Source organism: Calypte anna, chromosome W (assembly GCF_003957555.1).
Source record: "Calypte anna isolate BGI_N300 chromosome W, bCalAnn1_v1.p, whole genome shotgun sequence".
Classification (NCBI taxonomy): Eukaryota; Metazoa; Chordata; class Aves; order Apodiformes; family Trochilidae; genus Calypte; species Calypte anna.
The window spans coordinates 19224371-19296459 of record NC_044276.1 but is presented as its reverse complement, the minus strand read 5'-3'; positions in this window follow the sequence as shown (position 1 = coordinate 19296459).

Here is a 72089-nt window from a genome sequence, read left to right as displayed (position 1 = left end):
GAGCCATGTCCTTGGCTCTGCATACCAGTCTCTAGCAGTAACTATAAACATCAAGTGTTATCAGTCCTAGAAGCACACACTGACTGAGAAACTTGCTGTTAATGTCAGCGAGTGCAACTACTTACAAGAGACTTAGCTAAAAGCAAAATTACAAGACAGAAAATCACCTTTATCCTGGCCCAAACCAGGACATTCCACCCCTTATTCCATACCATTTGCATCATGCTCGAATCATTACTATCTCTTATCCCTAAACATAACTATACATAAATCACTACTATCTCTCTGTGCTAAAATTCACTAAGTAATTCAGTCTATGATTGAAGATCATCTATTGTAGCAGATTCTCAAAACAAGGAGCAATTTTCACAGTTCGTGTCCATGGTCCAGAAGTTTCAGGTTGCAGATGGTAACTTCAAGGAAGTTACTGGATGCCAGTCGATGAACCTAGTTCTGGTTTCATCATCACAAAATCATCCTGAAAAACATTCATGGAACACTGTTAGTTTATGCAACAATTCACATAACAGTAGTTAAGGTGGGATACAAGTTCATGACTCCCAAAGATTCCATGCATTACTGATTAAGCTAGACAAGCAGAAATTAGGAATTCTCACCTGGTCTAAGATTCCCTTGTGGTACACATTGTATTTCTCCATCTTTCATCATCACCCACCAAGTGTGTCCAGGCCCTTGAGCGAAAGCAACCCCACGAATGGGTTTGCCTTTGCCCGAGGTAGGATAAACCCAAACTGTTTTCCCTAGCAAATTCTTTTCATGCACCACAGGCACTTTGTCCCCATCTACTGTGTGTAGAAGATCGGATTGAGCAGGACCAGCTCGACTCATGGAACCCTGGTGTTAACTAACCAGGTAGCTTTTGCCAAGTGCTTGTCCCAGTTTTTGAAAGTTCCACCACCCATTGCCTTTAAGGAAGTTTTTAACAGTCCATTGTGCCTTTCAACTTTACCTGAGGCTGGTGCATGATAGGGGATATGGTATATCCACTCAATACCATGTTCTTTGGCCCAGTTATATATGAGACTATTTTTGAAATGAGTTCCATTATCTGACTCAATTCTTTCTGGTGTACCATGTCTCCACAAGACTTGTTTCTCTAGGCCCAGAATAGTGTTCCGGGCTGTGGCATGAGGCACAGAATAAGTTTCCAGCCATCCTGCACTTGCCTCCACCATTGTAAGCACATAGCGCTTACCCTGGCGGGTTTGAGGCAGTGTGATGTAGTCGACTTGCCAGGCCTCCCCATACCTATATTTTGACCATCTCCCTTCATACCACAGAGGTTTAAACCCTTTAGCTTGCTTAATTGCAGCACATATGTCACAGTCGTGGATAACCTGCGCATTAGCATCCAAAGATAAATCCACCCCTCCGTCACGAGCCAATCAATATGTTCCATCCCTGCCTTGATGACCTGAAGCATTGTGGGCCCATTTACCCAAAACAGTTCACCTTTATGGTCCCAGTCCAGATCTATTTGGAACACTTGAGCAGCCTCATCTGCTCGTTGGTTGTTTTGATGTTCCTCAGTACCTCGATATGAAGGTACGTGGGCATCCACGTGACACACTTTTACATTAAGTTTCTCTAACCTAGCAGCAATGTCTTTCCACAGTTCAGCAGTCCAGATAGGTTTATCTCTATGTTGCCAGTTGTTTTGTTTCCACTGCTTTAACCAGCCCCATAAGGCATTTGCAACCATCCACGAATCCGTATAAACTCTCAGCCACTTTTCTTGTTCAGCAATGTCCAAAGCCAATTGGATGGCTTTTACCTCTGCAAATTGACTTGATTCACCATCTCCTTCATCTGTTTTTGCAACTAGTCGTGTAGGATTCCATACGGCAGCTTTTCACCTTTGATGGCCTCCTACCAGACAACAGGATCCATCAGTGAAAAGAGCATATTGTTTCTCATTATCGGGTAGTTGGTCGTATGATGTGGCTTCTTCAGCCCCTTTTACCACTTTTTCTGGTGACATTCCATAGTGTTTGCCTTCTGGCCACTGTGTTATTGCTTCTACAATTCCTGGATGATTGAGTCTTCCTATCCTAGCTCTCTGTGAGAGTAAAGCAATCCATTTACTCCAGGTAGCATCGGTAGCATGATGGGAAGATTCTTTGCCTGTGTACATAAAACTCAGTACAGGTAATCGTGGCACTAGGAGGAGTTGTGCTTCAGTACCAAACACTTCTGAAGCAGCTCTAACTCCTTTGTATGCGGCCCATATCTCTTTTTCAGTGGCTTTGGAGCCTTTGTAGTTTCTACTCCAAAATCCTAGAGGTCGGCCTCGAGTCACTCCTGGAGCTTTCTGCCAGAGGCTCCATGTAGAACCATCATCTCCATCTCCAGTGTAAAGAACATTTTTAATGTCTGGCCCTGTTCGAATTGGTCCGAGGGCCATTGCCTGCACAATCTCCTGTTTAATACTCTCAAAAGCACCTTGTCGTTCTGAGCCCCATTTAAAGCCTTTCTTCTTCCAGACAACCTCAAAGAGAGGTTTCACAATCTGATTATAAAGAGGAATATGCATCCTCCAGAAACCAACAGTTCCTAAGAAGGACTGAGTTTCCTTTTTGGTAGTTGGTGGGGCCATAGATGTTATTTTGTTAATCACGTCCATTGGGATGTGGCGACGTCCATCTTACCACTTAACTCCCAGAAACTGTATCTCTTGCGCAGGACCCTTGACCTTGCTCCTTTTAATAGCAAAACCAGCCTCGAGAAGGATTTCAATTATCTTCTTACCTTTCTCGTAGACTTCCTTTGCTGTGTCACCCCACACAATGATGTCATCGATGTACTGTAGATGTTCTGGAGCTCCACCCTTTTCCAAGGTATCATGGATCAGTCCATGGCAGATGATAGGACTGTGTTTCCACCCCTGGGGCAGTCGATTCCAAGTGTACTGGACACCTCTCCAGGTGAAGGCAAATTGTGCTCTGCATTCTGGTGCAATGTCAATAGTAGCATACCACCTGGCTGCCTTTGACTCCAGCTCATACTGAAGTTCTAGTATGTCCGGCACAGCAGCACTTAGTGGCGGTGTAACCTCATTCAGGGCACGATAGTCCACTGTCAGCCTCCACTCTCCATTAGGCTTTTGCACTGGCCATACAGGACTGTTGAAGGGTGAGTGAGTCTTGCTGATCACTCCTTGGCTCTCTAGTTGCCAGATCAGCTTGTGAATGGGGATCACAGCATCTCTGTTGACACGATACTGTCTACGATGCACTACTGAAGTAGCAGTTGGCAGCCGCTGGTTTGTAGTTCTCAGCAATCCCACTACAAAGGATTTATCTGAAAGGCCAAACAAAGCATGCAGCCATTCTGTATTCTCAGTCTTAATAGCTGCAGTACCAAAGGACCAGCGGTACCCTTTCGGGTCCTCGAAATCACCTCCCTTGAGGTAATCTATGCCAAGGATGCACGGAGCATCTGGACCAGTCACTATTGGGTGTTCGTGCCACTTTATTCCAGTGAGGCTCACATCAGCCTTCACAATAGTCAGTTCTTTAGATCCCCCCGTCACTCCAGAAATAGTGATGGATTCTGTGCCTTTCTGATTCGATGGCATTAGGGTGCACTGTGCACCAGTGTCCACCAAGGCTTTATACTTTCGTGGCTCTCATGTGACAGGCCATCGAATCCACACAATCCAATAGATTCGGTTGTCCCTCTCCTCCACCTGGCTGGAGGCAGGGCACCTCTAAGCTTGAGCACATACAGCATTGTCAGTATGTGCATTACTGGAGTTTGCATCCCCAGTACTCACACCTGATGTACAGGGATCTTGAGTCACCAGCATATTTGAATTGGTGTGGGAAAACAGTTTGCGGAGGCTTAAGGATTCCATGTGCACATCAATATGATTGTATGAAATCGTTTATTAACAACTTGCACTCACTTTATATAGAGAAGCCTTGTTTACACCATCTTATCAAGCAGGTGGCTTTGTATTCCAATTACACATGCCATTCTCATGGAACCTTCTTCTCACATAATTATTTTCCTCTTCTGTTGCGAATTAAGTTATCTCTTTCCCAGTAGCTCATTCTCAGAAAGCCTCTAACTAGGCCTCAATAACCATTAACCCAATGTGGCCTAAATTGAAGTAAGTCAGGATTGCTCACAACCTGGATATTTCTGAACTGTTTCCCCAACAAATTGGGTAACTCCACACTGGAGACTTGAGCAGCCATCTTTTTAGAAGGACCTCCTTTTACCTTCATCTTATTCAGCAACTTACATACTTGATCCTCTAGGACAGCAGTAGGTTTCTGGTCCCAGTTTTTCATGTCCTCTCCATACTCACTCAGGAGTGCCCATAGGCTTCCTCTTGCTAATTTCTGTTTCTCTCGATTCCATCTCATAGGAGGGCGTCTCCTCTTAATGGCTGCAATGCGGCGTCTTCCTTTTGTCTGAGGAAAAAGGGGTGAATGCAGTTTCTCAGATGCTCTCTTTATAGCTGAGACCCAGGCCCGACAAGGGGCTATGACAGCATCTTCACACTCTCGTACTGTTTTAATCACATCACCCACAGTTGCATCCACATCTGCAGGAACCCATAGCATTACTGATAGTTTATGGTTAAAAGGTGGTGGTGCAGCATGCACAAACCTTTGAAACATAGGTCTAGGGCACTGTACGTGATAAGGATCTTCAGTGTCATCATCATTGTAGATCACGTCTCGTACAGCCAATTCTTTCAGATACCTGATAGCTTTTTCAAGTGTGGCTGCTTTGATCTGTGGGCAGCCTATTTCCTCTTTATAGGGATATCTCTCCTCTCCCTTACAGCTGACAAGAGTCGTTTCCATAGGCTGGTGGTTCCAGCCTTTTCCCCAAATGCCCGATCAATACCTGCATCTTTGGCCAGGGATCCCAAATGCCTGGCTTCCTTCTGAGTTAATGCTATGGTAGCAGCCCCATCATTCCAGCATCGGAGTAACCAAGAGAGGAGTGGTTCACCTGAAAAACGGCTGTAGTCTTTTCTCAGAGTACGCAAGTCTCTCATGGAATAGGACTGAGCAGATTCTGAGCCTGAGTCCTCCTCAGCTGACTCTGCTTTACAGTCTGCTCTAGCTGCTCTACGAGGAGAGGCAGTATCCTTTATTTCCTCTATCACCTGGTCATCTCGTTCAGACCTGGAAGGGTTAAGGCTCGTTTCTGATTTCCATTGTTTTCCTTTTCTCCTAGTTACAGGGTCAACAAGTAGCTGTGTGGGCTGAGGGGGAGAGGCTGTGGTGTCTGCAGCTGTAGCAGAAGCAGGGCTCGCTTTCTGAGCAGCAGCAGTGTCTGTTGGGTCAGAGACAGCAGTTGCAGCTGTAGCAGATATGCTGGCAATGCTGGACGGCCTTATCTGAGTTGTGCCCTTGCGTGAGGGGGGGCGAGAAGCGGCTGCGGAGGCAGGAGTGGGGGTGCTCTCTTTACAAGGTGTTCTCGTTCCCCTAGTTGTAGTTGTCTTACTCTACCAACATATGATAGTACATGAGAATATTCACAAACACCTGAACAACAATGCCTACAAGAATCAGGAGGTTCAAAACTATAACAGTCATAATGCCATTTTGACTAGAATCCATTGAACTCAGCCCAAGAGTGGTATATTTCCTCAAAAGAAGGCTGAAAATGTAATTACCAACAAAGTTCTTAATCCTTGTATGAAATACCACTACACCATGCACCATGATATACATCACTATTGAGGACCATATTGCAACGATGGTTCTTAAGCAGCTCTTACGAAAGAAAACCCACATATTAACAGCAATTCCAGCTGCGAATAAACAGATTGCCTTCCCTAAGTACCAAGATACGGCATGATTGGTTTAATCTCCAACCCTGTGAAATTTCCAAAGGAAAAGGTCTGATTCCCGCTCAGCGAAACCATTCTTCCACTGGAGTTGGAATTCAAACTATTCAGGCAAATTGGTCAAAATTTAAACTGGACTCAAGCCAATTACCTCGGGCCCCATGTTGGGCGCCAATAAATATGCCACGGTTTAACATTGGCCCGGAAATTAAATGGAGTAACTGTCATTTTAAGTTTTGATTGCTTTGCTTTCCCGAACTTCGACCCTCGATAGTATGTCTGGGTTACCCTTGCGCATCAGCTTAACACTACTTCCTTTTGTGCCAGTCTAGCGACCCCCCAATCGCCTTGTATTACGTGTTTAGTTGGTGTACCAACCTCTGAAGAAACTCGGCCAATGTTTCAAGCAGCTATGAATCTCACACAAGTGCAATTTCACACTGAGAGTTTATGTCCTACCAAGACCAGTTTAGTTGCGTGTTTAAGCGATTATGACACTTGGGATGATCGTTTGCCTGTTGGGCCCGATCCCTAAGAATTAAGCCTTGTAGATTCTCTATATGCCACTTATTGTTTTTGGATGAGTAGCTTGTCCGTTGATTGCACAGAAGGTATGGGAAGACAATGTGCTACTACCAACGTTTTCCCAATTGGCAATTTCAGCCAGTGGTGCAACTACACCCTCCGCGGTGCTACTAACCCATTGCCTGGGACGCAGCTCCCCAGGAAATTACCAGCAGGGTATTTTTTAATTTGTGGAGATCGGGCATGGTCAGGTCTACCTTCCCGTCCCATTGGAGGGCCTTGCACCATTGGTCAATTGAGTTTAGGCACGCCTCACGCACACCCGAACAGTACCCATCGTGTGCGGTGGAAGCGAAGCCTAACTCAAACATTAACGCAAGAATGTGATGATGATGTTAACCTCTGGTCCAAATGGCAGGTGACTGTTACTTCTTTCTTCTTGCCAGGAGCAGCTGCCGCTCATGCACATCGAAACTTGGAAAAACTGAGTTGTTGAGTGGTAAAGCATGCTAGTGATACCAGCAAGGTGTTATCCGAACTAGCTAATGATTATCTTCTGTACAACATGCAGTATTACAAAATAGAGCTGCCATTGATTTTTTGCTTTTAGTTCAAGGTCATGGTTGCGAAGATTTCGATGGTATGTGCTGTATGAACTTGAGTGATCATTCTAAATCAATACATAAGGAGATACAACAGTTAGTCGAAAATGCTCAAAATACCAAGCAAAATGCAGGATTCTTTGGCATAGATGAATTAGTCAATTGGTTTGGCCTCACTGGATGGCTTCAAAGGTTATGTAAAACTGTTTTGCTTGTACTTCGTATTATACTGATAACTTTGGTTTGTCTTAGTTGCATGTTAGCAGTACTCAAGAAGCTATTTGCCAAAGCTGCCAATATCATGATCGTACAAAAGAATGAAGGTTTTGTTGGAAAATGGCTTGAGGAACAAGGACATGGATCTATACTAAGCACCAAAGATCGTGGACAGTTACACAAGAAGTATATTAAGAAGTCATGAGACCCTCAGAGACTCCGGGATTTATCAACCAAAAAAAAAAAAAAAGAGCCCGTTCTGAATGTAGTGATTGAATGTTGCAATCCTAGGTTGTTATTGCATTTTAATTTGGCAGCTATGAAGGAACTAGGACTCCATTGTGGTGTGAGCCGGTGGGACTTGGAGACGCTTATAGGGGCCCCCCGACAAAGATTCCGCTGGATAAGCCTCTCCTATCCCTCCTTTGGCCTTCTGCACTAGTGGACGCCAGACCTTCCTAATATTAAACAGAGCTCTGTTTGAGAGTGCGTGTGTATGAGTGTGTGTGTGAAACGGAGACATGCTATGAATGTGAAGTCGGTTTACACTTGATTATGGGAAACAAAATCCGATTGAGTTTTTAACCAAACATGGGCTTGTGCAAAAAGAAAAGGGGGGATGTTCTCAAATGTTCCCAAAAGGTAGGGGGTGTGAACCCTTTGCCATGCCCAACCCCATGTCTGAGGAGCCAATGAGATCGGCCCACAATCCTGTGCTACCTGCACCAGGGATTCGCTGTGCTACAGGTAAACACATCGGGTGTCCAATAAAACGTTATGTTGATGTTTGGTGACGGGGTTGTGGTCACAAAAGCACTATGTAAGTAAAAGCTACTGCGCAATAAAGCAAAGCTTGTTTATCAACCATATTGGTTGCACGAGTTTTCCTCGCCGTTTCCCAACACACTGTAACAGTATATAAGCGTTTTTTGTACGTAATAAAAGCCCTTTTTTCTGGAAGCATCGACTATACCTCTGTGAGGACTCATCTTTGACTTCCGCACCGAACCCCTAAGGTCGCCACCTCTCGCAACAAATGGTGGAGAAAGTGGGCAGCAACAGTAGCCGTGACGACAGACAAGGTCTAGCCCATGATTAGGCGAACCAGGAAGAGGGGAGCCGAGATTGGCGGAATATATCGCCAACGAAGAGGCTGAAGAGGCGGGATAGAGTTGACCAGAGCCGGAAGGAGCCCGAGTCAGGTAGGAAGGGTTGCTACCTTCCCTCTATCATTGGCTTATTAGGAAAGCCGAATCAGTGTCCAGAAAGACTTGTTGAAAAAATGGAAGCCAAATTAGCTGCAGCAAAAAGACTCTTAATAGGTATCCTCGCTAAGCGAGGCGAATCAGTCAAAGAAAAGCTTCTAGATAAGCTAATAACGTGGGCTCAGGAGCAGGGACACTTGTCCACTCCGCCTGAATTGTTCACATGGGAACACTGGCGGGAGGTTGGTGATTTGATGTGGGACCTCCATTCTCAAGGGAAAAGTAAGCATATAACCGGCTTAGAAGGAACATGGAGAACTGTAATTAATGTATTAAGAGAAACGAAGGTAGAAGCTAAAGCTGCGGCTGCTGCCGTAGCGATACTTAAGCCGGAGGTGGAATCAAATATCGTTCCTACGGCGCCTTTGCTTCCTCTCCCTTCTGAGCGTGGTATGTCCCGGAGAGCGTTCTTAGGATTAGGGGACAAAAGTTTTGCTATTAAAGGCATGTCTGGAAAGACACATCGATCTGTAAACAGCTTCTTATCTGACCTCAGGGCGGAGAAGCGAGCTGAAGTGCCCGCTCCGAGCGCCGGAAGTGGGATGCAGAAAGAAGCAGAAGTGCAGACAGCTTCCCCTCCCGAAATGGACTGCCCCGATCGTAACTTGGTATATGATTTCGGAGGGGAGAAAGAAACGGAAGTGCCCGCTCCGAGCGCCGGAAGCGAAGTGAAGCAGAATGCGGAAGTGCCGACCTCCCCCTTCCCCTGAAATGGGCGGGCCCAGTCGTCAGTGGAAGCTGCCCCTAGCACTACCTCCCACGGAAGCGCCGCAAGCCTTTTCTCTCTAAATGGGCGGATCCAGTCATCAGCAGAAACTGCCCCTAGCTGTGCGCGGCCACGGACCAAAGGGGCTGGGTTGTGTTAACTACCCGTCCGCTTTCTCCGATGATGATGATGACGTTTCAATTCTGCCGTGAACGTGGCAAATCACACAAGGCAATAAAGGTGCCGACAAACCCCGGCCCGAAAGGTGGTCCAGCTTTGTTCGCGATGTCATTCTTGAAGGGGATTGGGAAGCCAGCACCATTGCTTGTCCTATTTTGCTTGATAATAAAGGGGCACCTTATTATGAGCAACATGCCTAGAAAATTTTACAGCAAGTCAAAAAGACTTTAAAAGAGGGAGGATTAAAGATGGAGAGCGGCAGGGCCACTCTGGACTGACTCTTTACCTCTGACACCAATAGCCCCCACGATTGTCACAATTTGGCCAGGTATCTGCTCACCCCCTCCCAACAAATCATTTGGGCCAAAGAGTGGGAGCACCTGGCTCACTTAGAAGCAAACCGTCCTCGAGCACCTGGGTACCCGTTATTAGGGATGACCACTGAAATGTTCACAGGTTTGGGACGCTTTGGGGATGTCCACGTGTCGTGATCCGCTTATTATTTTATATATTGATTATGAGGATAAATCAGCCACTACCTATATACGACACTTAAATTTACAAAAATAACAAGACTGTTGGATTTAAAATTAGTTACAAGGGTTTATTTCTAAAAACAGGGAAAGCCGGTTTACTGGCAAAAAGGCCTTTGCATAAAGTAATCACCTTAACGTGAGGGTCGTTAGAGTAAAAGAGGGGAGAACTGTTGCCTCCAGCGAGGCGTGGCGCAGAAGGCTTCGACAATGCCATTCCCTCAAGAGACCAAGCACACCTTCTAGCAACCACTCTATTAGCCCTGAATCAGTACCCCAGAGGAGAAGAGGCAAACAGCCCGGCCCAAAAACATTGGGCCACTAGAGCTATGGAGGAAGGCCCATTAGTCAGAGCCAGGAATGAGCTGGGTGAATGGGAACAGGGATGGAGACTAGTTCTCACGGGGCGAGGGTATGCAGCTATCAAAAAAGATGATAGAGTTAAGTGGTGTCCACTTAAGTCCATTAAAACAGACCTTCAGATTAGTGATAATAGCAATAGTAATCATAATAACAATAATAGTAGTGGAGTTAAACTAACAAAAACTGTAAGTTTCTGTTCACAGGAGCAGCTCGTCGGGTACCCTCCTAACCTACATACCCCGGTGGGCAGCAAGGACGACGGAACAGCGAACGTCCTGACAGAACCAGAGAACCCCGCATCAACAGAACCCAGACACCGGCAGAACAACCCGTGCAGAAGGGATCTACTATATCTTTCTGTGATCCTGATTTTAGGGTTTGTTACTACAGGAGAGGCACATTACAATCACCACCAGCTATTCAGGTGGATCCTGTGGAACCCAAAAAGCGGCCTAGTGATAAAAGAAAACATAACGGCAGGAGCCCCGACTTTTACGATTACATTTGGTGTTCTATTCCCCGGGGTAGCACAGCCTGAGACGACAGAACCTAGCATTCAGGAACTCGGTCAGTCATGTAGGGAATTATATTGGTGCCCCAGCTCACACCCAGGGAAAAGTTATTGTAACAATCCAGAAATTTGTGCACATTGGGGATGTGAGACCATTGTGACAGGCAGGAGCTGGATACCAGAAATAAAGGATAAATTTTTACAAGTAAGTTGGGGACCAAATCGTTCCCATTTGGTCCTGGAAATTTTAAACCCAGGTGATGCAGAATGGCTCAAAGGTAAGATGTGGTACCCATTTCTTCAGGGAAATTACAAAGATAGAGGGGTGCCAGTGCAAATTATTAAGTCCATACCACAAACACCCAAAGCTGTCGAATCTAACCCAGCCCTTAACCCGCCGACAGCTAAGCCTTTAACATATGAGACCAAAGCTTGTACTATAATTCCCACCAGCACCACAACTACTGCCAGACACGTGACCCCCACCGGTGCTGAAATAGCCTCACTGACTGAGCAAAATCAAGTTTCATTCCCTCAAAATAACAGTGGATGAGGATCTAGCTCGAATTGAGAAATCAATCAGTGCCTTAGAACAATCCCTGAGTTCATTGTCTGAAGTTGTCCTCCAAAATCATAGGGCACTAGATCTCTTGTTTTTACAACAAAGAGGACATTGTGCTGCTCTAGGAGAAGAGTGTTGTGTATATGCAGACAACACCGGCATTGTCCGCGATACCATGGCCAAGCTCAGAGAAGGTTTGGAAAAAAGAAAAAGAGACAGTGAAGTCCAGCAAGGATGGTTTGAGTCATGGTTTAACCACACACCATGGCTAACCGCCCTCATTTCCACACTAATGGGACCGTTTATACTGCTCATCATAGCGCTGGTCTTCGGACCCTGTATATTGAGTAAGCTTGTGTTGTTTGTTAAAGACCGGTTAGAAAAAGATAACATAATGTTAGTAGAACGTAGACAGCTGCTTTAAGAACACACCTTCAGTTAAATAATCCTAACGTTAGTTACCTCCCTTGTAGATAGGTATACCCCATGATTAACGGTTACCCTCTACTAACACACTTGTTTGATGTGCCTTCTGTTTTATACAAGCCTTTTATACAAGCCTTTACTATTGTAACACCTTAAGTTTGTCATATTTTTACTAATTTAGTTGCATGTACTGAGAAATTATTAGTTACCCCAGGTACTATGGACCTTTAGATGTGCCTTATAACCCGGTGTGCCTTATACTTTTAATATTTTTAATGTTTTAAGTTTTCTATACTTCTGCCCATTTAGTTAAGCATAGGGAGGGGGGGATATGTGGTAGTTAAGGTCTGAAATGTGGTAGTTAAGGTTTGGCGGCCGGAAGATATAGTGCTGTACGGAAAGTTAAGATAGGGCTTCCCTCCTGACAACCAATAGGTACGGGTCCCTGACGCAAGCAGACGGAAGTGACGATGTAAACCTAGGCTATAAAATGCGGTGTAACATAAACAATAAACGCCATTTGCCGTCCATCACATTGATGTCTGTGAGCTGATGGCTTGGGCAACCTGGGGTTGCTTGCCGTGCCGTTCTTGAACCAGGTCGCCACGCCTCGCTGCAGGCAACAAACTGGTGCCGAAACCCGGGAGAAAACTGAGGTCGGAATCGGATTCGGGAAACTCGCCTAGATTCGGGTGAACGGCGGCCGGAGCGGCAGGATCCAGCCCGGCGGGGAGGACGCTCCCGGACCGACAAGGAGGATGGAAGCCCTTGTAAAGGTCGTATCTGAGTTGCATAGACAGTGGGGGATTGATTGTAAGCCCAAAGATTTTACCCTCGCAGTTTCGAGGCTGTGGAGTAAATGCACTAATGCGTTAGCCAAGGAGATCATGTCGTCAGGCACGGGAAAACCCGTCAAGGCATGGGGGAAGGTCGTGGGCGCCTTAAAAAAAGCCCTAGAGGAGCAGGAGACATGGAGGAAGGCAAGGGACTGTTTATTAATCGTCCCGAAAATCGGGGTCGGTCTAGCCACGCAGACCCCACCCCCAACCGGTGACGGTCCCCAGGCGGACCGGCACGAGGTGGACACCCCCCCCCCCAGCCTCCAAACCTTATTCCGCTCGCGGAAGAGCAAAAACAAACAGAATCCATCTGGGGCGGGCTAGCTGAGGAAGCCAGGGCTGCCGCGGAAAAATCAAAATCCGATGACGTTTGGGCGAGACCGCCTCCCTATGCGCCTCAAGATGGCGCCGATCCAAAAGAGGGAGGGCGGGGCGAAAACGCCCCTGCCGGAAACGAGGGGGGAGCACCGGAACTGATGGGCGTGCGCGGACGGGAAGGCGGGGAGAGCGAAAAGGAGGTGGGAGGTGGCCCGGACCCGCTCAGCCTCAGCCCGCTCTGCTCCGCTCCCTGCGCCGCGCCGAGCACGCCGAGCGAAAAGGAGAAGGGGGGTGGTGCGGGTAATCAAGAAGGGGTGGAACCGCGAGCCGGGCAGCGGGAACCAATCAGAGCATCTATCCGGTTCTATGCCCTTATAAGGAGAGCGAGGAGGAAAAGGACGGTTGGGTCCGCCTACAAATATGTCACTGTAGGGTAAACTCCTCCCCAGGCAGGCTATTGGGCGAGCCGAAGGGGAGGGAACTGCCCACCCACAAAGGAGGTGGGAGGGGTCGGAGCCCCAAAAAGGAAAGTAGGCGGGACTGGAGCCGGAAGAAAAAACATCGGAGCCCGGAAGTAGCCAGTCAGTCGAGTTCCGATTCCGAGTCGGACGGTTCCGGGGACGAGTGACTCCGGGCAGACTCAGACTCAAATGATAGTAAGGTATGGATTGGGACCCGACACACCCTCGGTCGTAGCAAAGGGGGATCGCAGGAGGATATTCCCGTCAGGGACTGGAGGAAAATAAGCAATGCATGCGCAGATTGGGCTCCTTCGGCAGCATTAGCATTCCTGGTTAGGGTGACAGGAGAGGGTGATGAGGCACAAAGAATGTACACCCCTGTAAATCATAAGGATATATAGGCGATTGTTAAAGCAATTGCGGATAAGGGACTTAATTCTGCCATGGTTACCACCCTCATAGATGGGCTTTTTGGGGGAGATGACATGATCCCATTTGATATAAAACAAGTTAGCAGACTAATTTTTGATGGGGCAGGCATGAGCGTTTTCAGGCAAGAATGGGAAGATAACTGTGCAAAGCAACTAGCCTGAGCAGTCGGGGCAGATCACCCACTGCATGGCTCCAACCTGCAGCGACTGATGGGCAGAGACCCATCAGTGATTACCCCCCAGGCACAAGCCCAAGGCATGCGGGCCCATGAAGTTATGACAACCACCCGTGCAGCTAGAGAGGCCATTCGTGCTACCTGTAGGGTTGTAGACAAGCCATCACCATGGACCACAATAAAACAGAATGAAAGTGAGAGCTTTACATAGTTTGTGGACCGTCTGCAGGCGGCCATGGAAGCTTCGTCCCTGCCTGCGGATGCAAGAGGCCCGGTCCTTGCAGACTGCTTACGTCAGCAGTGTAACTCAAAAACCAAGGAAATCCTTCGATCACTGCCAGCGGGGGCAAGTATTGCTGACATGATTAAACATGTCATGAATGAAGAGCATCTAGCCCTGATTCAGGTAGCTGTTTGCACTGCAATAGCTGATGTGATGGCATGTTATAAATGTGGCCAAGCGGGCCATGTGGTGGCAAACTGACCCCAACTGGTGAACCAGCCACCAGCATCTAATCCCCGCCAGAAGCAATGTAGGGGACCGTGCTGGGTCTGTGGAAAGAAAGGGCATTTCGCTAAGGACTGCAAATTTAAAAAGCAGGGAAACAGGATGGGGAGAGGGCGCCTGGGCCGCACACAGCCCTCTCCCACTTGGGATATGAGGCGGCCCAACTACGTCAACCCTGGATGGGACAAGGCACTCTCGAACCTGCCGCTCCCCCGAGCAACAACCAACTATATGGCCCAACCAGCGGTCCAACCGAATCTGCCCACGCTTCAGGGACAGCCGGAACCACCCCCTGGGGGCGAAACCCCAGGGTGGCCCTGGCAGTAAGGTGCGATAACCCACCAGTGGTGTACGGGATCTGCTCCCTCTATAATACTTCAAATAGCACCACCATTAGCGTCCCCTTTTTAATTGACACAGGAGCAGATGTTACAATTATTCCTGAGGCAATTTGGCCCCCATGCTGGAAACTGGAAGACGCACCTATGGTGGGTGGAGTCGGGGGAGTAACCCGAGTTCGGAAGAGTGCTCAATTGGTAGCGATCACGCTTCACACTGAAAAGGGACCAGAGAAAACCATCACCCTCTTCCCGTATGTCATGTCAGGAGTTCCACCCTTGCTGGGAAGGGATGCCCTAGCCCTATTAAAAGCCAGGGTGACAAATTTACCCTAAGGGCCACTGCCACACACCCGCTCCTACCAATCAAACTGACATGGAAATCATCCAACCCAGTGTGGGTCGAGCAGTGGCCCCTATCAAAGCCTCGAATGGATGCTCTTCTTGAGCTAGTTGACCGCGAACTACAGCGAGGTCACATAGAGCCTTCCACTAGTCCATGGAACACCCCAGTTTTTGTAATACCCAAACGAACTGGTGAGGTATTTCGCCTCCTTCATGACCTGCGTGAAGTAAACAAAATAATCCAACCAATGGGTCCTGTCCAAACGCTGCTACCTATGAACTCTATGATACCAGAAGGACAACCTTGTGCTGTCCTTGATATCAAAGACTGTTTCTTTTCAATACCCCTGCATGAAGAGGACAAGGAGCAGTTTGCTTTTTCTGTCGTATTTCCAAACAGCCAACGCCCCAACCTACGCTTCCAGTGGAAAGTGCTGCCCCAAGGAATGATCAACTCGCCCACCATCTGCCAGATCACAGTGGATCGAGCATTAGCGCCTATCCGACTCACTGACCCGTCTGCGACTATCATCTAATACATGGATGATATCTTGATCGCTGCACCATCAGGAAGCCAAGTAGACCAGCTGGTGTCAACAATTTCAAACACTTTGAAAGCACATGGGTTCGAAATCACGAGTGCAAAAATTAAAAGAGGACTGTGTGTAAGCTTCTTGGGAGTGGAAATCACAAACACCTACGTTACCCCCCTGCAGATGAAGATCCGTCGGAACGTCAAGACACTCCACGATATGCAGCAATTAGTGGGGTCCCTGCAATGGCTCCATAACATAATACTGATCCCTCCTGAAATCATGGCCCCCCTGTACGATCTTTTAAAAGGAAAGAACCCGTGGGAGCAAAAAACTTTGACACCAGAAGCAATGAGCTCTCTCAATTTCATCGAGCAACAGATGTCCTCAAGTACGCTCGCCAGGTGGAACCCGAACATACCACTCGATCTGTATGTGCACTTCACAAAAGGAGGGGGAGTAGGAGCACTGGCCCAGGGCTCTCCCGAAACAGCCAAACCAGTACAATGGATAGTCCTAGGAAAACCATCACGTGCGTTCTCTCCAGGACTTGAATGCCTTGGTAGCCTCATCATGAAAGGCAGGAAATTCGCCCTAAGACACCTAGGCATCAAACCTGCTAGAATATACCTACCCTTCTGCAAACAGCTCCCAGCACAATCAGTGGCAATGTCAGAGCATCTAGCCACAGCCCTCCTTGGATTTGGAGGAGAAGTTCGATATGCCACAAAGCCCCCCTGGACCCAAATGCTGGCAATTGTCGACATGGACCTCCCGCTGAAGATCATGGACCGGCCTCAGCTGGGACCAACGGTCTTCACAGACGCGTCCTCAGTGACCTCAACCGCAGCGGCAGTATGGCAATCGGGAGGAGAATGGCACTGCGTTAAAATGACCGATCATGCTCTCTCAGTCCAACAGCTAGAAGCGTCGGCCGTAGCGCTAGCGTGCGGACTGTTCTCAACAGAACATCTCAACATAGTAACTGATTCGATGTTTGTGGCCAAACTTTGCCTGGCCATGTCTGGGCCCGGCGTGTCAACATCTACAGTAGCTCTAATGCTAGAAGAAGCGCTTCTTTCCCGAGAAGGCACTATATCGGTCATTCACGTCAACAGCCACAGCCCAATTAAAGGGTTCTTCCAGATCGGCAATGACAAGGCAGACGCCACTGCAAAAGGACTGTGGACATTGAGAGACGCCCGTCAGCTACATGAGTCTCTCCACATTGGAGCTAAAGCGTTGGCAAAGAAATTCGGGATTTCAGTCACAGACGCAAAACACATCGTAGCTACATGTCCCTACTGTCAGAAAGCACCACTGTGGTCCAGTGGAGTAAACCCCAGAGGTCTCAAAGCCTCCGAAGTGTGGCAAACAGATTTTACACTCTGCCAGTTGCTGAAACCTAGAGCATGGCTAGCGGTAACCGTGGATACATATAGCGGAATGATCGTGGCCACTCAGCACCTTAAGACTGACTCCAAAGCGACTATCCAGCATTGGCTGACATCTATGGCATGGCTCGGCATTCCTAACCAGATCAAAACAGACAATGGCCCAAACTTTGTGTCCAAATCTGTACAGACTTTCGTCCAGAAGTGGGGCATCACTCTGCTACGTGGTATCCCATATAATAGCACAGGCCAGGCCATAGTCGAATGCGCGAATCAGACTCTGAAATCTAAACTAGAGGTACTAGCGAAAGCAGAAGGCTTCGACAATGCCATTCCCTCAAGAGACCAAGCATGCCTTCTAGCAACCGCTCTATTAGCCCTGAATCAGTACCCCAAAGGAGAAGAGGCAAAGAGTCCGGCCCAAAAACATTGGGCCACTCGAGCGCTAGAAGAAGGCCAAGACGCCAAGACCATATAGATGTAACTCTTTGCTTAATAAAATAGAGCGTAGTTGCTAACTCATATTGAGTCGTCTCTTTTCTCTGCAAGACCACACCCTCCGACAATGATGGGCCTTGTCTTCATCTGTTGGATTAAGGTTACCAGAGTGCTTCCAGAAGATCCAAAGCCTTGACTGTCTCGTGCCACGGGGGCGTTCTTCCCCAGCTTCATTTTTGGAAGGAGGACCAGTTGTGCTAACGGGTTCCTGCTTAGATTATCGGGGGGGGCGTTAATGTAAAACAAGTAATCACGATCTCCCCTGTATAATCTGCATCTATTACTCCTGGGAGCACAACAAGTCCTGCGATTCCAGTAGAAGAATGGCCCATTAGTAAGGCTTAAACCATGCTTTCTTCTTGGTATACCGGTCTGTATATTCCTGTCGGTATCCGGTGTACTTGCCTTGTCGTGAGGGTGATGTCTACTGCTGAGGGCACATCAATGCCCAGGCTTCCCCTTGTGGCTGAGGCGGGGAGCTGGTGTAAAGCGCTGGCCAGGCTACTTGTGTCCTGGTGCGGGGGCCTTGCACGCTGCGCCTTCCCTCTATTAAGAGAACAAAAAGAGAATTTATCACCATCTGCACGACCTGGCCTCAGGCTGGGGTTGCTCCTGCTTCTCCACCGTTCGAGCCTCTGCTGTGTCTTTCCGTAGCTGGAAGCCGACGTGCTGAGAGGAGGGGGCGTCTGGACGAAGAAGCCGCATTTTCCTTTTTTCCTAGGGTTTGTTATACCCCAAAAGAAAGAGGGCTCTCTTCATTGAATATGGCCCTGATACATACAAATCTCCAGGCTTCCTGGGATGAGTCATCCTTATCTTTTGTTTCCTGGTGTCCTGCTAGTTTTGGGCGACCTGATAAGTAATCTTATCTTCTAGGTGTCTGTCAGGCATACGAGGTAAACATATGGTAATTACAAGCAGGATGAAGGAAAGAAAAAAACTGATTCAAGAGACATATTTTATATTTTCATTTCCACGTGTATACCACACCAGGTTCAGCTTCACTTTCCAGCCGTACTCCACCACACTGCTGCAAGATTAGCATGACAGGCCTTTGATGCTGATGCCGAATTTTGCCCCAAAAGGCGAGAATAAACTGCCTCAAAGACTTGGTTTGAGTCAAACAGGCAGGAGGTATTTTATTAACGACGTGCGTCGGAGAAATCGCAAAGGGATTTCTGAATTCCCGTGACAAATGCAAGCCTTTTTATACATTTTGATTACAGAATTACATCATAGTACATACATAATCATACATATGTATATAGAGGCGTGGTATAGGCGGGGCGTAGGGCGGGGCCTTTCTTTTGAGGAGCATCTTGGTGGTCGTTCCGGTTGCCTTCATCATTGGCAGGGGGCGTCCCGTGAGTCTTCCTCCTTTAAACTTTTGAACTCCTTCCTAATTTGGGCAATCTCCGATGTACTTTGCTTGGCCCCCATAGCTTGGCAGAGGCCTTTGGGTCAAGCCGACCTTGTTGGCTCTGAAATGCGCTGAGCTCTATCACTGCCTGTTCCTATCTCTCTTCCCTGCCATTGTGTTCCATTCCTTAACCAATTTATTGCTCTATGTGGTTTCCTAAACGCTGAGCTTTCTCCAGATGCTCTATATCCTATGCTTTAACCCATTATCTCTTGAAAGTAACTGTTTTAGGGGCTTCATTTCCCTCCTTTTCTTATAACTTACGAATTCTTTCGTCAAGTTCTAATCCTAAGGGGCGTTGATACGCCCGTACCATCGCCCAAATCATTTGGATCCTTTTCATCATGGATTTTAGCTTCCACCACAAGCGTAAGTTCATAAGAGTTAGTAAAAGCATTGCTATAGTTATAATTAGTATCGGGTGCACCAGGTAGTGAAAAACCTGTGTTGCTGTCGGGGAGAATCCTGTAAAAATGTCCCACCAGTGATGTTGGCCTACTTGTTCTACTTCAGTCAGAACTTTTTTTATTTTTTCCGAGTTGTGTTCCACCTGCAGGACCGTGCGCTTAGCTGTTTGGTTTACCCTTTGCACCAGTCTCTTTACTTCCGGATGCACAAGCATCACCTTGAGAACCTCAACATCCATACCTATCTGTAATTTTGGCAGCTCGTGGTACAAGTCATACTCTGCGTTAATTAGCTGCTGAGTGGTTACGGGAGCGGTGTAGTTAAAATCGCAACCTATGATCCTGGTAAAATTACATACACAGAAGTTAGTATTGTTAGTTTCCTCTTGGCAACTATCTACAGTTACGTTACTGCAAACTGTTCTGACACAGGCACATCCATTCCCTATATAGTAAACTTGCGACCGTACTCTATTGTGTGAAAGCATTTCGAAAGTGCATACACTATTTTCAGTATCTAAGCATAAATCCTCTGCTTCCACTATAGCATTTTCGCAAATGTAACCTAATTGCCCCCTAGGAATACATGCTTCTGTACTAACAGACTGCCACTTGTTTTTAGCGTTGTCATACCTCGCCCAGACATTATGATCCACTGGCCTAACAAGGACATTCTGATGTACCGTCCCTAGGGTAAGGATAGGGAAAATCGCCTTCTCTTCTGCAGCCCCAATGGTGAGAACGTAGGCCTCAATGTGCTCATGTTGTGGCACATAAGTGAAGTTTACTAATTGCCACCAGGCTTGATGGTCCCTTTCAAATTGCGTAGTGTGACTATCCTTCAATATAGTTTCCCTTACTTCCTGGGGCAACGTCCCTGACATTCCTTCTCTCATTATTCCTGCCGCCACCGATTGCACCCACTGTTGTGTCTGTACGCATTGGATGGCAAGCGCAGTTTCCTTGCTAATGTCTCCTGTATAGCCGGCAATTTTAACGAAATCTTCTGCAGTATGGTTTGCTACCAGAGTTAATAATCTAACTACGAGTGATTGTGTTTCTGCTAATGTAAGCATGGATGAGCTCAGGGGCACTTTTAGTTTTCCTAAGTTAGAGGTAACGGTACTCAATTTGTTTACCAACACCTCCTGATCTATGGTATTCAATATTCCAAATCCAGTGCCAACCCACCCACTGATATCCCTTTGTGTTCGTTGTCGCAGTGGGTGTTTGATGCAAACAGATGCGAGACGGAGACTCAGTTTGATGCAAACAAATGTCCCACTTTATTGAATCAGAAGGCGATATTTATACACTAATCTAAGAGCTAATGCCACGTATACATATTGCTGATTGGTGATTTCTACATCTCGTTACACACGTTTTAACTTGATTGGCTACAAAGCATTTAGCAACAATTAACTAACAAAGCTTATCTTTCACACATTCGAGCTTCTTCGTGGATGTTGCTATCGTGCCGAGTCCCTTAATCTAATCGTCTTGCTTACTCCTTAACCTTCGAGTGTTCTAACGTGCTGTTCCTTGTGGTTACAAAATATGCTTTAAGCAGCACTGTCCTTGCACACAGCCCAAAGCTTATGTTGAAATTATCAGCAATTGTTCGGTGCTGACAGTCTGAGGCTGTACTGCCTCAATTCCCCCTTCTGACTGAACAAGATAAACTCTTTTCATGACAGGATTGAGCATCCGTTGAAAACATTGGAAGATACAAGGTAGCAATGTTAGCAAAAGCAAGAAAGCAAATGTGATTGCAAATGTGCAACCCCTTCTTTAAGTGATTGTATTGCAGCATGTATAGATTGAGAGTGATCAGAAAGATTCATACAACACATTCCATTAAAATCTTCACAAATATGACCTAAAAGCTAACAATAAAAAGAGCAGTACAACAGAATAGCACAATCAACAACCAACATATAGACGAGGGATCCCTAAGTCGACATATAAACGATCACATGAATTACAACATTAACAAAACATGTTATCAGTACAACACAATACTAAAAGGACATTTCACACTGCAGTGGAAGGACTTTAACAACTTTTTAGTATGAGGAAGTTCAGATGTCCACTGGTGCATAGAACCAAGGGGGTAGAGGAGGCTTATCCGACAAAAATTGGTCGGGGGGCCCCAAAAGCATCCCCAGACCCCTCCCGGATCACAGCACGGTGGAGTCCTAGTTTCCTCCATGGTTGCCAAATTAAAACCTAAAAAGCCAAATAAAATTATTTACAGACAAAATTCCAAGCCTTTAAATAGCAAAGGCATACACACTCTTTTTTTTTTTTTTTCTTCTTTTTTTTTTTCTTCTTTTTTTTTTTTCTTTTTCATTTTTTTTCTTTTTTTTTTTTTTTTTTTACTCTGTGTTCTCTGTACGAGGAGCAGTTCTCATTCTCCTCAGCAACTTTCAGGCCATGGTCTATAAAAAAAAACAAACCCGGGGGAAGCAATAAAAGTTTGTTGGTGGATTTAGATACATTTTTAGAGGTATGGTGGGCTCGTTTTCTGAGCAGCAGCAGTGTGTGCGGGGGGGGGGGCGAGAAGCGGCTGCGGAGGCAGGAGTGGGAGTGCTCTCCGTACCAGGAGCAACTCTTGCTCTCCACAGCAACTTCCAGCCTCCAAAAAGGCATACTCATTCTCATAACTGTGTTTTTTGTCTTACTTCTCACCAATATATAAGAAAAACTAACAACCACCACTAGAAGATTCAAAAATGAAATGATATTGCTACTAAAATCTGGTAAAGTCACCCTGAAACAAAATGAAATGGTACAATTTCCTAAATCAAAACTGCAAGTATAATTACCAACCAAGTTTTTTATCTCTGTATGAAACACCAGTGTACCATGCACCACAATATGCATCAATATTGAGAACTATATTGCAATTATTGAGAAGGAATTAATAGAGTATTAATGAGCATTTTTTTGTCGTATGGCATCAACAATTGAGCAGTAAAAAGATACTGCAAAGGAGATGACTCAAGCCGATTTCAAACCGTACTGCGCAATGACAACTTTGGCTTCTTTTACCATTTTCCAATCTAATGCAACCCATTGACCTCCTCCTCCGGGTCCCACAATCACTGGAAAACCATCGGACTCATATTGGGAACCATTTCTCCTTCAACTATAGCATTTTGAATAATTCCCTTCCATCTAGTTACTGGATACACATTACCACCTCCCCCACTACCCTCCCCTCCCCATGCTGGATCTGGAAGAGGTGGAGCAGTGGGTGCTAAAGGGTTAAGGGAAATAGGAGCAGGAATAGGGAACAGATCAGGGGGTAAAAATGGATTAGTGCTCCCCTGTTCGGGATGTTCCCTGGAGCAAAAACTAGAGTTTTTTCAGGGGTATACTCATCCTTGGTTTCCAGTTCTGTCAGCTTCTTCAGCAGTTTCCTTAGTTGCTTGTCTCCGAGTCCCAGTTCTTTCCTTGGCTGTTGCTCTATAGCAGGCACTGATGGTGTTGACAGATGAAGCAGAGGATTAATTGATGGCAACTGTGGTCAAGAAGATAAATCAGGCTTCCGAGGTGGAAAGGTGGCAGAGCAGTCGGGAGCCGCGGTAGGCAGGCACGAGGGAGGGAGTCTGCATTCCAAGATTCCTCGCCTGTGTTCTCCGGCTTCTCTCCCTCTGGGAACTCCGATGATTCTGGTGGTGTTTTCGGTCGCTTTTGGTTTTGCTTCTCAGTCCCATTTTAGTTTTCATCCAGCCCCCAGGGTCAAAGGGTTCTGGGTCCAAATCCGCATTCACCATAGAGGCAGTGGTTGGCAGCGGGGGGGCAGAAGGGGGAGCAGATGAAGTAGTAGACTCTTTTCCTTTTAAAGTTTCAAAAAGTGTTCGCCAAGGTACTAAGAGTTTGGCGGTTTCATTATTGCCCCGTGTAGTGGCATCCCATAATTTAACTCCGACCTCCCAAAATGTAGAGTCATAAATAGAGACCGAATTGATGTCAGAAAAATGCTCACGAGTCCATTTTAAAAGCAGTTTTAGATCATGGCCGGATATAACTTTTTTATCCTTATTAAGTAAAGTCTTTAAAGTATAATAAACGTCTCGTTCTTCTTTTAAATCCATAACAAAAAGTTTCTCCAAGCTCACCTGCCAATCGCGAGGAGGTGATGAAGGTGCGCACCACAATTACCGGCTTCCTTTCAGCCTTTTTCTTCACTCTCGAGTTCTTGGAGACCTGCGACCGGATAATCTTCAATCTTCTTTTTTCTTTAATAATCTTTAGCAATTTTTTAATTTTTATTTACAGTCTTTAGCCCGATCACGTCGGGGTCACCATTTGTCGCAGTGGGTGTTTGATGCAAACAGATGCGAGACGGAGACTCAGTTTGATGCAAACAAATGTCCGACTTTATTGAATCAGAAGGCGATATTTATACACTAATCTAAGAGCTAATGCCACGTATACATATTGCTGATTGGTGATTTCTACATCTCGTTACACACGTTTTAACTTGATTGGCTACAAAGCATTTAGCAACAATTAACTAACAAAGCTTATCTTTCACAGTTCGTCTATGATAGGACCTAGTTGCTAGCCATGCATTCCAACCTTTAAGGCTCTGTTGTATAAATGGCTGACAATCCTTTTGTAGGTGGGTGATATTGGTCTGGATATTCATCTGCACCTTTTTCAGAGAATACGTGGGGTCTAGTAGTAGTTTTAGTTCGTTTGATCTCCTTATCACCTGGGGCCCTATAAAGGTTAAGTTATATACTTTTCTGCATTCAATTGGTGGAGTAGTTTCCTGGGGCAAGTCTAGATTCGGGTACAATGGAACCATGTCTCCCGGTAGTGCAATCTTATACCCAACAGCACGCCTAGGGAAGTTAAAACCTCGCTCCAGTGTTTTCAACTCCCTTTCACATGTGAACTGCACCGACTGATCCAACCTAAATGCTAGCTCACACCAGGCTTTCCCTTCCTTAGGACCATTGGATGCTACAATCTTTCCTGCAGGTACGAGAAGGGGGTGAGGATTAAAGGTTATATTCTGGGGATGTAATTCCCCAAGCGCATCCTCCCTATAAATTACTGAATTCCGAGGTTGTGATCCAGGTGGATCTTCCCTGAAGTCACTCCACTGACATGAAATTGGGCCCTTTTGCTGACGCCAGATTGTAGGTTTGCCCATTTTCACTGGACTAAAGGTGATTAAGTCATGTTCTGACTCTTCCGCCAGGGGTTGGATTGTTAGTACTAGCCGCCTGGTTTCTCCTACTGGGTCAAGCTCTCGACACCCAATTTGGATTTGGTCCCCCTTATATGCTAGTATGCTGGGCTGATGCCATACTTCTCTCGCGTATGGCTGATTAATACGTAGGGCATAAACCTCAAAATATGGTCCTTTCGGGTCCCTGTCCAACTCCGGATGGATACACTGGTGTGCGTTAGACCATGGGTCCATTGGGGCAGGGTTTTGGGGAAGAACTATACTTATCAAGAGTCCAATGATCAGGATGGTAGAGGTCTGAAGTGGAGTCCGGGTCATGGTGTCTACTCCTCTTGTTTACTCTCCGGTGCTTTCTTGACCCGTGAGTAATGGATCCACGTAGGTCGCTCCTTGATCCGAACCGTGGTGAAGGTGGTCAGCAGCACTTGGAAAGGTCCCTCCCACTTCTCTTGTAGGGGTTTTCCTAAGAGATTCTTAACATACACCCAATCACCGGGATTAAACGGATGCAACTTACAGTCAGGTTGTTTAGGTTGGTGATCAATTACCACCGTAGCATTTTTGTCGAATTGCTTCCCCACCATAATCACATAGTCATAAATATACTGATTACCTATTTGATCTACAGCGTCCCCATTTACAGTTTGCATAGCGTAAAGTCTGCCGTATAGAATTTCAAATGGGCTTAACCTTTCTTTTGACCTTGGTTTGACTCTCAGCCTAAGCAGAGCAATAGGCAAAGCTTGATACCACTGCCAATTAGTCTCCTGGCATATTTTGGCAATCTGCTGTTTGATAAGATGATTCATCTTTTCCACTTGCCCACTAGCCTGTGGACGGTAAGGCGTATGTAATTGCCATTTAATCCGTAACGCTTTGCTTATCGCTCTTACCACTTTTGCACAGAAATGTGTACCTCTATCCGAGGAAATACTCTTCGATACCCCAAACCGTGGGATAATTTCATTCAACAGCACTTTAGTTACTTCTCTTTCCTTGTTCGTTCTGCAAGGGAATGCTTCAGGCCACCCAGAAAATGTATCAGTTAACACTAACAAATATCGAAACCCTCCTTTTCTTGGGAGTTCAGAGAAGTCAATTTGCCATACCTCACCTGGGAATTTACCTCGATTTATGGCTCCTTGGTGTATCTTAGTTCCTGTGTTCGGGTTGTTCTTCAGGCATCTTTCACACTGGGATGTGACATATTTTACAGTGGTAAACAATTTTGGTCCCGCTACCCGAGCCTGCAGATACTGATATAGCGGGTCTAAACCCCAATGGGCTTTCTCGTGTTCTGCTTTCACGAACTGCCACATCGTATTCCCTGGTATTATTAACTGTCCTGTTTCCAATTGACCCCAACCATTTTCTAACATTCTACCTTTGTTTTTCTGGATCCACTTGTGATCTGACTCCTGATATTCTGGCCGGAGGTTAGTGTCTAACTCACCTGGTATTAGAGCTGTTATTTTTATTTCCTCAGTTCTTGCAACGGCTAATTTAGCCTCCGCATCCGCTTTTCGGTTCCCTATCTCCGGGGTAGTGTTTCCCTTTAGGTGTCCCTTACAATGCATTATGGCCACCTGTACTGGGAGTTGGACTACCTCTAGCAGTCGCAGGACCTCCTTTGCATGTTTGACTGCTTTCCCTTGAGCAGTCAACAGTCCTCTTTCTTTCCAGATGGCTCCATGAGCATGTACGATGGAAAAGGCGTACTTGGAGTCTGTCCATATGTTAATCCGCATGTTCTCCGCCAATTCCAGGGCTCAGATCAAAGCTATCAGCTCTGCCTTCTGGGCTGAAGTCCCTGCAGGCAAAGGATTCGACTCAATTACCTTTTCTGCGGTGGTAATTGCATAACCAGCCATTCTTACTCCCTGCCTCATGAAACTACTTCCATCCATGAACCAGTTGTCCGCATCTTCGAAAGGTTCTTCTTTGAGGTCCGGGCGACTGGAGTAGACGGCTTCAATTGTTTTCAGGCAGTCGTGCTCGATTGGTTCTGCTGGGGCTCTCCCTTCTAGGAATGAAGCTGGGTTCACAATGTTAGTCACCTGAATAGTTACGTCATCTGATTCAGCCAAGATGGCCTGGTATTTTAGGAATCTGGAAGGTGACAGCCAATGGTTACCTTTCTGCTCTAACACAGCTGAGACGGTGTGAGACACTAGCACCGTTACCTTTTGGCCCAGCGTGAGCTTCCTGGCCTCTTCTATATTGATAATCACTGCGGCCACCGCTCTCAGGCAGCCAGGCCATCCTTTTCTTACTTCATCCAACTGTTTGGAGAAATAGGCCACAGCTCTCTTATGTGGCCCTAACTGCTGTGCTAGGACTCCTAGGGCCATCCCCTGTCGCTCATGGGAGAACAGCCAGAATGGTTTTGATACATCTGGGAGACCTAAGGCTGGTGCCCTCATTAACTCCTGTTTCAGCTTTCTGAAGGCCCCCTCTGCTTCGGGAGTCCAAACTAGGACACTCTTGGTCTCCTTCAACAAATCATACAGTGGTTTAGCGAGTATCCCATATTGGTAAATCCATAGCCGACACCAACCTGTCATCCCCAAGAAGGCACGCAGACCTCTTACTGTCTCTGGTTTAGGCATCTGGCAAATAGCTTCTTTTCTGGCTGCTCCCAGGGATCGTTGTCCTCGGGAAATTTCATATCCCAGGTAAACCACTTTCGTCTGCACCAGCTGTGCTTTCTGTTGAGAGACTCGATATCCACTTAAACCCAGAAAGTTTAACAGGGAAATAGTCCATTCAATGCATTCTTCCTTTGTCACTGTTGCTATCAGGAGGTCGTCTACGTACTGCAGAAGAGTGCCATCTCCCAGTGGCCTTTCCCACTGCTCTAACTCTTTGGCTAACTGATTCCCAAAAATCGTGGGGGAATTACACCATCCTTGGGGCAATACTGTCCAGGTAAGTTGGGTCTTTCTTCCTCTATCTACAAATTCCCATTCAAAGGCAAAAGTCTTTTGACTCTTGGGAGCTAAGGGAAGGCAGAAGAATGCATCTTTTAAATCTAATATGGTGAACCATGCCAAATTATCTTTCAATTTGGTTAGAAGGGTGTATGGGTTAGCAACTACCGGGTGTAGTGTCTTGGTTATTTCGTTTACTGCTCTCAGATCCTGAACTAGCCTATAAGCCCCATTGGGTTTCCTTACTGGCAGGATGGGTGTGTTGAAATCCGATTCGCATTCTACTAGTAACCCCAACTCCAAAAACTTTGATTATGGGCTCAATCCCCTCCCTGTCTTCTATCCTCAGAGGGTATTGTTTTCTTACCACCGGCCTTGCCCCAGCTTTAAGTTCGACAATAATGGGTGCTGCCTGTTTTGATTTCCCAGGTACATCAGTAGCCCATACTAATGGGTATGCTTCGCTCAGGATTCGCTCGATGTTGTGATTCTCAGGCTTTCGTTCCACACAGCTGATCGTCAGGCTTAGAGCCGCGATCAGTTGTTCCTCGTTTACTTGGAATTCCAATTTATCTTTGTTAAACTTTATTATGGCTCCCAAGTTTTCTAGCAGGTCTCTTCCTAATAAGGGCTTTGGCGAATTTGGTAAATATAGGAACTGATGGATCCCCATCTGCTTCCCAATTTTATATCTAATGGCTTTCAAAAAGTAAGCCTTTTCTGGTTGGCCTGTTGCTCCCACGACTTGTACAAATTCATCACTCCTAGGTACCAATTCCCGATTCAAAACCGAAAAGGTTGCTCCCGTATCAATCAAAAAGTCCATTTCCTTTTTACCTTCCCCTAGCTCCATTCTAACCAGTAGGTCTGCTAGGGAACGGCCCACCGGTCCCCCTCATTCGCTATCCTGACGTGTGGCAGTAGCAGTGCCCATTAGTTTTTCCCTTAGCTGGGGGCATTCTCGCTTCCAGTGTCCCATTTTCAGGCAGTACGCACACTGGTTTGGCCCTACTCTGGCTGGGTGGGGTTGGAGCCTCCCTCCCCCTTTTGCTGGGATGCCTCTACCTCTTCCCCTGATCTCTGGTTCCGAGTGGTTTGTATTTTGGGCCGCTACTGCTACTGCCACCACTCGAGCTATCCTCCTATCCTCTTTTTTCTTTTCCTCTATCTCTCTATTATTATATACATTCCATGCCTCATTCAGCAACGTCTCTAGATTTTTATTTTCTGGATGTTTAAGCTTTTGCAATTTCTTCCTGATGTCTGGATTACTCTGTCCCATCATCAATCCTAACAACTGTTGTTTCCCTTCTTCTATTGCCGGGTCTAGGGGTGTGTATTGTCTCATGGCTGCCCTAAGTCTATCCAGGAACTCTGATGGGGTCTCATCCTTCCCCTGTCTAATATCGTATAGCATTGACCAGTTAATGGCCTTGGGGATTGCATTACGCAAGCCCGCCGCTATCAGCCTTCTATACTGTTCCAGCAGGTTATAGTGATCTCTGTTACTCGGGTCCCATTCTGGTTTACTGCTGGGGAATATATCTTCTATCCTTCTCCCTGGTGAGGTTAATAATTCTGCATGTCGCCTCCCTGTTTCCAACACGAGCTCCCTTTCTGTATCTGTCAATTCCGACAACATTACTTCTATGTCCTCCCAGTCAATGTCCAAATTCTTTGCCATCAGCTCAAACCTCCTCGCTACCCCCTCTGGATTCCTCCTGAAGCTCCTCGCTTCATCCCTCCAGTTGTTCAGATCACTCATTGAAAACGGCACCTTGATTCTACCCTTTTCCCCTACTATCAGCATAACTTGTCGGAGAGGAGCTATCGTATGGTTCCCTTCCTCTTTTTCCTCTGCTTCTCTCCGTGCCACAGATCTGGTGTAGTACGAGTGACTGGTCCCTTCCCCAGGATCTTCCTGGCCCTCAATGTCTTCCCGATTCTTTCTCTTCTCTTTTCTTTTTCCCTTTTCCTGCTCTTCACTTTCACCATCTGTTTCTATTAGCTCTTTCCCCACTACTTCCCTTCCACCTCTCTCATCCTTTATCTGAATTACTATATTCAGCCTTTGTGAGCTGTTCTCTGCCTCTCTCATGCATGTCTCATTGTTATCCTTCTCACTATACCCCAGCTTAGAGACGTCATCTCCCAGTGGGTTACTTCTATCTCCAGTCCTTGGTGTGCTGGTTTCCCTTTTACAGCCACCTCCATTCCTGGGTGTGCTACCATCCCCATATGGGCTTAGTTCAGGCAGGCTACGCGTCTTCCCTCGGCTCTCTGCTCCCGGCGGACTGCCTCCCTCTCTCTCAATTTCTAGTCTAAGTGGGCTTCCAGCATCCCTGTCGCTCCCCGACCCCTGCGGATTATCCAATCCCTGTGGGCTACCTTCTCCCCCGTCGTTCCTCGACCTTAACGGGCTAACCCCCCCCCAACTCTTGTCTAACTTATCAAGGCTACACCCAAACTTAGATTTCCACCATCGCTCCAGTTCCTTTAATGGGCTAGCTTCCCCTTGCTCTTCTTCTGGGCTGGGAAGAGGCCCTTCCCGTCCAGGGGCGAACGGATGGTACTCCCATAGGCTTATTTCGCTCTCCCTTCCACTATCCTTCCTTGTTAACTTAAGACACTGCTGCCCAATGCTACATGCATCACAGCAACGTTCCTTAGGCTTTGAACCTTTTTTATCTTTCTCCAGGGCTAGTACTAGGGGGTCCTGAGGGGCTACATTGATTCCGCACTCTTTTTGCCATTCTGGTTTATTCCTCAGAGTGAAAAACATATCTGCATACGTCACCTCATCCCATTTATTGAGCCGGCGGAGGAAAAGCATCAGTTGCAAGACTGTATTATAATTAATTGTCCCCTCCGGTGGCCATTTTTCACCATCATCCAATTTATACAACGGCCACCATTGCGTACAGTATTTAAGGAGTGTCTTTTTACTTATACTTCCCCCCGGAACCCCCCCCAAGTCCTTCCAGTGTTTTAAGATACATCCTAAGGGGGTTTTCATATTTATATCTTTACTTGGTTGATTCCCCATTGCTATTTCCTGGGTCCGTGTTTTCTATTCAACTGAGTCAATCTCCTTCCCGCAAGCACTGTATGTCAGTCTATTTTAGCACTTCATTCATACGATATCCAATCGCTTCGTCCTTTTCTGACCTGGCCTCTCGCGAGGAACAGGAACTGCAGAGCCGGACTCCTCTTTCGCTTCGCAGCAATGCTGCGTCTCATGCACACTCACCCATACGCAGTGTTAGTTTATTTAAACTGTCCTACCTTTCCGGTCTATTAGAATACACTGCTTTACCGCGAGATGCCGCTGGCAGACCGTAAGGTACTGATACTGGTCGGCTTCGGGCTGTCACACACCCGCAAAACAGCTGTAAACCAAGGTACGGTTTTGCAGATAATATCACAACAAATTATAGACAACACAAAAACACTAAATTCGTCTCTTTGCAAAATTCCTACAATCAATACGACAAAGTCAAATAAAAGCATATGACAGAGTTAGACAAAGGCATAAAACGTATGTATCCTTTCAAAGTTCCTCCAAGGGAATGGAGAAAATTGGACAGAGTCCCGGGCTTTGTTGAACGTGCTACCGGTCAGCCTGGAACTATTCCCGGGTTTTGGTTCAGAAAAGAAACAAAAGACCAACCGCTCTTTTTAACCCTTAGATCATAGTTTTAAACACAGTTTTAAGAGAAAAACAAGTACCCTTAAGCAAGGTAGCAACATCAAGACTGTGGCAAAAACAGATACCACTTCTTAGCAGGACTCTAACCTGCCTGCAGGACTCTCAACCTGCCTTTGCCTGGGCGTCCCCACGGCTTCTTTTCAGGCGGTCACGTCTGACCCCAGTTCCTAAACAAAGCGCTTTATCCAAAACCTATAGACAATAATAAATACCTCTTAATTTGAAGCAGGAGATGCAGAGAAGCCTTCGTCCACCAAAGAGCGCTGTTCCGGGGGGGGGGGTCCCTCCTTCCGACAGAAATTCGTCAGGGGCGCCCAGAGGGTCCCGTCCCCCGGACCCGGCTTGGGAGGACCCCCTTAGGGTCTGGACCTCCTGTCTGGTCCCATCTGGGGTGCCAGAAATGATGCCGAATTTTGCCCCAAAAGGCGAGAATAAACTGCCTCAAAGACTTGGTTTGAGTCAAACAGGCAGGAGGTATTTTATTAACGACGCGCGTCGGAGAAATCGCAAAGGGATTTCTGAATTCCTGTGACAAATGCAAGCCTTTTTATACATTTTGATTACAGAATTACATCATAGTACATACATAATCATACATATGTATATAGAGGCGTGGTATAGGCGGGGCGTAGGGCGGGGCCTTTCTTTTGAGGAGCATCTTGGTGGTCGTTCCGGTTGCCTTCATCATTGGCAGGGGGTGTCCCGTGAGTCTTCCTCCTTTAAACTTTTGAACTCCTTCCTAATTTGGGCAATCTCCGATGTACTTTGCTTGGCCCCCATAGCTTGGCAGAGGCCTTTGGGTCAAGCCGACCTTGTTGGCTCTGAAATGCGCTGAGCTCTATCACTGCCTGTTCCTATCTCTCTTCCCTGCCATTGTGTTCCATTCCTTAACCAATTTATTGCTCTATGTGGTTTCCTAAACGCTGAGCTTTCTCCAGATGCTCTATATCCTATGCTTTAACCCATTATCTCTTGAAAGTAACTGTTTTAGGGGCTTCAATGCTGTGTCAGAGGCCACTCCGCTTCCCTCATTTACCTCTATCAAGCAAGGAATGACTAAACCATTTCAGCAATTTGTCAATCGACTTCATCAATCTATCATGATCCAATCTGACCTAGATCCAGAACAAAAAGCATCCATGCTTAAAGTATTAGAATTTGAAAATGCAAACCCAAAGATGAAGGTGATGTTTTCCACTCTGCCGAAAACTGCTGATGTTTCAGAAATGCTTGAGACTGCTGCCAGGGCAGTTCAGACTCAAAAAAGTCAGGGCACGGCTGGTGCCTTTGCTGCTGCCATGGAGCCTACCCAAAGACTTCTCGCAGCTGTTGTACAAGAAATAGGCAACAGAGGAGGTTCATCCGAGAGATCTACTCCTGTCTGTTATCGATGCGAGGCCAAAGGCCATATGAGAAAAGCTTGTTGTGTCACACTATGGTGTGATCAATGCCAAAAAGATACTCACAATAGCTCATTGTGTAGATGTACAGGCATGGTTTCAAACTGAAGTGTTACAACTTTCACAAGAATTGGCGTATAAAGCTTTGCAAGCTGTGCATGATCGCATCGCCAGCGTATCTGTTACACCTGTAACTTCTGTCTCTATCCCCACATACACTGTTGTTACTCAGAAATTGAGCCCTGCTGCAGACACCACAGCAGAGAAAAAAAAAAAAAAAAAAAAAGGTGTGTGTGGGGGAGAAGTGTGTGCCTTTGCTGTTTAAAGGCTTGGAATTCTGTCTCTAAACAATTTTATTAGGCTTTTTTGGGCCTCAATTTGGCGATCATGGTGCAAACCAGGACTCCACTGTGCCATGACCCGGGAGGGGTCTGGGGACGCTTCTGGGGCCCCCCGACAAATTTTTGTCAGATAAGCCTCCCCTACCCCCTTGGCTCTACGCGCCAGTGGACACCAGACCTTCCTTATACTAAAAAGGTATTTAAGTCCTTCCACTGCAGTGTGAAATGTGCTTTTCATACTGTATTGTATTGATAACAGGCTTTTGTTAATGTTGTAATTCATGTGATCGTTTATATGTTGATTATGGGATCCCTTGTCTATATGTTGATTGTTGATTGTGCTATTCTGTTGCACTGCTAAGCAGATGAACTTAACTTCTGTTATTTTAACACAGATTACCTATAAAGATCCCTCTACAGGTCAATGGGTAGGACCTAAGCCCTTATTATTTACTGGAAAAGGTTATAGTTGTGTTTCCACAGATTCCAGACTTCTTTGGGTACCCAATAAATGGACACGCCCCACCATGACTGTATGCCAAAGGGACAGGCCTGCATCCATCGACAACGACGGCACGTAGGGGCAAGATTTGTTTGATAACCTGTGTACCAATTTGTTTGTCTTGTTATTCAGATAGCTTTATAGGTTGCTTAAAAGAGGTGTTAGATTGTTAGTGTATGGGTTCTGTAGATTGCTTGTTGTTTGTATTCCTTTTTTTGCTTGAAAGCTAGCATTAATCAAACATGGCTTGTGCAAAAGAAAAAAAAGGGGGATGTGTAGGGGGATGGTCTGAAAGGCGGGGGCGTGCGGCGCTGCTGTATGCACAACCCCATGTTTTGACTGTTTAGAGTTACAAGGACACCCTGTCCTGGACGTTAGATTAGGAGAAGGCACAAAGTGAAAAACAAGTGGCTTCTACCCCTGCACCAATAGGATTTGCTTTTGCTGCTTGTGAATGGCACCGGGTGACCTGTAGCAGGTAGTTTTGGAGTGTGGTGGAGGGAGGCGTGACCACTGTAACGGTATATAAGCGGTTTCGTACGTAATAAAAGCCCTTTTTTCTGGAAGCATCAACTATACCTCTGTGAGGACTCATCTTTGACTTCCACGCCAAACCCCTAAGGTCGCCACCTCTCGCATCACCTGTCCACAGCACCACCAAAAACTAGGCTATGGGTTTGCTTAAGGACCTGAAACCTAAGATGTTGGACACACTCTTTACTCCAGCCATCTTCTGCTGTTACTGATATCACCTGCCCAAGTCCAGAAGAAAAGACCTAGAATTCAAAAAAAAAGAGTGACCGTGAAAAACTAATGCTGGCCCTTGCCCACCCCTGAACCACTACCCACAGCACTACCAACAATTGGGCTACGGGTTTTCTGTAGGACCTAACACCTGAAATGTTCGACACACCCCACTCTCCTCAGCTGGTTGCACACAGTTACTGATATCACCTCCACAAGTCAACAAGTACAGATCTGGAATTCAAACACAAAGAGTGACACACGAAAACACCTGCTGGTCCTTACCCACAAATGGAAGCCTACACACAACACCACCAACAACTGCGCTACAGGTTTGCTTTAGGACCTAAAACCTCAATGGTCCCCCCCTCTGGCAATCTTCCACTGCTTCTGATATCACCTCCAAAAGTCATAGAACCATAGAATCGACTGGGTTGGAAGGGACCTCTGAGATTATCAAGTCCAACCCTTGATCCACTACCGTTGCAGTTACTAGACCATGCCACATCCAGTCTCTTTTTAAATATCTCCAGGGACGGAGAAACCACTACTTCCCTGGGAAGCCCATTCCAATGCCTGACCACCCTTTCGGAAAAGAAATTCTTTCTAATATCCAACCTAAACCTCCCCCGGCACAACTTAAGACCGTGTCCTCTTGTCTTGCTGAGAGTTGCCCGGGAAAAGAGACCAACCCCCACTTGGCTACAACCTCCTTTCAGGTAGATGTAGAGACTGATGAGGTCTCCCCTGAGCCTCCTCTTCTCCAAGCTGAACAGCCCCAGCTCCCTCAGCCTCTCTTCATAGGATATTTGCTTAAGTCCCTTCACCAGCCTGGTTGCCCTCCTTTGGACCTGCTCCAGGACCTCGATATCCTTCCTTAACTGAGGGGTCCAGAACTGGACACAGGACTTGAGGTGTGGCCTCACCAGGGCTGAGTACAGGGGAAGAATCACTTCCTTGGACCTGCTGGCAACGCTGTTCTGGATACAGACCATTGGCCTTCTTGGCCACCTGGGCACACTCTTGGCTCATGTTCAGCTTCCTGTCAATCCAAACTCCATGGTCCCTCTCTGCCTGGCTGCTCTCCAACCACTCTGTGCCCATCCTGTAGCGCTGCTTGGGGTTGTTGTGGCCAAAGTGCAGGATCCGGCACTTGGCCTTGTTGAACCTCATCCCGCTGGAATCAGCCCAACTCTCCAACCTGTCCAGGTCCCTCTGCAGAGCCCTCCTGCCTTCCAGCTGATCGACACTCCCCCCCAGCTTAGTGTCATCTTCAAACTTGCTGATGATGGACTCGATCCCCTCATCTAAATCATCTATAAAGATATTAAACAGAACTGGGCCCAACACTGATCCCTGGGGGACACCACTAGTGACTGGCCGCCCACTGGATGCAGCACCATTCAGCACCACTCTCTGCACCCGGCCTTCCAGCCAGTTCCTAACCCAGTGCAGAGTGCCCCTGTCCAAGCTGTGAGCTGACAGCTTTTTCAGGAGTATGCTGTGGGAGACAGTGTCAAAGGCCTTGCTGAAGTCCAGGTAGACCACATCCACAGCCTTCCCCTCATCCACCAGGTGGGTCACCTGATCATAAAAGGAGATCAGGTTGGTCAGACAGGACCTTCCCTTCCTAAACCCGTGCTGGCTGGGTCTAATCCCTTGTCCATCCTGCAGGTGTGTTGCCTCCGACGAGGCATGGCGACCTGGTTCAAGAATGACTCAGCAACCAACCCCAGGTTGTCCGGGACATCAGCTCACAGACATCAATATGATGGACAGCAAATGGCGTTTATTGTTTATGTTACACCGCATTTTATAGCCTAGGTTTACATCGTCATTTCCGTCTGCTTGCGTTAGGGACCCGTACCTATTGGTTGTCAGGAGGGAAGCCTTATCTTAACTTTCTGTACAGCACGATATCTTCCGGCCACCAAGCTTTAACTGTCACATTTCAAACCTAAACTACCACACTGCAAACCTTAACTACCACACAGGTGCTGTGTGATTACAGTGAGGATGATCTGCTCCATAACCTTGCCAGGCACTGAGGTCAGGCTGACGGGCCTGTAGTTTCCTGGGTCCTCCTTCTGGCCCTTTTTGTGGATTGGCGTGACATTCGCCAACTTCCAATCATCTGGGATGTCCCCAGTGAGCCAGGACTGTCAATAGATGATAGAGAGAGGCTTGGCGAGCTCTTCTGCCAGCTACCTCATCACCCTTGGATGGATCCCATCTGGTCCCATAGACTTGTGGGGATCCAAGCAGTTCAATAGATCACTGACTGTTTCCTTCTGGATTAGAGGGGGGCTGTTTAGATTCTTGTCACCTTCTATAAGCTCCAGAAGCCATCTGTCCTCAGGGTAACCTGTCTTACTGTTGAAAACCAAGGCAAAGAAGGTGTTAAATACCTCAGCCTTTTCTTCATCTTTGACAACAATATTCTCACCCGTGTCCAGTAAAGAATGGATGTTTTCCTTGCCCCTTCTTTTGCTGCTGATGTATCTGTAGAAGGACTTTTTGTTATCCTTCACAGAGGTGGCGAGATTCAGTTCAAGTTGTGCCTTTGTCTCTCTAATTTTCTTTCTACACAACCTGACTATATTCCTGAATTCCTCCCGAGTAGTTAGCCCTTTTTTCCATAACCGGTATGCCCTCTTCTTTACCCTAATTTCTTTCAAAGTCTCTCTGTTCAGCCAGACCGGTCATCTTCCCCTCCGGCTCGCCTTTCGGCACACAGGGACAGCCTGCTCCTGTGCTGTCAAAACTTGCTCCTTGAAATATGTCCATCCCTCCTGAACCCCTTTATTTTCAAGGGCTGTTTCCCAGGGTATACTCTGAACTAGTCTTCTGAATAGGCCAAAATCTGCCCTCCGGAAGTCCAACGTAGAGGTTTTATTGACGATCCTCCTTGCATCCCTGAGTATTGAAAACTCTATTATTTCATGATCGCTGAGTCCCAGATGACCACCGACCACTACATCTCCCACCAGCCCCTCTCTGTTTGTGAAAAGAAGATCAAGAGGTGCTCCGTCCCTGGTAGGCTCAGTTGCCAGCTGGAGCAGGAAATTATCTTCTATGCACTCCAGGAATCTCCTAGACTGCCTCCTCTCTGCTGTGTGGAGTTCCCAGGAGACATCCGGCAGGTTAAAGTCACCCACGAGAATGAGGGACAACAATTTTGAAACATCTGCCAGCTGCTTGCAGAATAATTCATCACCCTCATCATCCTAATTGGGTGGTCTGTAGCATACTCCCACCAGGATATCAGCCTTGTTTGCCTTCCCCCAGAAAAAGTCCTCGAAAACAGACCTGGAATTCAAACGCAAAGAGTGACCAGCAAAAACTCCTGCTGGCCCTCACCCACTCATGGAACCCTACTCACAGCACAACCAACATTTGGGCTACAGGTTTACTTTAGGACCTGAAACCGTAATAGTTCGATAACCCCCTCCCCGACTCATGCACTCTCGCACTGTTACTAATGTCACCTGTACAATTCCACAAGAAAAGACCTGGAATTCAAACGCAAAGAGTGACCATCAAAAAATCCAGCTGGACCTCACCCACCCATGGAACCCTACCTACAGCCTCATCTGCTTGTTGGTTGTTTTGATGGTTCTCAGTATTTCGATATTAAGGTACGTGGGCATCTACATGACGCACTTTTACATCAAATTTCTCTTACCGAGCAGCAATGTCTTTCCACAGTTCAGCATTTCAGATATGTTTACCTCTACGTTGCCAGTTGTTTTCCTTCCACTGCTTTAACTAGCACTATAAGGCATTTGCTACCATCCATGAGTCAGTACAGAGATAAAGTCTCGGCCACTTTTCTTGTTCAGCAATGTCCAAAGCCAATTGGATGGCTTTCACATCTGCAAATTGTCTTGATTCACCATCTCCTTCATCTGTTTTTGCAACTATTCATGTAGGATTCCATAAGGCAGCTTTCCACCTTCGATGGCCTCCTACCAGACAACCAGCTGTTCTCCTTATAGCTGAGACCCAGGCCCAACGAGGGGCCATGACAGCATCTTCACATTCTCGTGCTGTTTTAATCACATCACCCACAATTCCATCCATATCTCCAGGAACCCATAGCATTACTGATAGTGTATGGTTAAAAGGTGGTGGTGCAGCATGCACAAACCTTTGCAACATAGGTCTAGGTCATGGCATGTGATAAGGATCTTCAATGTTTTCATCAGTATAGATCGCATCTCATACAGCCAATTCTTCCAGATACCTGATAGCTTTTTCAAGTGTGGGTGCTTTGACCTGTGGGTAGTCTATTTCCTCTTTATAGGGATATCTCTCCTCTCCCTTACAGCTGACAAGAGTAATCTCCATAGGCTGGTGGTTCCAGCCTTTTCCCCAAATGCCCGATCAATACCTGCATCTTTGGCCAGGGATCCCAACTGCCTGGCTTCCTTCTGAGTTAATGCTATGGTAGCATCCCATCATTCCAGCATCGGAGTAACCAAGAGAGGAGTGGTTCACCTGAAAAATGGATGTAGTCTTTTCTCAGAGTATGCAAGTCCCTCATGGAATAGGACTGAGCAGATTCTGAGCCTGAGTCCTCCTCAGCTGACTCTGCTTTACAGTCTGCTCTAGCTGCTCTACGAGGAGAGGCAGTATCCTTTATTTCCTCTATCATCTGGTCATCTCGTTCAGACCTGGAAGTGTTAAGGCTCGTTTCTGATTTCCATTGTTTTCCTTTTCTCCTAGTTACAGGGTCAACAAGTAGCTGTGTGGGCTGAGGGGGAGAGGCTGTGGTGTCTGCAGCAGTAGCAGCAGCAGGGCTCATTTTCTGAGCAGCAGCAGTGTCTGTGGGGGTAGAGACAGCAACTGCAGCTGTAGCAGAAACACTGGCGATGCGTGAGGCAGGGCAAGAAGCGGCTGCAGAGGCAGGAGTGTGGGTTCTCTCTGTACGAGGAGAAGCTCTCACTCTCTGAACAGCAACTCTCGGACTCCAAAAAGGCATGCTCAATCTCATATCTATGGTTTTTGTGTTACTCCTCACCAATATATGAGAAAAATTAACAACACCCACCAGAAGACTGAGAAATGAAATGCTATTGCTACTAAAATCTGGTGGAGTCAGCCCGAAATACGATGGAGTGGTATAATTTCTCACATTAAATCTGGGAGTGTAATTACCAACCAAGTTTTTTATCTCTGTGTGAAACACTACTGCACCATGCACATGGTTCTTAAGCAGCTTATATATTTGCATCTTATACAAATATATAAATACACAGGAAAATTGATACCACATTCCTTCCCCCCTATTCCCCCAATAACTCTCATGTCACCACCGAGGCTGCAGGGCAGCCCTGGGAAAGTCCAGGCTGGACTCCTGGAGTCGGCAGCAGTCAGGAGAAGGAGGCAGGAACACACCGATATGGGCTGGCACAGATCAGGACCACAGGCAGACAAACGGACGGAACCCTTCCAGGATGCTGAAGTAAAACAGGGAACAGGCAAAGAAGGGGAAGCAGGAAGGGCAGAACGGGCAGGAAGCTGGAAGCTGGCTTGACCCTCGTGATGCCTCAAATTTATACCGAATATGACGTGTATGGGATGGAATACTCTGTTTGGTCGATTCTGGCATCTATCTTGTCCGTTCCTCCCCAAAGGAGGGCTGCAGGTGGGACCTCTTTATTCCTTCTGGAGGGTAAAATGCTCCTCAGAGCTGAGCAGTGTCCTTGGCTCTGCATACCAGTCTCTCGCAGTAACTATAAACATCGAGTGTTATCAGTCCTAGAAGCAGCCACTGTCTGAGAAGCTTGCTGTTAATTTCAGCGAGTGCAGCTACTTACAAGAGACTTAACTGAAAGCAAAAGTACAAGACAGGAAATCACCTTTTTCCTGGCCCAAACCAGGACAGTGGGTTTGTGTAGTGATCAAGGTTGAGGGTAGTTTTGAACTATGCAGGTGCACTGGGCTAGGAAGGGCAAAGCGTAGGGTAGGTGACCCAAGATGGCCAACTGAAGTCTTCCATACCATATATGTCACCCTCATTATAAATCAGGAAGTTTGGGAGGATGTTTGGGGGCTTCTACAATGGCTGCCTTCCCGAGAGTGTCCCATCTGTTTCATAGATTTTCCTGCTCCTGAGGCCTACTCTGCTTGCTGTGACCATCACATTCTCACTGGAGCTGTTGTGCTGGCAGTGCTTGGCATTCAGCCTTCACTATTAGAAGCGTAAAGGTCTTGACTACTATCTGCAGCTGAGTATAACTTTGTATGTTACATTATTATTTGGATTAATATTAATTAATTATTTTTTTTCTATCAAATCTTTTTTCATTTCAACTCATGGATCTCCTTTCCTTTTCCCTATCCCCCCTCTTGGGTGGGGTCAGGTGATAAAACAACTGTCCAAACTGTGACATACAGGTCACCTGATCAAGGGGAGGATATCAATGAAGTGTTCTTACTTCAATTACAGGAAGCATCATGCTTGCATGCGCTGATCCTGCTTAGGGACTTTAGCTCTACAGCATTGTCTGAAAAGTGGCACAGCAAACTGCAAGCAATCCAGGAGACTCTTGGAGTGCCTGAGGATAACTTCCTAATCCAGGTGATAAAAAGCCTGACCAGAGTAGATGTGTTATTGGACTTGTTGCTCACCAATGCAGATGAAGTCAATGTTGGTGGCAGCCTGGGCTGCAGTGATCGTGCCTTGGTGGGATTCATGATCTTGAGAGATAAAGGCTAAGTGAAAAATATAGTCAAGACTAAATATTAGGAAAGTAAACTTTCAGTCGTTTAAAGAATTAATGGATGGGACCTCCTGGGAAACTACCCTCAGGGATAAGGGATCTGAAAAGAGCAGACAGCTCTTTAAGGGTATTATTCTTAGGGCACAAGAGCTCTTGATTCCCACGTATAAGAAATCAGGCAAGGAATGCAGGAGACCAGCATGACTGAGTAAGGATCTTCTGGTCAATTTGAAGTGCAAGAAGAAAATGCATAGGCAGTGGAAGCAGGGACACACATCCTGGGAAGAATATAGGGACAATACTTGGATGTGTAGGGATGGGATCAGGAAAGCTAAGGCACAACTGAAGCTGAATTTGTCCAGGGATATGAAGATTCATGAGAAAGGCTTCTACAGATATATTGGTCAGAAAAAGAAGACAAAAGAAAATGTACCCCCCACCCCAATAAATAAGATAGAGCATCTGGTGGCACCTGACATGGACAAGGTACTCAACTTTTTTGCCTCAATTTTCACTGGCAATTCCTCTTCACAAATATATTAAGTCCCTGAATCTCAAGACAGGAACTGGAGGAATGAAGTCTCTCCCACCGTAAGAGAAGACCAAGTTAAAGACCACCTGAGGAACCTGAACATACATAAGTCCACAGGACCCAACAAGATACATCCCAGGGTCCTAAGGGAGTTGGCTGATGAAGTTGTCAAGCCACTCTCCATATTTGAGTGGGGTGTTTGACATGCCTGAGGGATCAGATGCCATTCAGAGTGACCTGGGCAGGCTTGAGAATTGGGCCCATGCAAATCTCACGATGTTCAACAAGGCCATGTGCAACATCCTACACATAGGTAAGGGCAATCCCCGGTATCAATAAAGACTGGAGAATGAAGGGATTGAAATAACAGAATGACAGAATGGTAGAGGTTGGAAGGAACCACATGGACAGTGACAGTTGCACTGGCAGCAGTGAGAGCTGTTTCTTTTAGCTACTGAACTAGATGAGACGAGAGAGGACTTCCTGGAGATGGAGAAGCCGAGGCAGAGCCGGGAGACCCGAAAATAGGTGGAAGTCTCATGAGGCAGCCAGGAGGCTGATGTGGCAGGAGATGTGCCCAAGAGCCATGGCAAAATTTAAAAGCATCCTCTTGTGAATGCAGTGAGGAAAAAAATAGAGGAGAAAAAATTTTGAGGCTGAGCGAGACATATACTTGGTGGTAATATGAGGTAGTAATATGTGAGGACAGGGTTCTGACACCTCTGATAACTGCCAACTCAGTCCAGGAGTCACAGTGTCTACCCAGCAGAGGAAAACCCTGCTCTCAGTACACACCAAAATGGATGTGGATAATCAGAGCGTGCCTCCACAGAAGAAGATGGCTATCCAGGACACAGATTGTTGGGAATGCCACAGCCTTTCTATGGCAACAGGGGACAGCTCTGACCATGGCTGTGTCTGGTGTGAGCAGGTTGATGACCTGCTCTGCCAGGTGGCACAGCTGCAGGATGAAGTGATGGAGCTCAGGGAGGAGGCAAGAAGATTGAGGAGTATCAGGAAGAGCGAGAGGGAATCAGATGAGTGTTTTAAAAGCCTGCTCTCCACTAAACAGCTTGGGAGGCAAATCTCATTAGTGGAGTACAGGATTCCTTGTTGTCCCAGGATTCCTTATCGACTCAGCAAGCTCCCCAGACTTCCCAAGCTAACTTGCAGGAACAGGTCCCTGCCCAACATGATCCGTCAACTTTATACCGAGTATAATGTGTATGGGATGGAATACTCTGTTTGGTCAATTTTGGTCATTTATCTTGTCCGCTCCTCCCTAAAGGAGGGTTGCAGATGTGACCTCTTTACTCCTTTTCTTTTTCTGGAGGGTAAAATGTTCCTCAGAACTGAGCAGTGTCCTTGATTCTGCATACCATTCTCTAACAGTAACTATAAACTTCGAGCATTATCAGTACCAGAAGCAGACACTGGCTGAGAAACTTGCTGTTAATTTCAGCAAGTATAGCTACTTACAAAAGACTTAACTGAAAGCAAAATTACAAAACAGAAAATCACCTTTATCCTGGCCCAAACCAGGACAAAAGCAGAAAGGGAACAATCCCAAAGGTTCTTGGAATGTGTTGAAAATAACTTCTTGTCACAGCTTAGCTGTTTGGGCAGACCAAAATCCAAAGGACAGAATTACTCTCTATTTCCCCCCACATCCCAAAGGCAAGATAAAAGGGGAATAAAAACTGGAGAGTTGAAGTTGGAAACTGAAAACAATTGGAGACAGGTTTACTAAACATCAGGACATCCAGGAGTGAGCAAAAAAATAGAGGAGGTGCTTCTGGTCTGCCTGACCTTTATGGAGTATGGGCAGGAAATGGAGGGAATTGACCTTTCTGTGTTCCACCCCTCTCTGAGTCTGAAAGCCCTCCTTATTTAGTTCCTCATGTTAAACATTGACACTTCTTAACACAGCTGGTGAGTGAACCAACCAGGCAAGGTGCCCTGCTGGACATGCTCTTTGTGAACTGGGAAGGGGTGATAGGAAATGTGATGGTTGGAGGTCATATTGGGCACAATGGCCATAAATTGTTAGAATTCTCCATTCTTAGAGATGCCAGGAGATGAGGTAGCAGAACTGCTGCCCTAAACTTCCAAAGGGCAAACTACCCTCTTCATCAGCCTTATATCCAGAATCCCTTGGGAATCTCTTCTGAAGGCTACAGTAGTCCAGGAAGTCTGGATGTTCTTCAAGGAAGATCTGAAGGCACAGGTGCAGGCCATCCACATGAGCTATAAGGAGAGCCAGCAGCACAGAAGGCCAGCCTGGCTGAACAGGGAGCTTTGCTGGCTCTTAAGGAGAAAAAGAGAATTTATGACCTTTGAAGGAAGCATCAGGCCACTCATGAAGACTACCAAAATGCTGTGAGGATATGCAGGGAGGGAATTAGAAAGTCCAAAGTCCAACTAGAAATTAATCTGGCCTGCATGGTTAAAGATAACAAGAAAACCTTTTATAAAAATATTAACAACAAAAGAAAGACCAGGGAGACCCTCCATCACCTAATAGATGCAGGAGGGAACATGGTGGCAAAAGATGAGGAAAAGGATGCAATGCTTAATGAATTCTTTGCCTTAGTCGTTAGTAGCAGGACCAGTTATATTCAGGGAATTCAACTACCTGGGCTAGGAGACAGGGACCAGGAGCAGAGTGATCCCCCATAATCCAGGAGGAGATGGTCAGTGACCTGCTGCACCACGTGGATGTGCACAGATCTATGAAGCTGGATGAGATGCATGTAGATGCATGAAGTGCTGAATGAGCTGGTGGGGGTGTTCACCAAGCCATTTTCCATCATTTATCAGCAGTCCTGGCTCACTGGAAAGATAACAGAAGACTGGAAAACTGCCAATTTAATCCCCATATATAAGAAGAACCAGAAGAACGATCCAGGAAATTACAGGCCTGTCAGTCTGACCTCAGTACCAGGGAAGCTGATGGAGCAAGATCATCCTGAGTGCCATTATGGGGTACATGCAGAACAACCAGGTGATCAGGCCCAGTCAGCATGGGTTCATGAAGGGCAGGTCCTGCTTGACTAACCTGATCTTCTATGACAGAGTAACAGAGTACTGGACAAGGGAAGAGCCGTGGATGTTGTGTACCTCAACTTTAGCAAATCCTTTGACAAGTTTTACCACAGCATTCTTGTAGCGGGAGGAGCCTTTCTCGCTCCTGAGGCTCGACAAGCTGCTGGCCTCTCCATTGCCTCGCACAAGAGTGAACTCTCTCTGTGGGAGTGTGTCCCACCTTTATTGGCCCCCTGGTCTTGCTCATGCCCAATAGGGGCCTGTCCTAATCAGGCACAGGTGGACTCACACCCACTCATTGGCAACTCGAGGCACCTGGTTTATCTTGTTTCTCTACACATTCTCCTAGAGAAGCTGGCTGCTTGTGGCTTGGATGCACATATGCTCTGCTGGTTTAAAAACTGGTTGGATGGCTGGGTCCAAAGAGTTGTGCTGAAGGGAGTTAAATACAGGTGCTGTCCGGTAACAAGTGGTGTTCCCCAGGGCTCACTGCTGGGGCCACTCCTGTTTAACATCTTCATTGGTGATCTGGATGAGGGGATAGAATGCACTCTCAGTAAATTTGCAGATGACAGTAAGTTGGGCAGAAGTGTCAATCTGCCTGAGGGTAGGGAGGGTCTGCAGAGGGATCTAGACAGACTAGATCAATGGGCCGAGGACAATTGCATAAGTTTCAACAAGGCCAAATGTCAGGTCCTGCACTTCAGCCATGAAAAAACTCCAGCATCAGTGCTACAGGCTTGAGGAGGAGTGTCTGGAGAGCTGCCCAGCAGAGAAGGACCTGGGGGTGTTGATTGATAGCTGGCTGAACATGAGCCAGCAGTATGTCCAGGTGGCCAAGAAGGCCAACACCATCCTGGCATGAATCAGGAATAGTGTGACCAGCAGGACCAGGGAGGTGATCTTACCCTTGTACTCAGCCTTAGTGAGGCCACACCTGAAGTACAGTGCGCAGTTTTGGGACCGCAGTATAAGAAGGCCATCGAGGTGCTGGAGAGAGTGCAGAAAAGGGTAACTACACTGATTACGGGAGTGGAGAACAGGCCTTACGAGGACAGGCTGAGGGAACTGGGCCTGTTCAGCTTAGAGAAGAGGAGGCTGAGGGGAGACCTCATTGCTCTCTACAACTACCTGAAAGGAGGTTGTAGTGAGACAGATCTTGGCCTCCCCTGCCTGGTGACCAGCAATAGGACAAGAAGAAATGGGGTCAAGCTCCACCAGTGAAGGTTCAGGTTGGATATGATAAAAAATTTCTTCACAGAAAGAGTAGTTAAACATTGGATCAGGCTGCCCAGGGAGGTGGTGGAGGCACCATCCCTGGAGGTGTTCGAAAGACAGGTAGATGAGGTGCTACAGTGGATGGTTTAGTGGTTATGGGTTGTAGGGTGGACGGTTGGACTTGATGATCCTAGAGGTCTTTTCCAACCTTGATGATTCTATGATTTTATGACCTCAAGAGATCGAGTCCAACCCCCCCCCTGCCAGGGCAGGATCACCTAAAGTAAGTCACACAGAAACACATCCAGGCAGGTTTTGCATGTCTCCAGAGAAGTAGACTCCACAACTGTGGGAAAACAGTCTGCAGAGGCTTAAGGATTCCATGTACACATCAGTATGATTGTATGAAATCGTTTATTAACAACTTGCACTCACTTATATAGAGAAGCCTTGTTTACACAATCATATCATGCAGGTGGCTTTGTATTCCAATTACACATTCCATTCTCAAGGAACACTCTTCTCACATAATTATTTTTCTCTTCTGTTGCCAATTAAGTTATCTCGTTCCCATTAGCTCATTCTCAGAAAGCCTCTAACTAGGCCTCAATAACCATTAACCCAATGTGGCCTAAACTGAAGTAAGTCAGGATTGCTCACAACCTGTACATTTCTGAACTGTTTCCCCAACATATTCCCCTTTTTGTTTTTTGAGCAATTCTGACTTATTTCTTACGTAAGATAACATGCTAATGATATATTGTCATAAACAGCAAACTAATAACGCAAAAGCAATAACATACCAATAATGCAAAAGCAATAATAACATACTAGTAATATAAAAGCAATAATAACATATATAACTGATAAGCCTTGCCTAATTAAATCTGTAAGCCAACAAGCTAACTGGTGTATTTTATGATTTTTATCAATTCTTACCAAAGGCTTTTCCTCTTGCTATGTGTGATACAAATGAAACAGCAAGAAACCCAAATTTCAAACTTTCCCTTATATTCTAGGCCTAATTGTTGCATTGACCAGCTTGATCACAAATGTTATTGATAACTCATTAGTGCTCTCAGGAGGTCACGCTCTTTTTTCTTCTCATGAGGGTATATGCTCTCCCCTTTTCTTTCCTTTTTTTTTTTGTTTTTTTTTTGTTTTTTTTAATGAGGCTATGTGGTGTCCTTTCCCTCCAAGTAGGGCTCACAGCTACAGTATCTGCGGGGGCAGAGGCAGCACCTGCAGCTGTAGCAAGCTTGCTGGGAGCGATCACCGGCCACGCGAAGGGGGGTTGAAAAGCAGCCGCAGGGGAAAGAGTCGGCGGGGGGGAAAGTTTCTTTCTCTCCGCAGCAATTCTCGGCCTCTGAAAAACACTCTCATGAATCTATCTTACTCCTTACCAATATATGAGAAAAATTTAACAACACCTACCAAAACCTTTAAAAACCAAAACACTATTACTACTAAAATCTGGTGGAATCAGCCTGAAATAAAATAAATCAGTACAATCTCCCAAACCAGATACTTGTATCAGAAATATTATCACTGTGAATCCACATTTAAAGGCGTTTGTTTCTATGGTCGAACCCATCTGCTCGGTACCCAACACGCTCCAGTACCTCTAAGTAAGCACATATAACCTCGACCAGTCAGTTTCACCTCTGCCGGCCCTTCCCATTGTCCAGTGATGGAATTCTTGAGCTCCACCAAAATTTTGTGGGAAGGTTCTGAAGCAAAGTCTGCTAAAGCTTTTTGGTGAATCAATATCGGAGGTTCTGTATGATCTCCTGTAAGGTGTAAGTAGTTCATGACATATACAGCCTTACTTAACCGGTCCTGAGGAGGACTCCCTTCCTCCCCCCTTTTTTATCTTTCAAGGAGTGTCTTTAGTACCGAATGGCAACGTTCCACTATTGCTTGACCCGTAGGGTTATGAGGAATACCAGTGACATGTCGAATACCCCATTGTCCACAAAACTGTCAAAAACGAGCAGAAGAATAAGCGGGGCCATTGTCCGTCTTAATAGACTGAAGTACTCCAAGAACAGCAAAGGATACATATAGATGTCTGATAACGTTTTGTTGCCTCACCAGTCTGAGCAGAGGCCCAAACGGCCATTGAAAAAGCATCTATAACAACATGCACATATTTCAAGAGTCCAAACTATTTTACATGAGTGACATCTATTTGCCACAGTTCCAAGGATTTTAAACCTTTAGGATTGACTTCCATCCCAATACCAAGATCAACCTTTTGGCATTCAGGACAAGATTTCACAATTCCCTGGGCATCCCCCAGAGGTAAAGAAATTGCTTCGCTAGCACTTTAGCAGATTGATGAAAAAATGCATGAGATTGTCAAGCTTGTGAAAAAACATCAACAGAAGGACCAGTCCACGCTGGTGCAACTAAATGGTTAGCTCGGTTATTACCGATAGCCAAACCTCGGTCACTAAGATGACTCTGGATATGAGTGATAAAATAAGGATGTTCTCTTTCTGCTAATAGTCTCAATAACTTCTGCAATAAGAAATACAAATACTTATTCGAAACTTCCATCAAAATATCATGATACATTCTCAAAACAATACCTACTACATAAAGTGAATCAAAGACTATATTTACAGCAGTATTATTCCATGTTTCAAAAACCCAAATAACTGCAATAAGTTCAAGGGTTTGCAAAGAGTCAAATGACTTCCCTTGAATGAAATGTTCTTTCCATTGCCCAGGCGTCTCCTCCCAGGTAACAATAGCTTTATGGGATTTTCTTTTTTCCGGCATCCGTAAAGAATGTTATGCCCTCCACTGGACTGTCAGAAAAAAAACTACATGACTCCCACTGCATGTTAGATAGAAGTGGTAACAAGCGATATGAAGGGTAAGAATTCATTATTTCCCCACCAAACTGTGCCAAGGCTATTTGCAGGTCTGTGGAAGTTCGCAGTAGCCAAACCAAAAAGTCTTGCATAAGGGGCAAAATGACCTGTCCCTCTTGGGTCCACTCCAGCGATGTCTTGATATCGCGCTCTGTCTTTTTTTTTTTTTTTTTTTTAATCAAAACCAATAATAACAAACATATTTGATAAACCTTGTCCAATTAAATCTCTAAGCTATCCCCATATCCTTAAATGATTTAACCATTCATCTAAGCCAGTATATGCAACAGTTAATTTTTTCATGTTATCTTAACCAATCGCTTTCGGTTGTGAATTGACTCTGAATAATCAGCTAAATTTATGCAAATACACTACATCCAAGTCTTCACAAACATAACCTAAAAGCTAACAATAAAATGTCAGTGGCAGCACGATATTGTAAAACTGCATGTCTGACACTATCAACATCTTTTAGCATCTGTGTTAAAATACCAGAAGTTAAGTTCATCTGCTTAGCAGTGCAACAGAATAGCACAATCAACAATCAAGATATAGACGAGGGATCCCATAATCAACATATAAACGATCACATTAATCAAAACATTAACAAAAGCCTGTTCTCAGTACAACACAATACGAAAAGCACATTTCCCACTGCAATGGAAGGACTTAAATACCTTTTTAGTATGAGGAAGGTCAGATGTCCACTGGCGCATAGAGCCAACGGGGTAGAGGAGGCTTATCTGACAAAAATTCGTCAGGGGGCCCCAAAAGCGTCCCCAGACCCCTCCCGGGTCACGGCATGGTGGAGTCCTGGTTTCTTCCATGGTTGCCAAATTGAAGCCCATAAAAGCCTAATAAAATTGTTTAGAGACAAAATTCCAATCCTATAAACAGCAAAGGCACACACACACACTTTTTTTTCTCTGCTGTGGTGTCTGCAGCAGGGCTCATTTTCTGAGCAGCAGCAGTGTGTGCGGGGGGGCAAGAAGCTGCTGCAGAGGCAGGAGTGGGGGTGCGCTCTGTACCAGGAGCAGCTCTCACTCTCCTCAGCAACTCTCAGCCTCCAAAAAGGCATACTCATTCTCATAACTGTGTTTTTTGTTTTGTTTTTGTCCTACTCCTCACCAATATATAAGAAAAACTAACAACAACCACTAGAGGATTCAAAAATGAAATGATATTGTTACTAAAACTGGTAAAGTTACCCTGAAACAAAATGAAGTGGTACAATTTCCCAAACCAAAACTGCATGTATAATTACCAACAAAGTTTTTTATCTCTGTATGAAACACCAATGTACCATGCACCACAATATACATCAATATTGAGAACTGCATTGCAATTATGGTCCTTAAGCAGCTTTATCTTAAGCATCTGTACCTCAAGTAGCTTCTAACAATTGGGCTGCTGTAGCACCTTTTTGGGAGTAGTCCTAATGCACATTTAGTTTTTTCATTAGCATTGTCATATGCCGACATATAAAAAAAAAATTATTTTTTTTTTTCATCTCTTTTGACAAATCAAGATGTGATATTACCACTAAATATAAGTGATCCACAAATTTTGAATATGGCTCTGCTCTCCTTTGTTTAATATTCGTAAATGAAAGGGGTTGCTTGTGCAGGATCATGAACAATTTGCAAAGCTTTATACTCCAATTCTTGTGAAAGTTGTAACACTTCAGCTTGAAACCATGCCTGCAAATCTGCACATACAAAAGGACAAGCACCCAGTAACTTTTGTGCTTGCACTCCACGTAATGCATCGGTGTTCTGTCTAGGAATCACAGCTGCATTTTCACATAGCATTTACCATTTATGATGAAATTGCAGCTGTTGATAAGGAGTTAAGAGTATCAATGAGCATTTTTGTGTCATATGGCATCAACTATTGAGCAGTAAAAAGATGTTGCAAAAGACATTAAGTAAATGACTCAAACCGATTTCAAACCGTACTGCGCAATGACAACATTGGCTTCTTTTACCATTTTCCAATCTAATACAACCCATTGACCTCCTCCTCCTGGTCCCACAATCACTGGAAAACCATTGGACTCATATTGGGAACCATTTCTCCTTCAACTATAGCATTTTGAATAATTCCCTTCCATCTAGTTACTGGATACACACTACCACCCCCCCCACTACCCTCCCCTCCCCATGTTGGATCTGGAAGAGGTGGAGCAGCGGGTGTTAAAGGGTTAAGGGAAATAGGAGCAGGAATAGGGAACGGATCAGGGGGTAAAAATGGATTAGTGGCCCTGGGTTTTTCGGGATGCTCCCCGGAGAAAAAACTAGGTTTTTTTTCAGGGGTATACTCATCCTTGGTTGTCGCAGTGCGAGACGGGGACCCAGTTTGATGCAAACAAATGTCCGACTTTATTGAATCAGAAGGCGATATTTATACACTAATCTAAGAGCTAATGCCACGTATACATATTGCTGATTGGTGATTTCTACATCTCGTTACACACGTTTTAACTTGATTGGCTACAAAACCTTTAGCAACAATTAACTAATAAAGCTTATCTTTCACACATTCGAGCTTCTTCATGGATGTTGTAATCGTGCCGAGTCCCTTAATCTAATCGTCTTGCTTACTCCTTAACCTTCGAGTGTTCTAACGTACTGTTCCTTGTGGTTACAAAATATGCTTTAAGCAGCACTGTCCTTGCACATAGCCCAAAGCTTATGTTGAAATTATCAGCAATTGTTTGGTGCTGACAGTCTGAGGCTGTACTGCCTCAATTCCCCCTTCCGATTGGACAAGATAAACTCATTTCATGGCACGATCGAGCATCCGTTGAAAGCATTGAAAAATTCAGGGTAGCAAGATTAGAGAAAGTAAAAACGCAAATAAAGCATAACAGTGTTAACCAAACTTCGCAACCATCCCGTTAAACCCCATTCTGAAAAAAGTTTATCAAACCAGTCCTAATTATCCTGTGATTGCAAATGTGCAACCCCTTCTTTAAGTGATTGTATTGCAGCATGTATAGATTGAGAGTGATCAGAAAGATTCATACAACACATTCCATTAAAATCTTCACAAGTATGACCTAAAAGCTAACAATAAAAAGAGCAGTACAACAGAATAGCACAATCAACAATCAACATATAGACGAGGGATCCCTTAGTCGACATATAAACGATCACATGAATTACAACATTAACAAAAGCCTGTTATCAATACAATACGAAAAGCACATTTCACACTGCAGTGGAAGGACTTAAATAACTTTTTAGTATGAGGAAGTTCAGATGTCCACTGGCGCATAGAACCAAGGGGGTAGAGGAGGCTTATCCGACAAAAATTGGTCGGGGGGCCCCAAAAGCGTCCCCAGACCCCTCCCGGATCCAGCACGGTGGAGTCCTAGTTTCCTCCATGGTTGCCAAATTGAAACCTAAAAAGCCAAATAAAATTGTTTAGAGACAAAACTCCAAGCCTATAAACAGCAAAGGCACACACACACTTTTTTTTTTTTTTTTTTTTTTTTGTCTCTGCTGTGGTGTCTGCAGCAGGGCTCATTTTCTGAGCAGCAGCAGTGTGTGCGGGGGGGCAAGAAGCGGCTGCGGAGGCAGGAGTGGGGGTGCTCTCCGTACCAGGAGCAACTCTTGCTCTCCACAGCAACTTTCAGCCTCCAAAAAGGCATACTCATTCTCATAACTGTGTTTTTTGTCTTACTTCTCACCAATATATAAGAAAAACTAACAACCACCACTAGAAGATTCAAAAATGAAATGATATTGCTACTAAAATCTGGTAAAGTCACCCTGAAACAAAATGAAATGGTACAATTTCCTAAACCAAAACTGCAAGTATAATTACCAACCAAGTTTTTTATCTCTGTATGAAACACCAGTGTACCATGCACCACAATATATATCAATATTGAGAACTATATTGCAATTGTTGAGAAGGAGTTAACAGAGTATTAATGAGCATTTTTGTGTCGTATGGCATCAACTATTGAGCAGTAAAAAGAATGTTGCAAATGAGATGACTCAAACCGATTTCAAACCATACTGCGCAATGACAACTTTGGCTTCTTTTACCATTTTCCAATCTAATGCAACCCATTAACCTCCTCCTCCTGGTCCCACAATCACTGGAAAACCATTGGACTCATATTGGGAACCATTTCTCCTTCAACTATAGCATTTTGAATAATTCCCTTCCATCTAGTTACTGGATACACAATACAACCTCCCCCCCCACTACCCTCCCCTCCCCATGCTGGATCTGGAAGAGGTAGAGCAGTGGGTGTTAAAGGGTTAAGGGAAATAGGAGCAGGAATAGGGAATGGATCAGGGGGTAAAAATGGATTAGTGCCCCATTGTTCGGGATGTTCCCTGGAGCAAAAACTAGAGTTTTTTCAGGGGTATACTCATCCTTGGTCTCCAGTTCTGTCAGCTTCTTCAGCAATTTCCTTAGTTGCTTGTTTCCGAGTCCCAGTTCCTTCCTTGATTGTTGCTCTATAGCAGGCACTGATGGTGTTGACAGGTGGAGCAGAGGATTAATTGATGTCAACTGTGGTTAAGAAGATAAATCAAGCTTTCGAGGTGGAAAGGTGGCAGAGCAGTCGGGAGCCGCGGCAGGCAGGCGCAAGGTCGGGAGTCTGCATTCCAAGATTCCTCGCCTGTGTTCTCCGGCTTCTCTCCCTCTGGGAACTCCGATGATTCTGGTGGTGTTTTCGGTCGCTTTTGGTTTTGCTTCTCGGTCCCATTTTTACTTTTCATCCAGCCCCCAGGGTCAAAGGGTTCTGGGTCCAAATCCACATTCACCATAGCGGCAGTGGTTGGCAGCGGGGGGGCAGAAGGGGGAGCAGATGAAGTAGTAGACTCTTTTCCTTTTAAAGTTTAAAAAAATGTTCGCCAAGGTGCTAAGAGTTTGGTGGTTTCATTATTGCCCTGTGTAGTGGCATCCCATAATTTAACTCCAACCTCGTCCCAAAATGTAGGGTCATAAATAGAGACCGAATTGATGTCAGGAAAATGCTCACGGGTCCGTTTTAAAACCAGTTTTAGATCATGGCCCGATATAACTTTTTTATCCTTATTAAGTAAAGTCTTTAAAGCATAATAAACGTCTCGTTCTTCTTTTGAACCCATAACAAAAAGAAGTAAGTTTCTCCAAGCTTCACCTACCAATCGCGAGGAGGTGATGAGGTGCACCACAATTATCGGCTTCCTTTCAGCCTTTCTTCTTCAATCCTAAGTTCTTGGAGACCTGCGACCGGAAAATCTTCAAACCGACATCACGTCGGGGTCACCATTTGTCGCAGTGCGAGACGGGGACCCAGTTTGATGCAAACAAATGTCCAACTTTATTGAATCAGAAGGCGATATTTATACACTAATCTAAGAGCTAATGCCACGTATACATATTGCTGATTGGTGATTTCTACATCTTGTTACACACGTTTTAACTTGATTGGCTACAAAACCTTTAGCAACAATTAACTAATAAAGCTTATCTTTCACACATTCGAGCTTCTTCGTGGATGTTGTAATCGTGCCGAGTCCCTTAATCTAATCGTCTTGCTTACTCCTTAACCTTCGAGTGTTCTAACGTACTGTTCCTTGTGGTTACAAAAGTTGCTTCAAGCAGCACTGTCCTTGCACATAGCCCAAAGCTTATGTTGAAATTATCAGCAATTGTTCGGTGCTGACAGTCTGAGGCTGTACTGCCTCACTTGGTCTCCAGTTCTGTAAGTTTCTTCAGCAGTTTCCTTAGTTGCTTGTCTCCGAGTCCCAGTTCTTTCCTTGGTTGTTGCTCTATAGCAGGCACTGATGGTGTTGACAGGTGAAGCAGAGGATTAATTGATGGCAACTGTGGTCAAGAAGATAAATCAGGCTTTGGAGTTGGAAAGGTGGCAGGGCAGTCGGGAGCGAGGTGGGGAGTCTGCAGTCCAAGATTCCTCACCTGTGTTCTCTGGCTTCTCTCCCCCTGGGTCCTCCGACGATTCTGGTGGTGTTTTCGGTCGCTTTTGGTCTTGCTTCTCGGTCCCATTTTTACTTTTCATCCGACCCCCAGGGTCAAATGGCACAGCTGGCTGAGCTTGAATCAGTACAGTCCCTTCAGGTGCTGGTAAGGGTATTTTAGGTGTCTCAAATAACTGTTTAGAGGTCAAGTTCATATTTTGAGCATTCATCAGTACTGGTAGATCAGGCGTTAAGACAACAAACGTTGAGGCTGCTGCTGACCTCTCACTTTTCATTTCTTTTAAGGTTTCTCTAATCAATTTCCAAAGTGTCACTAAGCGTCGTGCCTCCTGATCTCCATCGCTAATTTTATCCCATAGGGCAATACCTATGGCTTCCCAAGTAGGTAACTCAAAAACAGTACCCATCGAGGAGATCAAGTCTCTATCTCGTGCCCATTTCAGTAATTTACTCAAGGTCCTGCCTTCGTGTAATAAACCTCTCTTAGAGAGAATATATTGGAGGAGCTTAACTACTGCCTCTTCTTCTTTAGAGAGTGTAGACCCCATCTCCTCCCCAGCCGCTCACCTGATCAGGGCAAGATTCTTCAATTCCGAGCTCGTTTATTCCGTAGCTGGGCACCAGCTACATAGACTGCCGGGGCAGCAATCTCCTTTCGACTGGCTTCTCCACTACCCTCTTATTCCAGCTATCTTCATCACTCCTGGAAGCAACAGCATGAGAGTCCCTGGTCCGGGCCATCCTTAGTCCATGTTTGGGCGCCATTTGTGGGAAAACAGTCCGCGGAGGCTTAAGGATTCTATGTGCACATCAGTATGATTGTATGAAATCATTTATTAACAACTTGCACTCACTTATATAGAGAAGCCTTGTTTACACCATCATATCATGCAGGTGGCTTGGTATTCCAATTACACATTCCATTCTCACGGAACCACTCTTCTCACATAATTATTTTCCTCTTCTGTTGCCAATTAAGTTATCTCTTTCCCATTAGCTCATTCTCAGAAAGCCTCTAACTAGGCCTCAATAACCATTAACCCAATGTGGCCTAAATTGAAGTAAGTCAGGATTGCTCACAACCTGTACATTTCTGAACTGTTTCCCCAACACACAACCTCACTGGGCAGGCTGTGCCAGTGCTCTGTCACTCTCACAGTGAAAAAGCTTTTTCTTATCTTCCCTTAGTGTTGCGAGATGAACCTTTCTGCAGGGATCAATGCCTCAAGGTCTGATTAGGTGTAGCAGTTTAGACTTGTGAGTTGTGCTCTAAGTCTATCACTCACGCAGTGGAACTAACAAGATCAGACCATGGCTCAAAGAGCTACCAGCCTCTCTTGTGACTAGCCCAAGAGTGAACTAGTTGGTGGGTGTGAGCCTCACCTTTTATTGGCCCTCTGGTCTTGCACATGCTCAATAGGGGGCCTGCCCTAACTGGGCACAGGTGGATTTGATACCATGGTAGTAGTGGGGGAGGTTGTATTGTGTATCCAGTAACTAGATGGAAGGGAATTATTCAAAATGCTATAGTTGAAGGAGAAATGGTTCCCAATATGAGTCCAATGGTTTTCCAGTGATTGTGGGACCAGGAGGAGGAGGTCAATGGGTTGCATTAGATTGGAAAATGGTAAAAGAAGCCAAAGTTGCCATTGCGCAGTATGGTTTGAAATCGATTTGAGTCATCTCATTTGCAACATTCTTTTTACTGCTCAATAGTTGATGCCATACGACACAAAAATGCTCATTAATACTCTGTTAACTCCTTCTCAACAATTGCAATATAGTTCTCAATATTGATATATATTGTGGTGCATGGTACACTGGTGTTTCATACAGAGATAAAAAACTTGGTTGGTAATTATACTTGCAGTTTTGGTTTAGGAAATTGTACCATTTCATTTTGTTTCAGGGTGACTTTACCAGATTTTAGTAGCAATATCATTTCATTTTTGAATCTTCTAGTGGTGGTTGTTAGTTTTTCTTATATATTGGTGAGAAGTAAGACAAAAAACACAGTTATGAGAATGAGTATGCCTTTTTGGAGGCTGAAAGTTGCTGTGGAGAGCAAGAGTTGCTCCTGGTACGGAGAGCACCCCCACTCTTGCCTCCACAGCCGCTTCTCGCCCTCCCCCGCACACACTGCTGCTGCTCAGAAAATGAGCCCTGCTGCAGACACCACAGCAGAGACAAAAAAAAAAAAAAAAAAAAAAAAAGTGTGTGTGCCTTTGCTGTTTATAGGCTTGGAGTTTTGTCTCTTAACAATTTTATTTGGCTTTTTAGGTTTCAATTTGGCAACCATGGAGGAAACTAGGACTCCACCGTGCTGGATCCAGGAGGGGTCTGGGGACGCTTTTGGGGCCCCCCGACCAATTTTTGTCGGATAAGCCTCCTCTACCCCCTTGGTTCTATGCGCCAGTGGACATCTGAACTTCCTCATACTAAAAAGTTATTTAAGTCCTTCCACTGCAGTGTGAAATGTGCTTTTCGTATTGTATTGATAACAGGCTTTTGTTAATGTTGTAATTCATGTGATCGTTTATATGTTGACTAAGGGATCCCTCGTCTATATGTTGATTGTTAATTGTGCTATTCTGTTGTACTGCTCTTTTTATTGTTAGCTTTTAGGTCATATTTGTGAAGATTTTAATGGAATGTGTTGTATGAATCTTTCTGATCACTCTCAATCTATACATGCTGCAATACAATCACTTAAAGAAGAGGTTGCACATTTGCAATCACAGGATAATTGGGACTGGTTTGATAAACTTTTTTCGGAATGGGGTCTAACGGGATGGTTGCGAAGTTTGGTTAAGACTGTTTGTTATGCTTTACTTGCTTTTTTACTTTCTCTAACCTTGCTACCCTGAATTTTTCAATGCTTTCAACGGATGCTCGATCGTGCCATGAAATGAGTTTATCTTGTCCAATCGGAAGGGGGAATTGAGGCAGTACAGCCTCAGACTGTCAGCACCAAACAATTGCTGATAATTTCAACATAAGCTTTGGGCTATGTGCAAGGACAGTGCTGCTTAAAGCATATTTTGTAACCACAAGGAACAGTACGTTAGAACACTCGAAGGTTAAGGAGTAAGCAAGACGATTAGATTAAGGGACTCGGCAGCAGATAACGGAAAAATTATCACAAGGGTCCAATTTCACTCTGTAACAAGAGGATGAAGTCATCGAAAACAGGAGAGATAAAGAGTTCAAGTTTCGAGAAAGAACATCCAAGGACCTCCCAGGCTCCGCCTAGACTCCGCCCAGACTCCGCCCAGACTCCGCTTAGACTCCGCCTAGACTCAGCCTTTTATGAATATTATAATTATGCCTTGCAAACTTATGAATATGTATGTAACCTCCCCTATAAATACCCTACCCCTTTCCCTCTGGGTGCGGAACTCTTCGTCCAGCGCGAGCTGGGAGTTGCCCGGATCTGAAAATAAATACCTTTGCTGTTTAAAGGCTCAAAACTCTGTCTCTAAACAGTTTTGCTTGGCTTTTTTGGGCTTCATTTTGGTGACCCAGATGGGACTGGACTCAGTCGTGCTGTGATCCAGGGGGGCCCAGGGATGCTTTTGGGGGGCCCCCCCGACGAATTCTGTTGGATAAGCCTCCCCTACTCCCTTGGTTCTACGCACCGATGGACACCAGACTTTCCTCATACTGAAAAGGTATTTATATTTGCTTGGGTTTTGAGGCCTCCAGGGAAAGGGGGGGGTTCTAGTCCTCCCCAGGACTTATAGGGGTTCGAGTCCCCTAGGATTTATAGGGACGTGGGGGACGCCCCCAGACTGGCAGGTTTGAGTCCAGACCAAGTCTGAGTCCCTTTTCAGGGTTAAGCGGTTCGAGTCCGGTTAACCCTGATTCTCAAGGAGAAGGGTTCGAGTCCCTTCTGGGGTATGAGTCCCCAGGAGAATTGTACGGTATTGATAATTGGTTTCTGTTAATGCTGTGTTTGTTGATGCTGGGATACCTCGCTGATATGTTGGTTGTTGATTATGCTATTCTTGTTGTGCTGCTTTTAAGAGAATTAAGTGCTTTGAGTGTTTGTTGCGCCGCTTTTAAGAGAATTAAGTGTTTTGAGTAATTACGCGTCCCTATCGAAGAGAAGTTTTATAGCTTTGTCTTCGGGGGGGGGGTCGCGGGGGCTACTGCCAGGTATTTGCGGTCTATAGCGACATCTTGTGACCCTAGGCGGTAGAGCAACGTGTAAATTTTGTGCAAGTTTTACCTGTGCAAAGTGTGTGTGTGTGAATGAAAGTGAGTGATTGAGACGCAATATAATTGCGCGGTGAGTGCGGGGTCCTGATCTGTGTTTCCGCGTCACCCGCGAAGGGGGGGGGCGGCCAGAGATGGACAAAGCGATTGGTGTGGATTGTTGGAACGAGTAAGCAGAGTAAAGTGTTGATATCTGGAGAGAATTTGGTAACTTAGAGAGAGAGAGCACACCCTTTTAGTTGTAATATCTGAAGTGGACATAAATGGGGGCTGGGCAAAGTAAGGAAATTAATACCAAAACCCCCTTGGGATGCATTTTAAAGCATTGGAAAGAACTCGGTGGAATTCTGGGGGGAACTATGAGGAAAAAGACACTTGTGAAATATTGCCAAGATTGGTGGCCTCTGTGTAAACTAGATGATGGAGAAAAATGGCCACCAGGCGGAAGTTTAAACTATAATACCATTCTACAACTTCTGCTGTTCCTCTGTAGGATGGAAAAGTGGGATGAAGTAATGTACGCAGACATGTTTTTTACCTTAAGGGATAAGCCGGAATGGCAAAGGGATTGTGGAGTAAATGTATCACCTCAAGATCCCTTCGTGTTAACACTAGAACGGGATCAGAAAAACAGCAGAGTGAAAGAACGCTGTTGTGATGCTTGTAGCGTAGGGAAACGATACCTTAAGCTGAAAGAGAAAGACAGTGAAACAGAAAGTGCCCTTAGCCTCCGAGAGTACCAGCCCATGGTACCAGGACATGGGGTACCTGGGGTACCGCTCCCAATACCGCAACCGAGGGGCAACAAAGGATCCTCCCTAGAATCGGGAGATGAAAGAGGAACTTGGGGAGGCTACTGTTGCGCATAATGATGGTAACTGAGGGGGACCGGTGAGTCATCCCCTAGCCAACCCACTGGTTAAAATAGAGCTAAGGGAAAGCAAAATGGAATTGGATTTTTTAATCGACACTGGGGCCACATATTCAGTTTTGAATCAAGAACTAATACCAAAGACTGATGAATTTGTACAAGTTATGGGGGTGACGGGCCAGCCAGAAAGGGCTTTCTTTTTGAAGCCTCTTAAATATAGAATTAGGGCTATTAATGGAATGTGAATCAGATTTGAACACCCCAATCTTACCAGTTAAAAAAACGAATGGGACTTACAGACTGGTACAGGATATAAGAGCCGTAAATGAAATTACTAAGACTCTACATCCAGTAGTGGCTAACCCTTATACGCTCCTGACCAAACTCAAGGATAATCTGATTTGGTTTACAGTGTTGGATTTGAAAGATGCATTTTTCTGCCTTACCCTAGCCCCAGAAAGCTGAAAGATTTTTGCCTTCTAATGGGAGTTTGTTAGTAAAGGGAGGAAGACACAACTAACCTGGATGGTGTTACCTCAAGGTTACAAAAATAGCCCTACAATATTTGGAAATCAATGGGCTAAAGAATTAGAACAGTGGGAGTGACCACAGGGAGAGGGCATCCTTCTGCAATATGTGGAAGACTTACTGATAGCAACTGAACCAGAGGAACGATGCGTTGAGTGGACAATCCCGCTGTTAAATTTCCTGTGTTTAAACGGTTATCGAGTCTCTCAACAGAAAGCACAGCTGGTGCAGGAAAAGGTGGTCTACCTAGGATACGAGATTTCTGGAGGACAGCGATCCCTGGGAAACTCGAGGAAAGAAGCCCAGGCCTGAAACCGTGAGAGACCTGCGAGACTTAGAATCATAGAATCATAGAATTGGCTGGCTTGGAAGGGACCTCAGAGATCATCGAGTCCAACCCTTGAACCACCGTTGTGGTTGCTAGACTATGGCACTGAGTGCGACATCCAGTCTCTTTTTAAATATCTCGTCTGGGAGAAATAAGTCGTCTGGGAAAAGACACCAACCCCCATCTGGCTACAACCTCCCTTCAGATAGTTGTAGAGAGTGATGAGGTCTCCCCTGAGCCACCTCTTCTTTAGGCTGAAAAGCCCCAGCTCCCTCAGCGTCTCCTCATAGGGTCTGTGCTCGAGTCCCTTTACCAGCCTGGTTGCCCTCCTTTGGACCTGCTCTAGGACCTCGATATCCTTCCTGAACTGAGGGGCCCAGAAGTGGACACAGGACTCGAGGTGTGGCCTCACCAGGGCTGAGTATAGGGGCAGAATCACTTCCTTGGACCTGCTGGCGACGCTGTTTCGGATACAGGCCAGGATGCCATTGGCCTTCTTGGCCACCTGGGCACACTGCTGGCTCATGTTCAGCTTCCTGTCAATCCAGACTCCCAGGTCCCTCTCTGTCTGGCTGCTCTCCAGCCACTCTGTCCCCAGCCTGTAGCGCTGCTTGGGGTTGTTGTGGCCAAAGTGCAGGACCCGGCACTTGGCCTTGTTGAACCTCATCCCGTTGGAATCAGCCCAACTCTCCAGTCTGTCCAGGTCCCTCTGCAGAGCCCTCCTGCCTTCCAGCTGATCGACACTCCCCCCCAGCTTAGTGTCATCTGCAAACTTGCTGATGATGGACTCAATCCCCTCATCTAAATCATCTATAAAGATATTAAACAGAACTGGGCCCAACACTGATCCCTGGGGGACACCACTAGTGACCGGCCGCCAACTGGATGCAGTACTGTTCAGCACCACTCTGGGCCTGGCCCTCCAGCCAGTTCCTAACCCAGCACAGAGTGCCCCTGTCCAAGCTGTGGTCTGCCAGCTTTTTCAGGAGGATGCTGTGGGAGACGGTGTCAAAGGCCTTGCTGAAGTCCAGGTAGACCACATCTACAGCCTTCCCCTCATCCACCAGGTGGGTCACCTGATCATAAAAGGAGATCAGGTTGGTCAGGCATGACCTGCCCTTCCTAAACCTGTGCTGGCTGCATCTAATCCCTTGCCCATCCTGCAGGTGCTGTGTGATTGCACTGAGGATGATCTTTTCCATAACCCTGCGAGGCACTGAGGTCAGGCTGACGGGCCTGTAGTTTCCTGGGTCCTCTTTCCAGCCCTTTTTGTGGATTGGCGTGACATTCGCCAACTTCTAGTCATCTGGGATGTCCCCAGTGAGCCAGGACTGTTGGTAGATGATAGAGAGGGGCTTCGCAAGCTCTTCTGCCAGCTCCCTCATCACCCTTGGGTGGATCCCATCCGGTCCCATAGACTTGTGGGGATCCAAGCATCTCAGTAGGTCACTGACTGTTTCCTTCAGGATTACAGGGGGGCTGTTTAGATTCTTGTCACCTTCTATAAGCTCCAGAAGCCATCTGTCTTCAGGGTAACCTCTCTTTCTGTTGAAAACTGAGGTAAAGAAGGTGTTAAATACCTCAGCCTTTTCTTCATCTTTGACAACTATATTCCCACCCGTGTCCAGTAAAGAATGGATATTTTCCTTGCCCCTTCTTTTGCTGCTGATGTATCTGTAGAAGGACTTTTTGTTATCCTTCACAGAGGTGGCGAGATTCTGTTCACATTGTGCCTTTGTCTCTCTGATTTTCTTTCTACATGACTTAACTATATTCCTAAATTCCTCCTCAGTAGTTAGCCCTTTTTTCCATAATTGGTAGGCTCTGTTCTTAACCCTAATTTTTTTCAGAGTCTCCCAATTCAGCCAGTCCGGTCGTCTTCCCCGCCGGCTCGCCTTTCAGCACACTGGGACAGCCTGCTCCTGTGCTTTCAAAACTTGTTCCTTGAAGTACGACCATCCATCCTGAACCCCTCTGTTCTCAAGAGCTTTTCCCCAGGGTATGCTCTGAACAAGTCTTCTGAATAGGCCAAAATCTGCCCTCCGGAAGTCCAACGTCGAGGTTTTATTGACAACCCTCCTTGTATCCCTGAATATTGAAAACTTTATTATTTCATGGTCGCTAAGTCCCAGGTGTCCACCGACCACCACATCTCCCACCAGTTCCTCTCTGTTTGTGAAAAGAAGGTCAAGCGGGGCTCCATCCCTGGTGGGCTCATTTACTAGTTGGAACAGGAAATTATCCTCTATACACTCCAGGAATCTCCTAGACTGCTTCCTCTCTGTGGTGTGGAGTTCCCAGCAGATGTCTGGCAGGTTAAAGTCGCCCACGAGAACAAGAGATGATGATTTTGAGACATCCGCCAGCTGCCTGTAGAATAATTCATCATCCTCATCATCCTGATTGGATGGTCTGTAACAGACTCCCATCATGATATCAGCCTTGTTGGCCTTTCCTCTGATTCTAATCCACAGGCACTCCACCTTATCATTGCTGGCCTCAACTTCTGCAGTGTCAAGAGACTCTCTAACATATAGAGCTACCCCTCCACCTCTCCTACCCTGCCTGTCCCTTCTCAAGAGCCTGTAGCCACCCATGGCAGCACTCCAGTCATGGGAGTCATCCCACCACGTTTCCGTGATAGTGACTACATCATAGCTTTCCTGATGCACGATGGCTTCCAGCTCCTCTTGTTTGTTGCCCATGCTGCATGCATTGGTGTACATGCACTTCAGCTGGGCTGCTGGTTTGTCTCTTACCTTGGGTAGACCACCCTTAGGCTCCTTTCTGGAGAGCCCAGTTTCAACCCCATCCCCCTTCAAACCTAGTTTAAAGCCCTCCTTATCAGCCTCTCCAACTTATAAGCTAGAGTCCTTTTCCCCTTGTTAGTTAGATGAAGCCCATCTGATTTGAGGACACTAGGTAGTCTGGAAGTTGTTCCGTGGTCGAAAAACCAAAAGTTCCGCCGGTGGCACCAATCCCTCAGCCACCTATTGATCAGATTAGTTTTCCTAGTTCTCTCCTCATTCAGGTGTTCTACTGCTGGAACTGAGGCCAGTTCTGGGCCCCTCAGTTCAGGAAGGATATTGAGGTCCTGGAGCGGGTCCAAAGGAGGGCAACCAGGCTGGTGAAAGGACTCGAGCACAGATCCTATGAGGAGAGGCTGAGGGAGCTGGGGCTTTTCAGCCCGGAGAAGAGGAGGCTCAGAGGAAACCTCATCACTCTCTCCAACTACCTGAAAGGAGGTTGGAGCCAGGGGGGGGTTGGTCTCTTTTCCCAGGCAACTCTCAGCAAGACAAGAGGGCACGGTCTTAAGTTGTGCCAGGGGAAGTTTAGATTGGACATTAGAAAGAATTTCTTTACGGAGAGGGTGATCAAGCATTGGAATGGGCTGCCCAGGGAAGTAGTGGATTCTCCATCCCTGGAGATATTTAAAAAGAGATGGATGCGGCACTCAGTGCCATAGTCTAGTAACTGCAGCAGTAGTGGATCAAGGGTTGGACTTGATGATCTCTGAGGTCCCTTCCAACCCAGCCAATTCTATGATTCTATGACTGCTAAAGGAATGCCAATCTGAATTTAACACTCCTATATTACCTGTAATGAAACCTGAGTCTCTGTAATATAGGTTGGTTCAGGATCTAAATCAATCGGATAACTGTAGATGTGCATCCTATTGTTCCCAACCCTATGCATTGCTTACATCCATACCTAGGACAAATGTTTATTTACAGTTCTGAATTTGAAGGATTCTTTCTTCTGCATTCCAGTGAATGAGAAAAGCCAAACCATTTTTGCATTTGAATGGAAAAATCCAGCAACAGGGAAGAAAGCCCATCTGTGTTGGAAGGTTCTTCCAAAAGGATTCCAGAACAGCCCTACCCTGTTTGGAAACATACTAGCAAAGGAACAGGAGCTTTGGCAAGGTAAAAATCAACACATCACACTGTTGCAGTATGTTGATGACATACTGATTGGTGCTGATAGGGAAGAGGACTGTTTAGGAGCCACCATTAGTTTACTGAATTTCTTGGGATTGGCAGGTTACAGAGTTTCCAGAAAGAAAGGACAAGTGCCTAAAGAAAAGGTCCAGTATTTGTGCTTTGAGATTTCAAAAGGATAAAGAGAACTAGGGACTGAACGCAAAGAGGCAATATGCTGAATTGCGGTACCGAAATCCAAATGTGAACTATGAGTATTCTTGGAATGGCTGGATGATGTCAAATCTGGATACCAAATTTTGGTCTAATTGCTAGACATTTATACAAAGCTATTAAAGGCCCATGAAATTTACTAGACTGGACTTCAAAGGTCAGAAAGAATTTTGGTTCAATTAAGAGGGAGTTATTGGGAACTCCTGCTCTAGGCCTGTCTGACCCGACCAAGTCCTTCCAGCTATATGCACATGAGAGACAACAGGTGGCACTGGGGGTTTTGACACAGGCCCTTAGTGTTGGGAAACTGTCTGGAAGAAAACAGACGTGAGCAATCTTGACTATTTAGCTTTAGCTAGAGTAAGATAAGGGCCTCGAGACCTAGTTGCAAGGTTACTGAAAGATTAGCAATGGAAGAAAGATAAGGGAGCTGGCAGCAGAAAAAGTAGAATAGCAGAGTATCGATGTAAGACAGTAGAAGTTCTGTGAGAACAGAATTTGTGGCCAAGATATAGCCACCTGCAAGATATCGTTATATAAACAAGGGCTCTATATAAAGCGAGCGTGAAGTGTTAATAGACAACTTCACTTTAACCATATTGGTGACTACGTGTTGTCCTTAAGCCTCCGCGGATTTTTTTCTACACCTTAGCAGATGGAAAAGGCCAATTTCATATTTCTCAAAACAGCTAGATGAAGTCAGCCAATGACAGCCTACTTTTTTACAGGCTGTAGCAGCTACTCTCTGCTGATTGAAGAGGCCTGCAAGCTAAAGCTGGGGCAGCCTATCATGATGTTTGTTTTACATGCCATGCTTACAATACCTAACCAGAAAGGACATCACTAGTTATCCCCAGGCTGGTTAGCAAAGTATCAGGCTTCTTTGCTAGAACAGGATGACACAACTCTGTCAACAGTGTCATCATTAAACTCTGCCATGCTGTTGCCAATTGCAGAAGAGGAACCTTTACAACATGACTTTTTGACCACTATTGAACAGGTCTATGCCAGCAGACCTGATGTAGAAGATGAACCACTGAGTAATACAGATATGGACTTGTTCACAGATGGTAGTAGTTTCATGCAAAATGGAGAGGGAAAAGCTGGATATGCAGTGGTGACACTCTGAGAGGAAATTGAGGCCTGTCTGCTACCACATAACACCTCTGCACAAAAGGTGGAACTTGTTGCTCCAACCTGAACTCTCAAGATGGGGAAAGGACAGAGAGTAAACATATATACCAACTCCAAGTATGCCTTCAGTGTAATTCATGCCCATGGTACAATATGAAAGGAGTGGGGGTTTCTGAGTTCCCAGGGAAACCCTATCAAATATGGACCAGAGATCTTGAAGCTACTACAGGCGGTCCTGGAACCAAAAGAAGTAGCAGTTATACACTGTAAAGCACATCAAAAAGGACACGGGGAAATTACTCAAGGAAACCAAAGGCCTGATCAGGCCTCAAAAAGGGCCTCAGTGCAAAATGAAATAATTGGGGCCTTGTTGCCTACCAGAGAAGTAAATGTGAAACCACCTCAGTATACATAAAAGGAGAACCAATTATTGGCAAAATTAAAATGTTCAAAAGACCAAGAAGGATGGTGGGTTACCCCAAAGCAACAGGTTCTTCCCACCTCCAAGATGATGGAAACTCTTCTTAAGAGATTACATGAGGAAACTCATATGGGTACAGATGCATCAGTGAACAACATGAAGAGATATGCCATTGGGCAAAAAATTCAGATTAAAGAAGACTAGGCTAGAATTCTTCTTTCTTGGGGTTTTGTGGAGATAGGTCAGGAGCAATGTTAAGATATATAACACTGAGTTATGTTTTCTTAATGGTATGAAAACCCTGATAGCTGTGAGAAAAGTCTGATCTCCAAGAGAACAGAAAGTTAAAGACTCAAGTCGTTTATGAAAACCATTCCAAGCCACAATTTTTCTTGTGAAAGCAGGACTGCATACACAACTTTCACTTTATGCCCCTCCCATGTAATGTTGACTTGTGGAAAATTACTCTAGAACTTGGAAAGTTATAGAGAGGGTTATGTTTATTCAGCACTGGGTGCACGAGGGGATAATTCCTCTGGAATCCGTGTGCACCAATCTCGCAATTAGGCTCTTGTTATATACAATGAAGTTTTACATATTTATTAGATTTTGCAATACGCCTATACATACATATGCATCACCTATTCCTGCTTTGTATTCAGTATGGTCCCAAGAGGTCATTTTCATAATCTCCTGCATTCTGCGCTTGCATAGTGTCTCCTGATGGGGGTCGTGGAGGTCATGGGGATGAAGTAAAAATGAAGCAAAAGTCTTTCTCTGGGTAAACTTTTCACCTCTTCTTCTCCAGGCATGCGCATTTCTTCAGTCTTCAGCCAAGCCGACAACATGTTCTGTTTCTTATCTCAGGGTTGCTGTAGTTATCAGTTTAGCACATATATTTCCCTTATAAGGTGATGACTACCTAAACAATTTCTTAGCTTCTATTAAACAAGCATTCTGTGTTAGCTTCTATCAGGTCAATGTGACCCCTAGGCAATTACTAGAAGGCATTTTATAGTAACCCTTACATCAATGTCTTCTGTAACAGCAGCAAAAGATCTTCTCATCAAGTTACAGAGCAACCTGACCTCGTGATCGAACCTCACACCACCACTTGGCTGTACGTCACCACCAACTCAAGACAGGACAAACCTGGTGACCTTGTGACTGCCGCTGGTTTTGATGAAACCCTTTACCCTGCCCTTGAAAACCTTGATAGGATTGTGTGGGCAAGAAAATTTTTGTGATTCTGGTGTTTATTTTTTGAGTCACAGAGGCAAAATTGTCTCTGATTACGTAAGCTGTTGTCTGAAGAGATAATCTGTGGATTAGCAGCTGTACAGTGGGTGATTAGAAGTTTTGAATCTGTAGTTGGAAGCTGTCACAGTTTAGGCCCAGCCAGTAACAACCAGGCCTCTGCTCACTCACCACCCACCCCCACTGTGGGATAGGGAGGAGAAAATCCACCTTAAAACTCATTAATTGAGACAAGGATAGGGATGTTTTCATTCCTCAGTTATGGTCACAGGCAAACCAGACTCAATTTGAGGGGAAAAAATTTTAAAAATCCATTCAATCTAGCAGAAGAGGAGAAACAGAAAACAAGAGCAGATCTTAATACCTTTGTGATCAGTTTACCACACGTCATTTCTTCTGCTTCTTCCTCCTCAGGGGGAAGACTGCTCACACTCTTCCCTCACTCTAACATGGGGTCCTTCTCACGGGAAAGAATCCTTCATGATCTCCTCTGACATGAGTCTATCCCATGAGGTGCAGTCCTTCAGGAACAGACTGCTCCAGCGCAGGCTTTCCACAGAGTCACAGCCTGCTTTGCTCACAGTCACCTCCCCTGATAGAGTCCTTCAGAGCTGCAGATAGATGTCTGCCCCACCATGGTCCTTCATGGACTGATCCACTGTGCTCCTCCATGGGCTTCAGAGGGACAGCCTGCCATTTTACCACAGAATGGGGAAATCTCTGCTCAGGCACCCTCTCTCCCTTCTTCCTCACTGACCTTGATGTCTATGCTCTGGCGTTGCTCTCACCTCCTTGTCCTGGTTTGGGCCAGGATAAAGGTGATTTTCTGTCTTGTACTTTTGCTTTTAGCTAAGTCTCTTGTAAGTAGTTGCACTTGCTGAAATTAACAGCAAGTTTCTCAGACAGTGTGTGCTTCTAGGATTGATAACACTTGATGTTTATAGTTACTGCTAGAGACTGGTATGCAGAGCCAAGGACACTGCTCAGCTCTGAGGAAAACATTTTACTGTCCAGGAAGATAAAGAGGTCCCACCTGAGCCCTCCTTTGGGGAGGAACAGACAAGATAGATGCCAGAATTGACCAAACAGAGTATTCCATCCCATATACGTCACACTCAGTATAAATTTGAGGCATCACGAGGGCTGAGCCAGATCTTTTCCGGATTTCTAGATTTCCAGACTTCTGAATTTCCTGATTTCCCTTCTTCCCTTCCTTCACCCGGCATCCTGGAAGGATCCCGTCCGTTCGTCTGCCTGTGGTCCTGATCCGTGCCCATATGCCAGCCCATATCTGTGTGTTCCTGCCTCCGGTTCCCGACTGCTGCTGACTCCAGGAGTCCAGCCTGGACTTTCCCAGGGCTGCCCTGCAGCCTCGGTGGTGACGTGAGAGTTATTGGGGGAAAGGAGGGAGGAATGTGGTTTCCATTTTCCTGTATATTTGTATATATTTAGTAATTTTTCCTATTTATCATTACTGTTCATTAAAGTTGTGTAGTTTAGTTTCCAACCCATAAGTCTCTCTCCCTTATTCTCCTTTCTTTATCAAGGAGAGAGACATTAATAGAGAGCGTCTGTTATTCGGTTTAATTGCCGGGCCAGTGTTAAACCGTGACACTCCTCCTCTCCTCTGCTCAGGTCTTTTTAGCAGTTTTGTTTTCCTCTTTTTGAATGTGTTACTTTCAGATGAACATCCAGCTTCCCTAATCTGCTCAGACTTTGCCAGAGGTGGGGCTGGAACTGGAGCTGGGGGAGCTTCCAGCAGCTTCTCACAGGCACCACTCCTGTGGCCCCCCATTTCCAAAACCCCATTACTCTAACCCAAAACAGAAGAGAATAAGTAATTTTTCACAGCACTTTAAAAAAGAAAACTGAGTGCACAGGACAAAAATCCCATCATAGACCCATGCTGAAGTTGCCTTCTACAAATATAAATATCATTTGTTGGCAAGGTGGAGAGTGAGTCCTCAACCATGTCCTTCTGCCACTCTCCATTGCTGCACCCAGGAAGAAGGAAGACCCCCAAGCAAACACACAATGAAGCTTTAATTCCTGCATTTGTAATATTTGTCTCTTTATGCCTTCCCAAAAAGACACTGATTACCAGATGCACAGCTGTGTAAAACAGTAGGTTCCAGCAACTCAGTTTAAGAGCCGCAAAGTTGCTATCATTAAGCTAAGTCCTGTTAGCTTTGGGGGAAGAGGGCTAAAATCTCCTACCTGGGCATGACTTCTCTGGGAAAGATAGAACAATGTGTCTACTCACCATGGATAAATATTTAGACTGCAAACACTACTGGAAACAACTCTTGAACTGCTAATTCACTAAACAGAAACTCCTGTCCCATTTGTGTCTTTTTCTGGAATGTGTGGAAGATAACTTCCTGATACAGTTGTTGAGTGAACCAATAAGGGAAGGTACCCTGCTGGGTCTACTCTTTGCAAACATAGAAGGACTGGTAGGTTATGTAATGGTTGAAGGCCATATAGGGCAGAGCAACCATGAAATGATTCTCTATTCTTAGAGATACCAGGAGGGGGGTGCAGCAGAACAGCCACCTTGGATTTCCAAAGGGCAGACTTTGATTTGTTTAGGAGGCTACTTGATAGAATCTCTTGGGAAATAGTTCTGAAGGGTATAGGAGTCCAGGAAGGCTGAATATTTGTAAGAAGGAAGTCTTAAAGGCGCAGGAGCAGTCTGTCCCCCTGTGCCATAAGGCAAGCTGGTGACATAGAAGACCTGCCTTGCTGCATAGGCAGCTTTGGCTGCAGCTGAGGGAAAAAAGGTGAATTTGTGGCTTTTGGAACAAGAGTTTGTCCACTCACGAGAACTACAAAGATGTCATGAGGCTATGAAGGGAGAAAATTAGAAGGTCCAAGTCCCAGCTATAAATTGATCTGTCTTCCAGGGTAAATGACAACAAGAAACATTTCTACAAATACATTAATAGGAAAACAAAGACCAGGGAGAGCCTCCATTCCCTATTAGATGCAGGAGGAAACACAGTAACAAAGGATGAGGAAAAGGCTGAAATGCTTAATGCCTTTTTTACCTCAATCTTTAGTAATAATAGCAGTTGTACTGAGGGAGTTTAGCCCCTCAAGTTAGGAGACAGGTACCAGGAGTAAATCCATTTGGCTTCTGGTCACTAGTGGTGTCCTTCAGGGCTCAGTACTGGGACCACTCCTGTTTAACAACTTAATCAATGATGTTGATGAACTGATAGAGTGCACCCTTAGTAAATTTGCAGATGACACAAAGCTAGGTGGAAGTGTTGATCTGCCTGAGGGTAGGGGGGCTCTAAAGAAGCATCTAGGCAGGCTTGATCAATGGGCCAAGGAGAATTGTTTGGGCTTCAATAGGCCAAATTTGGGGTCCTGCACTTTGGCCACAACAACTCCCACCAGCTCTACAGGCTTGGGGAGGAATGGCTGGAGAGCTGCCCAGCAGAGAGGGACCTGGGGGTGTTGATTGACAGCTGGCTGAACACAAGGCAGCAGTGTGGCCAAGAGGGCTCAATGGTATCCTGGCCCGTATAAGGAATTAGTGCGGCCAGCAGGACAAGGGAGGTGATCTTACTTGGCAATGCTGAGTCCACACCGTGAGAACTGTGTTCACTTTTGGGCCCCTTGTAATAAATGGTTGTAATATATGTTAATGAATTTGTATTCCTAACCAGTGAAATTCAGAGTTAAACTGAGAAAGAAGTGAATATGGGGCTAGACAAAGCAGTTGAGACGTAATTTTCCACTGTTTCAGTGTGAACAAAATAAGGCCCTAACGAGACTAACTTCTGTCTCGAAGATAACTAGGAATGTAAGTCTTGTTCCTAAAACAAGGCACTGCCAAGGCCAACTAGGCACCAAAAGAATGTGAATATCTGCAAAAGGAGAACATAAAGATGTCACAGCCAACAGATAAGGGGGAAGTTTTAGCTAGGGTCTGATATCGCCCTGTAACAATATAATGAAGTCAGCAAAATCAAGAAAGGTAAAAAAGTTCAAGCTTGAGGAAGACTTCTTACTTCATCCAAAGACCCCCTGACAACCCCTGGATATCTCCCCAAAAGAGGACTCTGCCTAGACTCCACCCAGACTCTGCCTACACTATGCCCAGACTCCGCCTATCATGAATATTATAATAACATGATGCAATCCCTATGAATATGTATGTAAACCCACCTCCTTCTGAATATTCATAGAATTGTAATCAATATAAGGTAATCCTAGAGTTTTAGATTTGTGCGTGTGAGTGGAGCAGAGACTTCCCATGCACCCAGCGCTGTTTTGCTCATTGCAATTTCAATTTTATTAATTAAATTAAACCATTAACAGAATATTGAGTCTCGGTTATTTTTAACACCCTCACTACAGAAAGGACATTGAGCTACTAGAGCGTGTCCAAAGAAGGTTTTGAGCACAAGTCTTACGAGGAGCAGCTTTTAGAATTCAGAAGCTATTTCAAGGTCAAGAGGTTTAGTTTTCTTCCTCAAGTGGGTTTTCAGCTGTAAAGTGGGCTTCCTACAGATTTCAAGGTCTATATTTATAGGCAATAAAGGTATTTTGTGCTCTCATCAGCATCCAAAACCAAAGGTGA